The 72,089-nt window shown below is 36.9% G+C and overlaps 3 protein-coding genes and 1 non-coding gene across 8 annotated transcripts; 2 read left to right on the top strand and 2 right to left on the bottom strand.

Annotated features, from left to right (window-relative positions):
* Positions 1-26,431: 26,431 nt before the first annotated feature.
* Positions 26,432-39,124, top strand: LOC110792512 (uncharacterized). 4 transcript variants are annotated; one of them, XM_056835844.1, is made up of 10 exons: positions 26,432-26,690; positions 26,761-26,853; positions 26,934-27,035; positions 27,118-27,311; positions 30,513-30,638; positions 30,768-30,890; positions 33,648-33,776; positions 36,318-36,532; positions 38,416-38,569; positions 38,757-39,124. In XM_056835844.1, the coding sequence occupies exons 1-10, from the start codon at positions 26,486-26,488 to the stop codon at positions 38,970-38,972; spliced, it is 1,557 nt and encodes a 518-aa protein (XP_056691822.1). In that variant the 5' UTR covers positions 26,432-26,485; the 3' UTR covers positions 38,973-39,124. The 4 variants fall into 4 exon arrangements, with proteins under 4 accessions (XP_056691822.1, XP_056691828.1, XP_021853028.2 ...); XM_056835850.1 differs by having other exon boundaries at positions 26,433-26,690; positions 26,761-26,821; positions 26,935-27,035; positions 30,513-30,644; XM_056835841.1 differs by having other exon boundaries at positions 26,434-26,690; positions 30,513-30,644.
* A 331-nt stretch (positions 39,125-39,455) lies between these two features.
* On the bottom strand, positions 39,456-45,461 carry LOC110792511 (polyadenylate-binding protein-interacting protein 7). Of its 2 annotated transcripts, none has more exons than XM_021997332.2 (6): positions 45,155-45,461; positions 43,880-44,735; positions 41,894-42,341; positions 41,737-41,807; positions 40,603-40,727; positions 39,456-40,189 (listed from the first exon to the last, which is right to left on the bottom strand). In XM_021997332.2, the coding sequence occupies exons 2-6, from the start codon at positions 44,633-44,635 to the stop codon at positions 39,886-39,888; spliced, it is 1,704 nt and encodes a 567-aa protein (XP_021853024.1). In that variant the 5' UTR covers positions 44,636-44,735; positions 45,155-45,461; the 3' UTR covers positions 39,456-39,885. The 2 variants fall into 2 exon arrangements, with proteins under 2 accessions (XP_021853024.1, XP_021853025.1); XM_021997333.2 differs by having other exon boundaries at positions 45,161-45,461.
* Positions 45,462-49,744: 4,283 nt separating this feature from the next.
* LOC110792514 (G-protein coupled receptor 1) lies at positions 49,745-54,771 on the bottom strand. Its single transcript, XM_021997337.2, has 9 exons — positions 54,424-54,771; positions 53,866-53,897; positions 53,589-53,758; positions 53,316-53,410; positions 52,823-52,924; positions 52,630-52,686; positions 51,620-51,763; positions 51,017-51,087; positions 49,745-50,381 (listed from the first exon to the last, which is right to left on the bottom strand). Exons 1-9 carry the CDS (start codon positions 54,604-54,606, stop codon positions 50,267-50,269), a joined length of 969 nt encoding a protein of 322 aa, XP_021853029.1. The 5' UTR covers positions 54,607-54,771; the 3' UTR covers positions 49,745-50,266.
* On the top strand, positions 54,722-54,803 carry TRNAS-GCU (transfer RNA serine (anticodon GCU)). Its single transcript has one exon. It is a non-coding gene; the product is annotated as a tRNA-Ser (tRNA).
* Positions 54,804-72,089: the final 17,286 nt, after the last annotated feature.

Raw genomic sequence — 72,089 nt, 5'->3', positions numbered from 1 at the left:
GACGGTCATTTCTTGTCAAAGAGTTTCCTTGGGGATACGCATTTTGTAATGTCCTTGATCGTGTTTTGGGATCGTGCTCGTAAGTGCGAGCGATCTTTGTAGTGGTGTGCTATTCTTGACAAAGTCGTGAGGTGCGACTTTCAGTAAGGAAATCGGTAATTTTTGAGTCGAATGGATGCGGCAGGGCCCAACAGAAGTTAGGGCCTTTTTTTATCCTGGGTTCATTTTCGGCGCCCAGGCCTAGGCGTTGAAATAATTCACGCCCTAGGTTGGGCGTTGAAAATGTTGTTTGGGCTGGTATTTTGATGACACAGTTGGCCTCTTTTTTTACTTGGAAATTCTACGTATTCTCTTCTCTTTTGCTTTTTCCTTTTATTTTTTCGGAACGTGATGATTTTCTCGAGAAGCCGTAGCCGATTGGTGGACTACGGTGCTTGTCGCTTTGGGGCGATTATTTTAAGGAACTGTTGCTTTTAAGGCGTACAATTATTACAATAGTTGGGCGAGTCTATTTGGCCCGAGGAACATACCTTGAGGCGTAAGACTTTGATCGCTCTTGTATATATTTTTTCTTTTGAACGCGTTCGTGAATGTTCGATACTTAGAATGATGATATGTATGTGCGAACGAGCGTTCATAGAATGGCCGTTGTGTGCGGTCCATTAATCAGTTTGCTTGAATCATTTTTTGAGCAATGACTGATTTTGAATAGTTTGCTTAGAAGCTTGATAGGGTTCAGGCCCATTCATGAAGTGGGCTTAAACATCGTGCCCTTTAGATTGTTCAAACATTTGCTTCGAGATTTTTTATTTTTCTATGGTCGTTTCGTAGCTTTGAGCCCCCAAGTATGCATGTTGGGATGCTTCCTTTTGGCGTACGATTTTGTAGGTTTTTTTTGAGAGAGATGCCTTGGGGTTCCGCTCGTGTAGGTGCGAGCTATCCCTTCCATGGTAGGTGATGTTTTGCTACCTTTAATCCTTAATATAGAAGTCGTGTGGCTTGCATTTTGAATTTGGGCGATAAATAATCTTTGCCTCTTTTACACATGCTCTTTGGTCGTGCTTGCATTAGTGCAATATGCCTCACTCTTTTTTAGACTTGTACCGTGGGATGGTTGAGCTTATGGTGCGACGTAGGCTTGTGTGGCCTAACCGCATGTATTAGAGCATTTCTCCAGGTGTTGGGATATCATTATTATTTTTTGCATTGGAGTACTTCATCACGCCTCGTTCAGGTGCTCGAACAAGTGTAGCACCTTCTGCGTGGGTTTGAAGGAAATAGTGCCCTTGGTCCAAGTATGCATATAATATTAACTCTAATAAATGCGGTTCAGTATTAATTAACAAGTTAATACTTCAGTGAGATCAAGTAAGCTGAATGTCTGACTAGAGGCCGCTTCAGTTCGAGTGGAATTAATTATATTAATCCACAGCTTACTCTTGACTGAACCCGTAGGGTCACACAAATAGTACGTAAACGGATCAAGTATTTAATGGCATTAAATACTCCATCTATGGATATTCGAAATCGACGGATCTTGGTTTCAGTGGGAGCTGAGATCGTCACAGGCAAGAAATGAATACTCCGGAAACGATGATATTGCCGGAAACGGAAATATGGATCGTATCGGAAATATAAATATTATCCAAGTCGTAGATGTTGCCGGAAACGGAAACATGGTACGTATCGGAAAATATTATCGGAAATGGAAATATTGCCGGAATCGGAAATATTGCCGGAAACGGAAATATTGTCAGAATCGGAAATATTATCGGAATCGGAAAATAATTCCGGAAACGGAAATATTAAATATTTGTTCGAAACGGAAATTAATTCCGGAATCGGAAATATTAAATGTTGTTCGTATCGGAAATGAATTCCGGAATCGGGAATTTAATCGGAAGTGTGTCGTACGAATTAGCATCGGACGAGGCCCGCTAGACGAAGGCCCAGCACGAAGCCAGGCCATCGCCCAGCGAGCCGCACGCAGCAACGCACGCCTCGACCAGGCCCAGCCAAGGGCGCGCGCGCGCGCAGCACAGCACATGGGCTGTGCGCTTGTCGTGGGCCGCAAGGCCTGCGCGGGTGCACGGCTTGTACGATGCGTGTGCGGGAAATCCTAATACTATTAGGATTCGTGCGAAGATTAAAACCCTAATCCTATTAGATTTGCTTTGTTATTTAGAGTCCTAATAAAGTTCTAATTAACAAATCCACATCCTAGTAGGATTACAATTCCCTTTCCATACCTCTATAAACAAGGGCCTAGGGTCATTATTTGCATAGAGCATTCAAGTATTCAAAGTGATTTTGAGAGCAAAAATTCAGTCATATAATTGCCTACAATAGCCGAAAATTCTAAGTACCTTAAGGGCGATCCTAGTTGGTCAAGCTTAAGGCGGATCCGGACGTGCTGTGGACTATCTACGGAGGGACGACACTTGGAGTCCTAAAGACTTGTCTTGTTCGGTTCGGGCGCAGCTAGGGAGGGCACGCAACAAAGTGTATGCATCTAAACTATGCTAAATGATTATGTGTAAATAATATGCTTTCCTGGCTTTATGGTTTTTCCGCATGATTTATGTTTTGTCACATGAATCATAACCTAACAGTGGTATCAGAGCCTCTTATTATTTTCATAATCTAAATTGCATAAACATGGTTAAATATTACAAATTTGCAAGAATTAAAAAGGGGTGATTAATTTTCGTAATTGTTAATTAATTGCAAATTGCGTTTATTTAATTATACGTACGCAGTTTTTCGGCAGTTTCTTCGTTACTCATCCAAATCGAGTGATTTTTGTGTCAATTTCGCATGTAAAAGGCATTCTAAAATTTTGACAAATTCTCAAATTCGAACCCAGAATTCTTCGTTGCCCACATAGCTGGTTAGTGATTTTTGTGCCGAACCCAGAATTCTCAAATTCGAAGCCTAACTATGACTTTTGCGGAGGTTTTAGTTTTTCGAATGCAAAATTTCGTAAATTTAAGATGTTAAATTAAATATTTGCGATTCTTGTTGATAAATCTTGAATTTTTTATTGACCTACTTTATATGTTTAACAAGTTTGAATGCCTAGCCTTGTTAATTATGCAATCTAATTTGTAATTATGATTAATTTGTTGAAAATTGGAATAATTTAGAATTAATTTGATTTTCATAATTAGTTATAATTTAATTAGATACCTATGATTAAAAACCACCATAAAAATTATAAATTTATGTTAAATTTTAATTTTTTATGACCTAGACTTGAATCCATGTTAATCGGAAATCAATTAAATAATAAATTTTCGGTTTTTCGCCCTAAAATTATGAAATTAATATTATTTATTAATTTTTCATTAATTTTGAATATAAATTTTTAATTTTTATGCGACTCGCTCATATAACTTGCACGCACAAAGCAATGGACGCTACGTCTTACCCTTAAGGGGTGTTGTATAGTGCGGGCATGCGACGACGAGCAAGGGAGCTCGTCGCCCATGCGGTACGAATGCAGCGAGCAAGGGCATGGTGCACGAGCACAAGGCAGCAGCCCTGCCTTGTGTCGTGGGCTGTGAGCAATGGGCGTGTGGGCAGGGGCGAGAGCAAGGCACGAGCAGTCGCGTGTGGGAAGCAAGCGTGCTGCGCCACAGCGCGCACTGCCTCGCGCAAGCATGCGGAGCCTCACGTGCAGCGAGCGCAAGCTCGCGTGCAGCGGGCGCAAGCTCGCGTGCAGCGAGAGCAAGCTCGCGTGCCACGAGCGCTACGCACAGCGTTGATGGCTCGCGCGCAGCGAGCGCCAGCTCGCATACTGCTGCCTCGTGCGATGAGCGCAAGCTCGCGTGCGGGAAAGGCAGGCGCGCAGCGAGCGATGGCTCGCATGGATCGAGCGCTGGCAAGCGAGCGCAGCGAGAGATGGCTCGCGTGCATCGAGCGCTGGCGCGCGCAGCGAGCACCAGCTCGCGTGTTCGATTGATGCCTTGCGAAGGTGAGCAGCAGCGATGCGACGCAGCGCATGGGCTGCGCGCACATGGCCAGCGATGGCTGTGTGCGTGTGGCCCATGGGCGTGCGTTGCGTGGGATTGTTGCGTTGCGATTAGATTGTTTTGAAATTTTAATTTGAAATTTTCAGTTTACGTAATTTTAATTAATTTTAAAATTAATAATTTAAATTATTTTCTTGGATTTTAATTTTGAATATTGTAATTATAATAAATTTTATTTATTCTAATTATTTTACTAAAATTAAAATCATGAATTAATTTAAATACGACTGAAATTAAATTAAATTTATGGATTAAATTATAAATTTATATGAGCTTTAAATTTTAATTAAATTTGTATGTTTCCGGTTAGACTAGAAATACATTTTTATGTTTAAAATTAGTAAAGCATATGAATTTATTGGTTTAAGTGGGAGCCCTTTTTAGTCATAAACTCTTGAATAGGTCTACAAATCCTTAAGGTTAAAACAACTTGATTAGAATTAATAAGGACTGAATAATTTGTAGATTATTGGTGCCCTTGATTAATTGCTGCAAATGTTTATGTGATGCATAATGTGTTTTACTAACCAGCTATGTGGGCCATTCATGATAATGAATGGGTGAATGGTATATATTGTATATGTACTGTTTTGCAGGTTATGAAGTGACTAGTATGGCCCAAATAGGATAGAAAATATGGTCTGCGTACCATTAATTTGAATGTAATTGGTCTAAAGTACCAAAGTTGTTTTTCAATTCAAATATGGTCTGCGTACCATCAAATAGTTGTAATTAGTTTTAATTATAGCTTATCCTATTTGAAGAAAATGGTGCCTCCCACGGAGATTTTCAAGACGAACTTTGAAGTTGAAACTTCAAGATGAAGTCGGGCCATACTAGATCACATTTATCTTATGCATGTTTTAAGTTATTTATTGCTTTTAAATATGTCTTAAAATGCATGAGATCAAAGCTTGATTATGTTGCATGATTAAGGATTTTAGTTCACTTAAAATCTAACCAACATAGTAAGAGCCTTAAGTTCCAAACTTAAAAATTGAGTTAAAAGGTGCCATGCCAAAATATACACTTGCTTGGATATCCTTTACATCAATCTAGTAATAGTTTTCGCTCGGCGAGGTGTTACTTATTGGTCCTAAAGGGGCAAGGTACACAAATAATTGTGAGTACATGTTAGTTTTGGTGAAACTCAACGATATAAGTAAGGAGTCCTTTTATGTCGTGGCAAAATCGATAGGTTTACCTAATAAGTTCTTAGACGTGTCTATCAACCAAGAATAGTTTCTAGACTATTAGCAAAAGGTTTTTGCTTACCTAAGATGTTTTAGAATTAAGTCGACAAACTGTGCTTAATTCTTCAATGATTTTAGGATCTTGGAATCATTTTATTCACACCTGCCGGAACAATAAATTCGAATAAAATGCTAATAACTTGTTGAAATTGCATGATTGCTTTAAATTTCAAGTAATTACTCATGATAAATGTTTAGACTTTGCATGCTTCAATGTATGTTTTAATTATTGTTTATAATTAAATATCTTGCACTGCAGTAAATCCTTTTAGAAAGGTAAAAGTAAATTTCCTCGATTGGTAGTGAATCGAAGAACGATTCACGGAAATGAGAGAAAATGAGCAATTTAAAATGTACGTTTCTTTTAGCGACTTTTATGGTTGTTTTCGAGTATCAAAGTCGAATGGCAAACCGATTGATGCTTGTGAATTCAAAATACAATGTAGTTTTGAGATCATAAAGCATTGAGTTTAAACGCTCAGCCTTACCAATGGTTAACAACCTAATATCTTTGTCCATTTATTTCTCGAATGAGTCTAGTCCCTAGACATTCGAATAGATTGATGCTTAAGAACTTTAGAAGCTTCTGGTAAGATCATCTAGTTGAAACAGAATATTCAACATAAATAAAATGGTAAGAACTCTGTTGGAATGACATCGGACATGTCTAACAAAGTATAAAAGTCAACACTAGAGAATTCAATTCTTAAGACTATAAGAAAGGGTACAAGAAATAGGAAAACGAGGAACAAATGAAAGGAATTTACGATTCCGTTTCTACCTATAAGTTTATGTTTAAAGAGAAGTGACCTAGCAATCAAACTTCCTTGGTATCATATACCGCTTGAGGTTCTTACTTCGGTAATAACTCAAACAATGGAAGCTAGGATACACTAATGACCTACAAGTGGGAAATGAAGCATGGCAATGCTACATTAGTTGTAGGGTCATCTAGTTTGTTTTAAGTCCTTTCAAAGGCTGGAACTTAATGGCTATTTTGTTCCATAATCAACATACCTAAATTTCTGTTTTCAAACACAGAAAGACTCACATTCAAGAAAAACAAAAACAATGTTTGTTTGTTTATTTGAATGAAATGGTCAATTACAGGTTGAGTCAATATGCTTGATTAAAACAAACAACTCTTTAAAGAACTTTACTAGGTTCAAATCAACCCCTTGATTTGAGTTCCACTAATCTTTGGCATTGTTGCTTAGACCATATCAACAAGTTAACATTCAAAAGCTCTATTTTGATGGACTTTTGAAAGTTGATTGATTTCTAGATCATTTTAAGACAACTAGTCTTACTTGTTGAAAGTAGCAAAAGATATGAACTATTGTTAGAACGCCTAGACAATAGAGTTCAAAGCTAAAGAAAGATTTTATGACTTTATTATTTCACATGGATTTGAGTGAATATAGGTTTATTTACTCAAATGTGATATAAGTTGAATCTGTTTGGCTAGTTCAAAGATTCAGAAGTATAAAATCCACTTGGCAAGAAATCATAAAGATCTAGGTTAGATCATGTTGATGATTACTTGAAACCAAATATGATCATCAATGATTGTGTGTTGTAATTTCACAATCTAGGTCCATAAGATATGGCATATCTTAGTTGGAATAATCGAAGTCAATTGGTACTTGATTCGATTAATGATGAATCATAAAGACTTTTCCTATAATTTCTAAAACAAAATGCTCAACTACCACCAAACTAAACCAAATTCGTCAAAGCTATTGAAAAGTAATTTCAGAATAACTTTTCATAAAATATATCTAGAGAGTTGCAAAACTCAGTGGGAGCTTAGTGTTTGTCATTCGACAAACTAAGGCTCAAGTATAGATATATGTTTCATTATGATTTATTCAAATGAGACACAAGGGTATTGTTTTTACCACGAATTTTTGAGAACATAATGTTTGTTTGCTCGAAATAATGTCCTTTTGGAGATTCGTTTCCAAAATGACAAGTGGGAGAAAATAGACCTCGAAAGTCTTCGAGGCGAACAACAAACATAAACGGACATTCCGGAGGCTTTTCGAAGTTCTTTAGAAAATCCGAACACGTATTCTTTAAGGACTTTAGAAGTGGCTTTAAAGAATAGACTTCTCTTAGAAGACTTTACAAGTGCTTCAAGGAGAACAGAATATTCAAAGGACTTTCAAGTGGCTATTGATATTCTGTTGTTTGATGTTCTATACCCTTGTAGGCATAGAGTTCAAGTCACTGAAACTATGAGATTCTTCTATTAGATAGTGAAGAAACATGGAGTTCAGGTAACTGAAACTATGCAATTCTTCTATTAGATAGTGAAGAAACCTACAACTTGCAGTCAAACTATTATCATGTAGATTAATGAGTTTGTGACCTGTAAGAAAGCTATGACGAAACCCAGATTCCCTAAAATGGTTAGAGGCCATATATAGACTCAAATGTTTTAAATGGTTAGAGGCCATAAAACATACTCAGTGTTTTGATGACAAAATTGAAATTTTGTTGATTTGCAAGAATAGTTTCACACCTATTGGTTGCAAGTTTGTTTTAAGGATAAAAACCATAAAACATGAAATTGTGTTAACACACAAAGCTAGATTAGTTGCTAAAGGTTACAAGCAAATTCACCGTGTGGATTGTGTTGAAACCTCATGCATAATCGTAATGCTTAAGTCTATAATTCAAGTAATGATTGCATATTGGTACATATGGCAATTGGATGACAAAACATATTCCTCAATCAAATGTTGGAAGAAAACTATGTACATGGCATGTCATAGGATTTGTTGATCCAAATAATGCTTGAAATGAATGCTAGCTTAAGAAATCTCAGAATAGATTTAAGCAAGCAATTGGGAATTGGAATTATATTTTAATGAAGCTAATAAGTATTTTAGTTTCATAAAATATACATAATTCTTATAGATATATAAGAAGTTTAGTGGGAGTACATAAAAACTTAATTGGTCCTATGTGTATCATACACACATCTCTCTATTGTAAAATAACATTCAAATGCTAATGACTTAGATTTGAGATTATTCATCAATGATGGACCATGGCGAAACTTAGTACATACTAGGTATTAAGATCTATTTACAAAGATCTTATGATATTGTTTTGGATTAAGTAATGGCATTTACTAAATCAAACACGAAAGTCTCCATTGGAAATATTCGACCCATGTGAATAAATCTAAGTAAAGGATGTTTGAACTATGTATAAGCATTTACTAAGTTAAACATCAAAGAGTCTAAATGAGATTCTTAACCTATATTATATGTCAAAGAATTTAGCTGAATTTAGTATCTACTAAAACTAGATAAGCTAAAGTTACATGAATAGAATTCAATTTGGAATTATTCTGCAAAAGAATTTATCATGTATGATATAATATGAGGATCGCCAAAAACGTATCGTATGACTTTAGGCATGACGAACATATACCAATCTCTATTGATCTAAGTGAAGATCAACTAGATTGAGATCAAGAATACTTATGGTACTTGAAAAGGTACATAGGAATAGTTCTTGATTCAAGGAAATAAAGATATGCTAAATATTGATGCTACACGCATAAACACTGGCATAGGATCAAGCAAGACCCTTTGGAGTTAACCATTGATAAGGACAAGCTATAGAGCATCGTGTTTTGAAATGGCAACATGGATTGGAGACCATGAGTTGTTGCGTGGGATATTAAAATATTAATTTCTATGTTCTAAGATACAGCTGGAAAGTATTCCACATATCTGTGAACTGCTTGGATAAGTAATTCCAAACAAAGCATCACTAGCAACCTATAAAGTTGAAGTAAAAGTACTTATTGCCTAAGAAGCAATAAAACAGGGTTGTTTATGTTAAAGAGTTCTTCACTGAACTTGGGTAGATCACATGTCTGCTAGCTTGATGGTTCTTCATTGAAAAAATGCGTAGAACCACTCTTGAAGCAAGAAAAGACTAGATCACAAAATAAACATACTCAAAAGATCTTATCATCTATCTCGAAGAACATTCGATGAAAAGGATATTAAGATTGGCAAAGCATGATAACTAAACCTATGCAACAAGTGAGAAAAAACACTCACATTGTAGCACTAGAAATCAAGCATAGCTTTGAATTCCATGAACTGTTTTAGAAGATGGGTTTGAGGCCCATGGTGGTAAAACATTGGGGTTGAACATTTATCATATATGAAATGAATTTTCATATTCCATTTAATCTTGGTTTAGTATTAAATGATGAGTCCCTTCAATTTGACGATATATTCAAGATAGACTGTCAGGACCAGTCCTGTGACTAAGAAATGTCTATCAAGTGAACTTGAATGTCAAAGGTTGAAAATGGTCCCTAGTCGGAGTTTTCTATAAAATTGGACGCATAGAAAACGTTAGACGATTAGAATGCAAGATGACTAGTAGTTCTGTTTCTTGAACTATGTGGACATGGCAATGTCATAATCATTTGCATAGATACTTACTTTGGGAAGACTAGTATCGGACAAGACCTATGAAACTTTACTGTAAGAGATGAAAATCTGTCATAAGTAAATTTCATTAAAATTATTAGACACTAAATCCTCAATACCTGAGTGATTTGAGATTACTTGTTTGAGAACTGGTTGCTTTGACGTTGACCAACCGTCGCACCGTAAAAGGAGACTATAAAGGCAACGCTCAGGTAATCACCTATCAAACGAAGTCTAATCTCAAGATCGCAAGATTGGGATTGTCCTCCTATAAATCGGGATGAGATGCTTAAAAGTTGTACAAGGCCACTCGGAGAGCTAGAAACTGTGAAATGCGTGGCCGTGCTCGGATGAATCATAGGCTATGATTATCTGTTTATTTGATCAGTTGAACTCTGAAAGCGAGGAACACCTCTGGACATAATAAGGATGACAACTCTTACCTTATGTTCAAGAGCAAGCATCGAGCGACAAAGGAATTAGGAAATGCACACTTGTCCCTAAGGACAAGTGGGAGACTGAAGGAAATAGTGCCCTTGGTCCAAGTATGCATATAATATTAAGTCTAATAAATGCGGTTCAGTATTAATTAACAAGTTAATAATTCAGTGAGATCAAGTGAGCTGAATGCCTGACTAGAGGCCGCTTCAGTTCGAGTGGAATTAATTATATTAATCCACAGCTTACTCTTGACTGAACCCGTAGGGTCACACAAATAGTACGTAAACGGATCAAGTATTTAATGGCATTAAATACTCCATCTATGGATATTCGGAATCGACGGATCTTGGTTTCAGTGGGAGCTGAGATCGTCACAGGCAAGAAATGAATACTCCGGAAACGATGATATTGCCGGAAACGGAAATATGGATCGTATCGGAAATATAAATATTATCCAAGTCGTAGATGTAGCCGGAAACGGAAACATGGTACGTATCGGAAAATATTATCGGAAATGGAAATATTGCCGGAATCGGAAATATTGCCGGAAACGGAAATATTGTCAGAATCGAAAATATTATCGGAATCGGAAAATAATTCCGGAAACGGAAATATCAAATATTTGTTCGAAACGGAAATTAATTCCGGAATCGGAAATATTAAATGTTGTTCGTATCGGAAATGAATTCCGGAATCGGGAATTTAATCGGAAGCGTGTCGTACGAATTAGCATCGGACGAGGCCCGCTAGACGAAGGCCCAGCACGAAGCCAGACCATCGCCCAGCGAGCCGCACGCAGCAACGCACGCCTCGACCAGGCCCAGCGCAAGGCCAGGCCCAGCCAAGGGCGCGTGCGCGCGCAGCACCGCACATGGGTTGTGCGCTTGTCGTGGGCCGCAAGGCCTGCGCGGGTGCACGGCTTGTACGATGCGTGTGCGGGAAATCCTAATCCTATTAGGATTCGTGCGAAGATTAAAATCCTAATCCTATTAGATTTGCTTTGTTATTTAGAGTCCTAATAAAGTTCTAATTAACAAATCCACATCCTAGTAGGATTACAATTCCCTTTCCATACCTCTATAAATAAGGGCCTAGGGTCATTATTTGCATAGAGCATTCAAGTATTCAAAGTGATTTTGAGAGCAAAAATTCAGTCATATAATTGCCTACAATAGCCGAAAATTCTAAGTACCTTAAGGGGATCCTAGTTGGTCAAGCTTAAGGCGGATCCGGACGTGCTGTGGACTATCTACGAAGGGACGACACTTGGAGTCCTAAAGACTTGTTCTTGTTCGGTTCGGGCGCAGCTAGGGAGGGCACGCAACAAAGTGTATGCATCTAAACTATGCTAAATGATTATGTGTAAATAATATGCTTTCCTGGCTTTATGGTCTTTCCGCATGATTTATGTTTTGTCACATGAATCATAACCTAACAGGGTTTGCATGGCTTATTACTTCGTTCGATGCGAGGATTCATAGGTGTTTCTTTCTTATTTTTATATCTGGGCAAAACATGGCTAGCAGAAAGATTCAGCGCCCAGGCTGGGGCGTTAAAGATATCGGCGCCCAGCTCTGGGCGTTGAAAATGATTTCTGAGTATATTTTGACAGTTCTTATCCTTGATTTTTTTCTTTCGCTTTTGCTTTGGAACGAGGTAGACTGTGTAACGGGCGCTTGTAGGGCGAGCGTTATGTGCAGTAGTTTGATCGGAGTTTTGGTGACTCGCGATTTTCAGTTATCCTTGTTAGTGGGGTGACTTTATATATTCTAAGTAGTGCTTTAGAATTTGGGAGGGGTTGTAGCCATTTTAAGGTTCGTTTTACGCGATTAAAGCTTAGGATTGTGCCCCTATGACATATGTATAGCATTAGCGTCGAGAATTTGCGATAAAATCGTCATTTCGAGCATTTTTAGAGTGTTTTTCTCAAGCCCCCAATTGTAGCTACGGGATTGGCTTGGTGCTATAATGCTTTGCATACGTTTTTATGCATTCATGGTGACATGGATCATGAATAGTTTGAACCAGACTCGTTTAGTGCGAGGTACGTCCGAGTAGTGATTTGCTACTTCTCTTGTAAATGTCGTATTGTGCGACATTGCCATGGTCAAGGTAGTCACATGTTGAAGTGTGCCTTGTCCAAAAGCTAGGTGCCTTTCTTTACCCATAATCATATTTGGAAAGCCTTTGACTTACTTGCAACATTGAGATAAACGCATACTTAGCTTAAACCAACGACACTTTATTATGTTCGAAAAAAGTCTTTTAAAAATCATTTTAAAATCCGAGTCCTACTGTGTACAATCCGAGGTGTCCTAAGTAGGTTGACTTATAGAAGTGTTCGTACAAGATTACATGAGTGAATCAGAATACTGTTACGATTTTTGGAATGCTGTCTAAGGATTTGCTGGAAGCCAGGGTGCAGGTGTCAAGATATACTTGTGCCCGTTTGGCATATGTTTTAGGCTTTTAGGGCCATCTTTTCCAAAATTGCGGGAATATAAACCGTTTTCAAATTGACTTAGATTTACTTGGTGTATGTCTGTACAAAAGGTCAAGGTATACTTAGTTCTTTCCCTAGCTCTTCCATTTCAATTTTTTTAGCCCCCAGTTGCTATTATGTCTTCCCATTAATGATGCTTTTAGATTTCGATTTTAGATGCTCGTGCTACATGTCTGAGTGGGGTGAGCCTTGGTTAAGTGTCAAGTCCTATTGACAATGTCTGTTTTTTTTTTTTAAAGGGGATTCGCAAACATTTGAATTACCATGAACGGGTGCCCTGAGTTCGAATGAACGATGGGGCGATGCCGTAGAACAATCCTCTTTATTGCAAGCTTACTGCCTTTACTACTTGTTGGCGATTATGACTGTGTCTAGTGGTGAAAGAAGGTCTTTAAGAGAACGACTATGTCTAGGGGTGAAAGTAAGTCTTTAAGTGAGTTAGTTCGCTTTAGGGAGGGTCAAGTCGAGTACTTTAGAGGTCATGGACGCTTGCGCTAGCCCCCATTCAATTGAGGCAAAGCGATCTTTTTTTAGTCTTGGCTAAGTGCCTAGAAGTGTGAGTGCTCCTTCTGGCAAGGGTACGTGCCCTTATTATTTTTCGATGTGTGCTCATAAATTTTGGCATCTTGATGACTTGGATTCTTCCTTTGACTTAAATTTTTCTTTCAACTTGGATTGCAAGTAATTAAATTTCAATAAGGGACTCTATTTCTTATTCTTGTTTTTCTATAGGCTTTAATATTTTTGCAAATTGGTTGGACCGAATCATGGATTGCCTACGTATCCGCCTTAAATAGATTTAATTTGGAATCAGGTCTTGCGTAGTTCTTAGCCTAGAAAATGGTTTAGAATGCCGAATTCGATAAGTATGTTCTGAGATGGAAACATATTTATTTGAAACGGTAGAATAAGCGAAGTTTATTATTATTTTAATCTGTTGCCTTGCCGTAAGCCAAAAAAATTTGTTTTATATCATATTTTGAGTACATGTATTTTTTGGTGGTACGTATATCTGAATACGTGCTGTACCCCCCAAGTGTTCGTTATTGTTCCGTGTATGTGCGGATAAAATGACGAGCACTTCTGGACAAATTTTAGCAAGCAGAGAGATTCGGCGCCCAGGCAGGGGCGCTAAAGATTTCGGCGCCCAGCTCTGGGCGCTGAAAATGACTTCTGGGCGGATCTTTTTGGTACGCTAAATGTTTCTTTTTTCTTTTTAGACTATCTTTTAAAGGCGCTTTGCAAAGTTTGCTTTTTTACATTTTTTTCCTTTTTTTCATTTTTACGTTGAGCGTAAAATGTATTTTTCATTTGTCTTTTATTTATCTATTTGTGACTCAAGACGGCTTTGAAAGATGGGTTGAATGAGATAGGATAAGTTAGGTATTGGTCAAGCATAAGGATTACATCTGCTAGGATTCACATTTTACGGCCTCAGGCTAGTGTCACGAGTTTACATCAACCGAGGCCAATGAGTAGCATGGGGACAGTTCAAGGGTATATCAACAGGATGTATCCACACAAATTATATGGTCATTATGCTAATGGTGGTGTAAGAGCAGGTTTTGGGCTTTGGAAATAATGGGTACGACGCACGTGTCAATGGCCGTGCGTGGTTTGCGGTTGATAACAAGTTCAAAAAATAAGAGTTGAGGTAATGGTTTCTTGGGTTATGGCAATGAGAACATGGATGGGTTAAATGAGCTGAACAAGGACCCCAGAGCGAAGGCGTCTTAAGAGCATAAGGATTGGAAAGGGTAGATATCGTAGAATCTTATGATTTGGATTGGTTGACTTGGTTCTTTTCCTTCGTTTATTTGGGTAAATGTTGCACTTTGGGAGGTACGGGATAAGTATTCCATGGCTCGCTCTTTTCGCTCTCCCTTTTCTCTTTCTCTTTTTTCTTTTTCGCTCGGGATTTCCCCCCTTTTTATTTAGGCTAAAAGGTAGATGGTTGTGGTCTTTGAGTCACGAGGCGAGACTGAATGAGCCTCGTTTGGTAGGCCTATAGTGGACCTTTAATTTTAGTAGGCCTAGGGTGGACCTTTAATTTTTGTTGGCCTAGGGTGGACCTTTAAATTGTCTTACTTTGCAAGCGTATTTAGTCGTTTCTTAAAATGCGCAAATAGCGTAGATTCAAAATGTTATTTTTACCTTATTGAAATTTAACGAAAGAATTACATCGAAGATAATTTTTTGCTTCTTTTCAGATTTCGGTTTCCGGGATTTAACTGGAAGTTGTGATTTAGACTCGAACTTTCATTAATCTTTTTGATTATAACCCGTGTATGACTACAAGGAGGTGGCCTAGACTCAAAATAATGACGTGGCGTAAGCCTATAATACTTGACCAAGCAACTCTCAGACTTAGGCTAATTGGACCATAACTTTCGTTGGTTGACACTTTAGATTTTAACCCTTGGGTGTTCAATGCGCCATTTTGTTTAATGTTGGCAAGGTAGTTAATTGGGGGAGATCGAATTTTTATTTTTGCAAGACTAAAATCATTAGTGCGGCTTCTCTCTTAGTGTGTATTGCTTTACCCCAATGGTCGCCCTATTGGTATGCCGATTTGGGTATTTTCATGGTCGGTCATGTTGCATTCATGGAAAATCTTTTAGTCCGTACTTAATAGTATTTCAAGGAGTGAGTGACTCGAGAGGACTATGATAGTCGTGACCCAATGTGATTATAAGCCTTGAGGCCATTAATTTTTCTTGCCAATGGTATTGACACCTTAGGTTCACTTTGGGGTTGTGCGACTATGGGGGATGATTTCCAGAATGTGACTGTTTCCATTTTGCAAATACTATAGCATATTCTTTTTATTGGTGAGAGAGTATTGAGGCCGTGGATTCTTAGCAAGGGATGACAATTACATATGGGTGCTTATTGATTTAAATGTTAGGAAGGGAGACTCAATATGGTTTAACCTTTTGACTTGCAGAACGACACCAAGCATTCGGACCGATTCTATGGATAATGACAACTAAGACTTAGGATTTAGATTGTATTTTGGCATAGCCTAGTCTAGACTCGGATTTATTTTTTTATTCGAACATTATTTTTCTTGAAGACTCTATTTGAACATTATTTTTTGAATACTTTGCCCATGTGATATTCATAGTTATTAGCATGTTCGGTTTTGGTGCCGAGCATTGTCGTCGTAGGAGGCCTAACAACGACACAAAGAGTTTTTTATTTTTATTTTTTAGTCGCTTTTAGAATCGAGTGCTTTTCTTACGCCCTCGTAGCAATTTTTTTTCGAAAAGTCTTTTTTTGCTACGTACATATTTTTTATGCGCGGGCACCGAGGCTGCTGTGCCTGACCAAAAGGCCAGGCAGCAACTTCGGCGCCCAGAAGTGGGCGTGAGAAATTTTGGCGCCCAGCCAGGGGCGCTGAAAATGTGTCCCTGACTGGTACTCGTTTTCAGTTTTCGTCTACTTTTGTTTTTGCGACTTTAATTTTGCGTGCTTGCCTTATAACGTCCTTACGCGTTGTGCAGCGTTTGTGGGATTCGTTACAGGCCATCCCGAGCGTCGCTTATTTTTGTGGCGATCGTTCGGGCTTGTGGAACACGTATTTTGGTATAACTCTTTGGCCAATTGGTTTATGAATGTTTGGGTAATTTTTAAGGTCGTTGGTTTTTCTAGGATTATTTGTCTAGCACTATTCGTATGCACAATCATAACATAGTCACATAGTTCGCTACACATAACTACATTACAAACATGGATTTGAAAATTAAATATGTCACGTAGTTTATGATAGGCTTCTATGGGTAGTTTATTTGCGCCTGGCTTGGTACCGCTTCTATCGTAGATCCAACACATGCCCCAGTCGAGGTAGTATCTTCAACAGACGAATTTCGCTCAAGAGGCCAACCCGCAAGTGCAAGCCAAGGGGGCATGCAGGCGAGAGGGACCTAATGAGCGAGCGATTGGGTTCGGGATAGGTGTACTACCTGCACAAGTACCGAGTGGGAAACATGCGCGGCGTATGCACCCCCCTATTGGCGGAAAAAGGTATCCTTAGTCCCAACTCCCGAGGGAGCCGAGATTCGTTATGCGGTTCTGCCCGTTCACATTAATATGCTGATTTTCAGGTCGTCCCAACTTGATGGGGAAATAAACGCGGGGTAGGATCGTTTCACCCTTCGGCTATTTTGATTACCTACAAGCACGAGTATTTCCTTCACTATCCCCAGTGGAGTCGCCACTGTGAGGGGGTCGAAAAAGCACGAGGCTAATGCATGACCTTGTCCCTCGTGGGTGTGACGATTCTTTTTATTCAATCAAGTGTAATTGGATTTCCTGTGAGTTTACACCCAATTGACTAGTAATATAGGAGTCGCCATTCAGTTTTTAACGACAATGAGAAAAACTGACAAAACCCGGTTATCGTGACATAAAGGGAGTGCAATTATGTTTGACCACGACGGCCGTAGGTTCCCTTGTGATCCTTGGTGTGGGGATCTCTCAACATACACCCGCAAGGTAGAGATTGAGGGTTCGGGGGACTGTAACTACCGAGAGGAGTACTTCGCTCGTCGATACCTCCAGAGGCAGGATATCCTTACTAGATCAGCATAAATAATTGAAGGGACATGCGTTAACTATTAAACTAATCTGAGTTGATTTTAGCAATATGCAACATATAATACTAGATCGATCGCGATTATCTAATTTAGATTGCATTAAGGGACCTAGCATGATAATCCAATTTCCCAAAATATTATATTTGTTAGGCGTGATAGAACAATCAGATTAGGTTAGTTTAACAGTTCATAAAAAGGGCGAGGAAAGCAGTTAAATCATCGAAAAGGGACACATTACGACGCACCCTTGAGAGGTGCGTCACGGTTCTCAGAAAACTAACCACTTTGACTTTGCTATTTCTCCTTTTTATTTAACGAATCTCAATTATGGGACAGGATACGTTCTGTTCGATTTATGGATCGATTGCGACAGAACGCGTGAACAGTTTCGCAGCGAGGGGCTTAGGCTAAGGGTTGGAGTCAATACTCAGAATATAATTGTGTGTTGTTGTGTGTTGTTGTGTGTTGTTGTGTGTTCTTTCACGTCGAAATTAGGGGCCTATTTATAGGTAAGAGTTCGTGGAAAGATAGAATTGCAGAGTTCTAATCCACAAAGAATTAGGAAAAAACACGTACCCAGGTATTTTCAGCGCCCAGGCCTGGGCGCCGAAGATTTCGGCGCCCGGAGCCAGGCGTTGAAAATAGGGTCTGGGCAGTTTTTTTTAGTCAGATTCGGATTCCTAAAATCCGTAGAGTTTGAGATTAATTCGAGTCTTTTAGCGCGTATCAATTTTGTGACGGAATGCGTCTGGGCCCGTTACGAACTCTAGGCTCGTTAGGATTTTAATTAATACGTAACTCTTATTTCCGAATCCTATTAGGAATAGGATTCTCGCGGTTTTCTATCTCATTTAGGATTTATGTTGGAATGCAACACCTAATTCTGACAGGTTTCTATCTTTTATGATTTGCCACTTTTAGAAGCTACCTTTTACGGCAGTTGCTATTTTTAGCAGGTTTCCATAAATAGCAGGTTTCGGGTGAAATGAAATGGGGAATCGAGATTCGTTTATTTTATAGGAGATGCGTTGTCAAGTGGAGATTTACGCTTTCATCATCGAACCTTTCCCTTGCGGGAATGGGGACAAAAGTAGGTGTCTACATCCTCCAGATATGACGGCTACAAATCCTCCGTCGCTGTGTTGTCCCTTAGTCGGCGAGGCAGGTGACTTGTTCTTTTTGTATTGGTTTTTTCCAAAGCCATGAGCATTCTTCTGTAAGTAGTTCTTGAGGTGTCCTTTGGAGGCTAGGCCATCTAAAGCCCTCTTCAAGCTTCTACAATTCTTGGTTTCATGTCCTATATCTTCATGGAACTGGCAATATAATTTGGGATCTCGAGTCTCAGCAGGAGACTTCATGGGGAAAGGTCGATCAAGGTCGTACCTTGTCCCCACATCTTTTAGTATGGTGAAAAGATCTGTGTTGTACTCAAAATATTCCCTTTCTTGCGGTCGTTCTCTCTTGTGCCCAGGAAAGTTGGTATCATGCTCTTTTGAGAGAGCCCATGTGCCATTCACTCGTGGGGATTTTCGGTCCACTTTATCCTTCTTCCCGGAGGAGTCTGTTGTTTCTCCAATCCTTCCTTCCTTTGACGCGCTGCATATTTCTGTTGCATGGATAAATGCTTCAGCCTCGTCCAGGACCTCGGCCATAGTCCTTACACTCTTCTTAACCAGGTCAAACTCGAAGGATCCCTTCTTCAATCCCCTGATAAAATTATCAAAAGAGACGCCATCAGGCAAGTCTGGGATCTGTCCAGCCTCTAGATTGAAACGCTTCATGTAGCTTCTTAGGGACTCGTCTTTCCCTTGTTGGATCCGTCCCAAATGCATGATGGTTTTCCTTTCTTCCTTGTGTGCCATGAACCTCGTAGAGAACAAAGTCTGTAGTTCGTTAAAAGAGGCAATTGATCCTGGGGGCAGCCGTTCAAACCATTTAGACGCTACTCCTTTGAGCGTGGCTGGGAAGTATTTGCACCAAGTGGCTTCATTGGTTCCCTGAACGTACATGTGATGGCGGTATGCGACAAGGTTCATATCGGGATCGGTGGTCCCGTCATAAGCTTCAATTGTAGGAGTTTTTACCTTGGTTTCCTTCGGGGCGTTCATGATCTCGTCAGAGAAAGGGGTACTCATGTGCCTTAACGTCAGGTTGTTGAGCCCTTGCTGAACATGATAGGTTGGTTCACGGCGGTTGGATAGCAGGCGGGGGCGCATGCTTACCCTATGGGGCGTCATCTGGGTCGGTCCACGTGTAGTGGGATAAAATGGCAGATCTTCCATCACAGGAGTGGACCCGGTGTCTGATAGTTCAGATTCAGCCTCATAATGTTCTTGACGCCTTGAGGCTGGCCGTAAGACGGCTGGTGGGCTTCCCCTAGACGATGGTCGTATGACCGGGTCCCTTCGAGGTAAGAAGGTGGGGGGGTCACGGCCATTTCCCGAGTGCTCAGGCACAGGGCTGACTCCCCTGCTTGCTTGTGGACGAGAACCTTCTCCTGCCCTCCAAACGTTGGATCTGAGCGGCATTCTGCTTATCCGATTGACGCCTAGACTGAGGGGCCTCTGCGGAGCCGTCCTCTCAGCGCAGTAGATTAGCATATTTTTCCGAATTTCATCTTGTAGTCTAGTGCTCATCTGTTGTCGAAAGGTCTGATTCATTTGCTGTTGGAATCCTGTTAAGATCTCGCGTAGGGAGCCCACCAAGACTGGAAAATCTAGATTCTCGTCTAACACGGCGTCTCGGACGCTAGGGCTTAGATGGCCGCCTAGCGGAGACGCCTCGGTTATTGGTTCCTCTTCTACAACCACCTCAGCCTGCATCCGTCGCGGTGTGTTCCCTGCATTTGCGATTCGATTGGCTTCTTCAATGTGCCGTCTTTCTTCTTCTCCACCAGCGTACTCTCTGTCAGAGTGTAGTTCGGCCATGACATTGTACCTCCCCACAGACGGCGCCAAATGTTGTGGGATCTTTTACGGTGCTGACGTGGCACGCGTTCCTCGGAGGTATCAAGTATGACCTGGCACGAACTTCTGGCAACCTGCAAAACAAGAATATTCCCGTAGGAATATTCCCTCCGATGCTTAAGTAAGTATAAGCTAGAGAGATAAGTAATTTGTAGAGAGAAGGCAGAGCAAAGATAGTTCTTAGGTTTGGTGGTAATGAATTGAATTCCTTTTACCTAGGGATCTGCACTATTTATAGTGCTAGGGTTTCTCGGGAACTGGTCCTGCATGATTGGGTGTTATGCAAGATCGGGACACGTGCCCTGCTAAGTTTTTGGAGGCTTGGTTTGGACCAAGTGGGCCTCTTAATCGTTTGGGCCTTGGCCCTGTGAAGTTGAGAAAAGCCCGCAGGCAGGCTTTTGGGCCTTTTTTCTGGGCTTTGATAGTACAGTCAGGTGGCATTCTTTTAGGCCACATCACCATTTTGAAACATAAAAATTGATATGATCCCAACGATTTTGCATAGATTTGGTCGTTCTTCGACGGATATTAGAATTACCTTCTCTAGCTTGGTCATAGAGCTTAGCAATTTTTACCCATAACCCGCTTTTTTTGGTGTTTGTGTTCCGAAGAACATCGCCTCCGGCATTGATATAGGCTGATACCAGTGCTTTATCTTCATCTATATTATATTGTGATGCACAATTCTTTTGTGCAGCACTGGTGAAAACTTCTTGGGGAACAACTTCAACATCAACCTCTTCGATATCTTCAAGATGTTGCGCCCCCCGTAATTCTTCTGTTGGAGTCGAGTTGTTACTACCAACTCCTCCGGGAGATTTCTCAATGGGTTGAGTAAAATGTTGAGACATGGGAAACGATGGAGTATCTTGAGAAAAAGGTTGTTGAAATTGGGGTGTGTAATTTGGATTTAATGGTCTTGATTGATTAGCAAACCATTGGAAAGCAGCTTGAAATTGAGGGTTATTGATGATATTTGGATCAAATTGGACAGTGTTTGGATTATATTGGGAGTTTTGGTTAAAAGGAAAATTTGAGTTGTTTCCTTGATTTGAATTATTTCTATCCATAATGGGAGTAGAAAAATATATTTGAATGGAAGTGAGATTAATGTATGATAATTAGAAGAGAGTAGAGAATTATGAAAAAGATGAAATGTATGAAATATGGTTAAAATTGGGTTCATTTTATAGAGAAAAAAAAATATAGTCTTACAAATAAGTTACCGTTTTTTTTTTGTATTACCGTTATAAAATTATAGCTGTTTGTAAAATCATCACTCAAGGGGTGACATGTGGCTAATAAATGAGAAAGAGTCGTTGGTTTGTTTGAATACAAAACCCAACAGCTAAATCATTTTGATAAAATGATGCTGAACGTGTGGGGCCCATATGTGCAAGTGGATGAGTTGATTAATGATGAATCGTGGGACCCGCGTCTAGAAACCCAACAACTACAACATAAAAACGACAAAAAAAATGCTGCATTTTACCTAACTGATATGTCCTCCCCCAAACACAATATATCCTCTCCATATGGAGGATATATTGCATTCCTCTACCAAAGTAGGATCTCCTCCATTTCTACATCAAGGAGGATACTACTTTGGAGGAGAGAGAGTGTAAGAGAGGATGGTATATCCTCTCCATTGCCCATGCTCTAAGGGGGTACTTATAGCCCTCACATAAGCTAAGCGCAAGCCCATGGTCCAACACGTGTGTGAGATACGCTCTTGCATGGTCCTTTGTACTGATTGTGCGTACGTACTTTGTTGCTATTTGATTATGTATCAAACAACAAATTGAAGCATCTTCTAGCAATGTGGGTATTCACTTGTCTTGTGTACAAAGGCAGGTGAATAGCTTTCTTACGAACTCCAAAAAATACCAAGACACAAACACATTATCCCTAGCAAACCCAAGCTCCAAAAATCCAAACACATCCCAAACCTAAAAAACCACTCCTTTGCAACCTCCAAAAATATTCCCCAATGGATTAAAACAGAAAATCTCAAGGGTGTCCAATGCAAAAATATCCGAAATTTTAAACCCCATCCAAAAATTCAAATTTTCAAATAACACTCCCAAATGATTGAACACTGAAATATTTAAAATCCCTAACGGTCGAAACTCAGGATGTTCAAAATTCTAAGCCACGTTTGAAATTTTGGATGACAGGCTTCTTTCCAAAGTCGGGTTGGGAAAGATCAAAATGATTCAAGCAAGGCGAAGGGGCAACGCTGCACACGCCCAGCAGAGCTGACGTCGGGGCAGCGTGCGATGGCTTCCGAGTCGTGCGCGTCTACCAGCTCGCGTTGTGCCCAGCAGCGATGGCGACGAGGCATCGATGGATGCCCTCGTGCCATGCGCGCAAAGCAAGCATGCAACAGCAGCCAGCGATGGCGTCGAGCCAATGGGCGCTGGCGAGGGCCTGGCTGTGCGATGGCCTCGGCCATGCGTACAGTCAGCTCTTGCAATGCTGCAAGCCTTGGCGAGGCATGGGCCTTGCGCCCATGTGCCTTGCCTTGGCCGATTAACTTGTTTCGTTTTGTCTTTTAATTTTCTGTTGAAAACGATTTTAATTAAATTTAATTTCGTAATTTAATTTTTCTCGAAATTTAATTTTGATTAATTTTATTATTATAGTTTGTTTTATACTAATTATTTTAATGAAATTAAAACCTTGGTAAAATTATAATTAATTAATTATAATCAACTGAAAACAATATAAAGGGATTTAAAATTATTTTTATGTGAGCTATAAATTTTAATTAAATTTGTAAGTTTCTGGTTGGATTAGGAAATACAATTTTATGTTTAAAATTTGTAAAGCATGTAAATTCTTGGTTTTAGTGGGAGCTTTTAGTCATTAAGCTCATGATTAGGTCTTTATTCCTTTAAGGTTAAAACAACTCGATTAGAACTAGTAAGGTTGAATAATTTGTAGATTGTTGGAACCTTTGATTAGTGGATGCAAATGTTTATGTGATGCATGATTTTTCTACTAACTTGCTATGTGGGCCATTCATTGATAAATGAATGGATGAATGCTATATTGTAAATGTACTTTTTTGCATGTTGTGGAAAGTGACTAGTATGGCCCAAATAGGATAGTAAATATGGTTTGCGTACCATAAATTTGAATGTAAAATTGGACAAATGCACCAAAGTTTTTATTTAAATATGGTCTCCGTACCATCAAATAGTTGTAATTAGTTTAATTATAGCATATCCTATTTGAAGAAAATGACGCCTCCCATGGTGAAATTCAAGACGGGGTTTCCAATCCATTTTCAAGACGGAGTTTGAAGTTGAAGCTTCAAGATGAGTCGGGCCATACTAGATCATATTTAAATCTTATGCATGCTTTAAGATATTTATTGCTTTAAATATGTCTTGATGTTATGCATGAGATTGTGGCTTGATTATGTTGCATGATTAAGGATTTTAGTTCACTTAAAATCTAACCAACATAGTAAGAGCCCTAAGTTTCAAACTTTAAAAATTGAGTTAAAAGGTGTCATTCCAAAATAACGCTTACTTGGATAACCTTTACATCAATCTAGTAATAGTTTTCCGCCATATCGAGGTGTTACTTATTGATTCTAAAGGGGTAAGGTACACAAATAATTGTGAGTACATGTTAGTTTTGGTAAAACTCAACGATATAAGTAAGGAGTCATTTTATGTCGTGGCAAATGGGATACGTTAACCCAATAAGTTCTTAGACGTACCTATCAACCAAGAGTAGTTTCTAGACTATTAGCAAAGGATTTGCTTACCTAAAATATTTTAGAATTAAGTCGAATCGTGCTTAATTTTTCAATGATTTTGGGGTCTTGGATTCATTTTATTCACACCTGCCGGAACAATAAATTCGAATAAAATGCCAATGACTTGTTTAAATTGCATGATTGCTTTAATTTTCAAGTTATTACTCATGATAAATGTTTAGAATTTGCATGCTTTAATGTATGTTTTAATTATTGTTTATAATTAAATATCTTGCACTGCAGTAAATCCTTTTAGGAAGGTAACAATAAATTTCCTCTATTGGTAGTGAATCCAAGAACGATTCACGGAAATGAGAGAAAGTGAGCAATTTAAAAATGTACGTTTCTTCTAGTGACCTTTATGGTTGTTTTCGAGTATCAAAGTCGAATGGAAGACTGATTGGTGCTTGTGAATTCAAAATACAAAGTAGTTTTGAGATCATAAAGCATTGAGTTTAAACGCTCAGCTTTACCAATGGTTAACAACCTAATATCTTCGTCCATTTGATTGTCGAATGAGTCTCAGACATTCGAATAGATTGATGCTTAGAGAACTTTAGAAGCTTCTGGAAAGATCATCTAGTTGAAAGCAAAATATTCAACATAAATAAAATGGTAAGAACTTTGTTGGAGTGACATTGGACATGTCTAACAAAGTATAAAAGTCAACACTAAAGAATTCAATTCTTAAGACTATAAGAAAGAGTACAAGAAATAGGAAAACAAGGAACAAGTGAAAGGAATTTACAAATTTGTTTCTACCTATAAGTTTATGTTTAAAGAAAAGTAACCTAGCAATCAAACTTCCTTGGTATCATATACCGCTTGAGGTTCTTACTTCAGTAATAACTCAAACGATGGAAGCTAGGCTACACTAATGACCTACAAGTGGGAAATGAATCATGGTAATTCTACATTAGTTGTAGGGTCATCTAGTTTGTTTTAAGTCTTCTCAAGGCTGGAACTTAATGGCTATTTTGTTCCATAATCAACATACCTAAATTTCTGTTTTCAAACAACAGAAAGACTCACATTCAATAAAAACAAAAACAATGTTTGTTTGTTTATTTGAATGAAATGGTCATTTCCGGGTTGAGTCAATGTGCTTGATTAAAACAATCAACTCTTTAACAATAAAGAACTTTACTAGGTTCAAATCAATCTCTTGATTTGAGTTCCACAAATCTTTGGCATTATTACTTAGACCATATCAATAAGTTAACATTCTAAAGCTCTATTTTGATGGACTTTTGAAAGTTGATTGATTTCTAGATCATTCAAGACAAGCTGGTCTTACTTGTTGAAAGTAACAAAAGATATGAACTATTGTTAGAACACCTAGACAATAGAGTTCAAAGCTAAAGTAAAATTTTATGACTTTATTATATCACCGGATTTGAGTGAATATTGATTTATTTACTCAATGTGATATAAATTTGAATATGTTTGGCTAGTTCAAAGATTCATAGAAAAGTATAAAATCACCACTTGGCAAGAAATCATAAAGATCTAGGTTAGATCATGTTAATGATTACTTAGACCAAGCATGATCATCAATGATTGTGTGTTGTAATTTCACAATCTAGCTCCATAAGATATGGTTTATTTAAATTGGAATGATCGAAGTCAATTAGTACTTGATTCGATCAATGATGAATCATAAAGATTTTTCCTATAATTTCTAAACAAAATGCTCAACTACCACCAAACTAAACCAAATTCGTCAAAGCTATTTTAGCTACATTAGAAACTTATGTGTAATCGTTTGTTCTTTTTGCTTGTATTGAAACTTTTAGAAACTCATGTGTAATGTAATGTAATGTAACTATTGGAACTTTCATTTTAGAAATTTTTTGTTTGCGCTCTTCTTTTTTGTTGCCTAAGTGTTATGGTTTGGTTGGTTGGTATGATTTGTGGAGGTTGTTGGAGTTGATTTGTAGATGTTGTTGGAGGTCTTCGAGTTGTTTGCATGTTTACTATTTGGCAGGAAGATTTCAGCCCATTTTCTGACTGCAGATTGGAAACAACAGGTTGTGAGATATGATGCATACAAAATCGTCAACTCAAATGACGGTTTTGTTTTAAAGCAAACTGCCACTTGAGTTGACGGTTTATACCATTGAACCGCCAATTCAAATGGCGGTTTGTTTCAAAACAAAACCGTCATTTCAATTGGCGGTTCTTAGCTGAACCGGGAAAATAAAATACTTTGCTTTCTTCCATGCTGACGTTGACGGTATTGAGGGAAATAAGCTGGAAAGTGGCGTATTTTGTGAATTATTGAATTTTTAAGTAATATTGAAAGAAATTGCTCCATCGCCCGGGTCACTAATAGTTTAATCGTAAAACCTAGTCTGTATGTTATTTCGTGTGCACAATGGTCACTAGATCACGATGCACCGGAGGTTCTAATTTACGGGGCCTTAGCCCATAGGGGCACATAGACAAAATGAAAACTACGAGTAGCGTTCGAATTGGTATGGAAGGAGGTAAGGTGGTCTCCGCTTCAGCTTCCGTCTCCGATCAGTCATGTGGTGGTTGTGGTCCCTCTGCCGCCGCCGCCTCCTCCTCCTCCTCCTCCTCCTCCTACCAGTCTTGTGGTGGTTGTGGTCCCTTCTCCGGCCTTATCATTTGCGTCTCTGGACTTTCTAAAGGTAATTCATTTGCGTTTACTCCATTGATTGTGAGTTTGTGTTAGGCTGAATTGTGAATTTCGCTTGACAGAATCAAGGAAGCAAGTTATGGAAGCCACAGAGAGATTAGGTGGAAAATACACCCCTAATTTGCATCCTAATTGCACCCACTTGCTGGTCCAGATATCCTTTTCTATGAATGAATGAATTCTTATTTATCATTCTAAATCCATGTTACTCCTTGATTCTCTCTTTCTGTTCACAGTCTTGGTGGACACAAACTAAAACATGCATTGAATCATGGTTTCAGAAATAAGCCTTTTGTTGTTACTCTTGGTTGGTTTATTGATTGCGTCAACAACAATGGTAATCCAACCACAAACAATCAATTGGTCGTTTCCCAGTTTAACATGGATACTTATGACTCTATTGCTTTCACTTGTTTCAGTCAAGTTAGATGAATTACCCTATACATTTTCGAGTGTTGCACAACCCGGCTTCCCAATCGATGAAACTGTGGTTCTCAGTCCAACTGCATTTGATGATGCTTCTATTTCAGCAAGTGGAGGAAACAAAGGATCTCATTTATTTGGCCACTCTATTTACATTGACTTGGATGTTCCTGCTGAACTGCATAATAAGGTATCTTCTTCCTTTTTGTTGCTTATCTTATATCATTATACGTAGTACTTTAGTACTTTGTATATGTTAGAATTTAGGTACTATTGATTATTGAATTAGAAATTGATTTCTAAAAGGATAATTAACTAGAATGAACTTGGGTGATCTAGCTTAAGGTTTGGACAGACCACATTAAGTATCCTTCTACACAAGATGCAATTTTGTTTCTTCTATAATCTTTATTAATGTTTGTTTTCCTTATATCTTTTACTTACTCTGATTGTTGTTTAGATGTGGCCATGGTGGTTCTTGTAAGGTGGAAAGAGTGGAGTGGTAGTTTCTGGGGTAGTAATGGGTGGTCTTTTTAGGGATATAAGGTTCTCTTTAATGCTTATGATGCTTTGGTCTGGTGAATTTAAGTGTACTACAAGTTCTCTTTACAGACTTTGAATGGCAAAGGAAAAGAAGATGTTGTGGCCTTGTGGGGATGAACACTCAACGTCAATGTTCTCATTATATTGAAAGGCTATAGCTAGATGAATAAATCCTTTGTTTTTCCTTGTAGATTGTTTTGTAATAATTACAAGTGGGATAAGTTTAATCGAGTGAAGGTCACTTATGGGTGAAATTGGCTCATGGTTCAATCAATACTTCCGTCCACATGTCTATGTTGGTTCAAGATCATACATGGAATTACTTATCTTATGGATTTGTAATGGGAAACCTTAATGAGGATAATACCTTAGAGAAACTCCAATGGTTGTAGCTAAGGACTTGCTTGAATTTGCAAAAGTTTCAAGCTACTAGCTTAACTTGGAGTGATTTTAATAAATTAGTTTGGGCAAGCTAATTTGCTTGGAAAAAAGTTGTCCAATTGGGAATTTGGGATTTAAGTAATAACTAAAATAAAATTTGAATAAAATGGTTACTTGTAATTGTGGACCCGTTTAAATAAATTTAAATAAAATGGTTACTTGTAAAAGTTAGCTTTCCATTGGAATACAAACTAGCTAGAAAGTTAATTAGCTTAAAATCTTAGGTGGCATTGCAAACTTTGACAATTAGCTTGCCGTTGGAGTTGCTCGTATGCTTTATTCGTTTAATCGTCTCTTTTCGTTAAATCCATGCAAAAGATTACGAGTCTTCCTCTAAAGGTTCGTTGCCGGCTTCATACTTTTCCCATTTCTTTGATTCAATCGTAGTTATTAAACCACAATCCGTATATGCGCCAAACATGTCACATGTGTTACACTTTTACGGAACTCCATCTAGATTTATGATCCTGACTATTTATGTCATATATATTCTCAATGGGAGTTGAAAAGATAAATGTAAAATGCAAAGGATGAAGAATCGAACTTGCATCAAATGGTGACCCACATGTTGGTCTTCTTAGTGATCATGTGTTTTTTGATGATGCTCTCATGAAATGCAGTTAAGATACCTTTTATGTCTCTTAAGTATTGTGTGTGATAAACGTGAGTGCCATAGGTGGTGACAGCAATGACCAAGATCCACAAGCTTATCGCAATGTCAATGGTCGATATTGACTTGTCCGGTGGTTTGGCAAGTGGGCGGCATTATCTGTTGGGGTGGGGTGGGGGAGGATAGCTAGGTGCTGGGTTGGGGAGGGTTTGGGGGCGGAGATATGAATCCTATTTGTGATTGTGTGTAATCTGGGTTAGGGGGTTAGTAGCGTTTGATGATGGTGGCTGTAGGCTGGGGGTCAGTGGTGGTGGGCCTGGTGGCTGACCCCTGCTGTGGCTTGGTTTTGAGGGGGTGAAGGCAGGGGCCCATTTTCACTTACTTTGGTTGACTTTCAAATATATAGGAACTGAATTCCTTTGGTAGGGGTGGAGAATTATGATTTAGGGATTTGAAGTGGAGAAAAAGATTCATTAAAATGCATATGCAAACAGTAAGTAAGGGAATTACAGGTGTTGACTCGCTTTCCCTTTCTGATTCCTTGTAACCAAAGGACACTCTAGTATGTGAAGGGTGGGGGAAGAGTGGAAAGTCTTAAGTTTGCAAACTTTAGGAGGGAGTTTTAACTTTTGGAAATTAGGTGTTTAAGAAAGTCTCCTTAGTGCAATTCCCCCTTGATCTGAATTCTTTTGGGGCGAAGTAGTTATATATCATTATAGATTTCATACAGAGGGTGAATGCTCTTCCAGCGACTGAATTCTTTTAACTCTAAACCCTAGAATTATGTATCTCATGTATCTTCTGTTGGGGAGTAATGTGATCAGGTTGAAGTTTTGTGTCTGGAACACTCTGACTTTTACTCGTTATCTCCTTTCAATTCTACCCATTGTAGAGTAAGTTTGAGACGATGATGATTGTTCATGCATTTCTATTAAAAGAGAAATGCATAGGAGTGGAAGTTGGGTACTGGGTGGGCTAACTTATATGTTGGAGCTGTTAGAGTCTTGGACTTTCTTCTACTAATTAGGTTGGAGAGCGGTTTGGATCATCAGTTTGGAAGTAGAAGGTCCTAAGAGGGGGAGGGGGTTAAAAGATTTAGGCCTTAGCTTGGAGATTATCAACACATTGACCACGAAATAAGTGCATTTTCTTGGATATGTATATTTTGCTTGCTGAGTTATGAACTGGGATACGCTAAAGCCTAAAGGTGATTTGAATTGGCTACTTTTAATTATGGGTCTTAAGTCTGTTAACTCTGTAAATGGCCTTACTCATGTTTGTCCTATAGGCGGGGGAACCAAAGTAGCTTGCAACTATATCGAACATGTTAACATCCGCTCCTTGATGAACGAAGCACAAAATGAATTGCAGTACTCTTCAAATAAACCTGACGGGTACTGATTCTTGAAAAGAGATTTTTTTTGCTTGATTATGAGTGAACACAAAGGAAGCATGCTGTTGGAAAACCATTTGGGCGTGAAGCCCCAAATATATCAGTTGGTTTTGCTAGAGCTAATCTTGGCGTCAACTTCGTCCCTTGGAGTTGGCTGATGTTATTTTTAACCGCAATGCTCTTGTTACTGCCCTTTGATGTTGACTTTTGCTTACTTTAGTCTTTATTCTGCTTATATCTCTGACTTATTTTAAAGACTAAAGGTCTTTTACCTATCTGCTACCGTTGCAGGCACGAATCTGATTTGTATATCATTTGTTTGTTTGTTACTTTCCTGTCCTACTCATCCATAAGAGGGGGTTATGTCTTTTCTGACTGATGTTTGATGAATATTTGCTGTTTAGGTGGTTGATGTGGCTACTCGAGAAGGTGCTGTGCTTGTCGATCAATGGTTTGTTGGTTGTGGTGCAAGCTATGTTGTGTGCGAGGGGTCATCCATTCAAAGATATCTTGGGCACAGTGATAACATTGTTAGTGTATGTGTTTCGCAGTTAAAATTTGTGTTTGCCGTTTTTAGACTACACGCACATATTTCTTGAAACCTAGGTATAGATTCCTGTGTTAAATTGATTTATCTTAAAGTCTTAAACATGTTACAGCCTATATGGGTTCTCAAGACATCTACAGAGAGATCTATGCAACGATTCGTTGGTTTGTCTGCTGATCTAGCTAGACACATGGGAGTGATGCTTGAAAACCTGCAATGTTCAACTACAAGACAGGTATAATTATAATATGACCTTTTGATATGAACCATTCATTCATAATAGCCGTGGGTGTTGTCGTGTTGAGTTTTACATTCTCTGTTACAGCATTTATGAATGGATGCCATCAACGGACAATTTTATGCTTCATTTCATTGTCAGTTAGGTGAATGAGATTCAGGCTGTAAGTATAGTGGTAGGACTTTGGTGAAGTTTATTATTGTAATCTGTACTAGTTCCTAACACCTCGAGTACTTGTGTTGACATGGGCATGGATTATTTACACCTCATTCTGTACCCAAAAGTGCAAAATTTTCACAAATTACTGGCATTTGGATACATACCACGCATGATACTAGTAGTCATGTCTGTGACTTGTGTGGGGAAGAAACATTAGATTGAAAATATAAGTGCTTCCTTTACCCATTTGGGTATCTGTTTTAATAAGAAATGTGGTGCTCCTTTTTGGCAAGTTTTGTGGAGATTCAACCCTCTATAGAATTTGATAAAATCTTGAAACTTCTCTTTGACTTTTAATGTGATTAATTAATGGTTCGAATTTGGGAACCTAATGTACTTATTATGGACGGTTTCAGCGGAAAACCACTTTGACAAGAAATTGAATGGGTTTGATTCTGACACAGTTTGAAGATTGGGCCTTGGCGCGATGATCAAGTATCTAATTGCTATCCGCTTGGTCACGTGTTCGATCAGGCTGCGTACATTTGGACCTACCAAGACCCTGCTCTAAATAGTGGGAGCCTTCTGCACCGGGTACGGCCTTTATTAGAGACAAATTAACATAACCCACTGAATCGCCAATGAAGGAGAAATAAAACTCTTAACTCTAAATTCACACCCGAATTCGATTTTCAATTGGTTCAACACAAAGCAAACACATGCTTAATTGAATTCTTCTTTGGCGTACATACTCATTTTTTTTTTTAATTAGACCTTCCAATCGTACAAAGCTTAAGAACCCAATCAACTCCAAGAAGCCCACTTTATTTTTATATAAATTTTTTGTTTGAAGGAAAAAGCTCACTTTGCTTGATCATCAAATAACTTGCAATTGTCCTAACCAGTGTATAAGGGTAAGCACATTTAAGTGCATGCACCTGAGGTACATGAGAGGCGCATAAGAGGGCGTACTTCAGTATATTTTTTGAACTTGAACTTTAGATAGTGCGCCTCGCAACATGCCCCAATCGCCTTGGCATGCCTTTAGCTTTTTATACACTAGTCCTGACCAACTTCCAAGAAAAGGATAGTATATCGCAAATGCAATCCCTAGACTTTTGGTTCCCCTTCCTACAACAACAACAAAGCCTTAATGTCAAAATGATTTGGCGGCTAACATGAACCCGTTATAAAGAACAGTCCGCGAAATGTGAAGCAAGAAAAGTAAAAGGTTATGTTAAAGAGAGTAAACACACAAAATTGAGAAAGTGAAGGCGAGGTAATGAGACACGAAAAATGGGAACAAGAAAACAATGTCGGTTTAAAAAAGAGGCCAAAGATGTTAAAAATAAATAAATAAAAGTTAGCAAAGCAAAATAGAAAAAAGAAAAAAGAGAAAAAATGAAGTCATGTTGAGTCGTCGGCATATATTATCTCCTTCCAGTCCGCTCTATATAACGGCTCAATCCCAGTAAACTAATATCAGTCTCAATCACCCTGTTCCAAGTTTGTTTTGGTCTCCCGAGAACATCAACCATCAAAGTGAAGAGAAAAGGTGAATAAAGATCTCCTGTGACCCTGTTGACAAAGAAAACCATTCCTGTGGAACCCTATTAACCATTACTGAAAAGTAAGCAACTGGATTATGTAAAAGTAGAAATGAGTAAAAAGATGGATACATATAATAAATACCAAAAAAGATACGAAGAGATTCGGCCACCTCCTACATATTTGATACCTTCACCTAAAACAAACTTGTAACACCAAAACCATTAGGAATTCCATCAATTATTCGTCTATCAAAAAAAGAAACTAGTTCAGCCAAACTTCTTATACCCTTAATTAAGAATGTTGCATTAGACAAAATGATAAATATTCTTTTATCTGACACCTACATCATACATCGAACCCCCTTTTCTCCTATCAAAGGCCTAAAATTTAACTTAAAGACCACCCCTCTAAAAACTTGTTGCATACCTAGTCTGCATCTTCATCGGCTACTAGAACTGCATCAATAATCTGCCTCTCCTCCACAAAAGCTCCCTGGGATTCGAGACTGAGACAGTGCAGGAAAGAACCTCCCCTAAACGAGTCCCCAACACTTTTATGAGATTTTATAAATACTAGTCAGCAAACTAATTGGATGGAAATCCATTATCTTAACTGAATAAATCCCAAAACAATAAAATTTGAATCATGATCTTCCCAAAATCCCACCTTCATAAAATTCAGTCAAAATAGCTAGCAAATCATCTTTGATCACTCTCAAGATTCTTGGATAAAGGCGATAGAAATCATGAATTCTGTAGATGATTTTTTAAAAAATTTGTAGCATGGGAAGAAAAAATATGCTTAATCGGAAAAGAACACAAAAATTGTCCAGTAAGCCCAAAGTCCCAGTTTGGACCCTGTGATATTTTTTTTTTAAAGTCATTACAACTTTAAGAAAATTGCATCTTATATCTGTGACAGACCTTACTTTTGCAATTAGTAATTTTATATGTGTGCTTCGTCAGACTGCATCTTCTGTTTTTTTGTTACAGTTTTTCTTGCATGGCTCATTCGACACTTTATTGGTCTGAAATTAATTTGCAGGATTTGAATGAAAGGTGCCATGAGCATATTCTGACAAGTGATAGAAGAAAACTGAGCCAAAAAGAAAGGCTGCAGAATGCGAACCTTGCAAAATGCGGTGTTAGAAATCGACGTGCCCGGCGTCTGCAGGTGTGCAAGTTCTCAAACTTCTTGTAGCTTTTGGTGCTTTTCATGTGTGTTTTTTCCTATGTTGTACTTATGTTGTGTAGTCGTGGAGCTTTAACTTATAATTCTTGTTCAAAGGGGAGATTGAAATGCAACAAAGGATATCAAAATATTATATCTGCTTGGTTCTCATAGTTAAATTTGTCCAGTATAAAGTACGGGAGTAAATACATTTTTCTCACTTTTTTGCGTGTTAAAAGTCTAATGGTGTTTACGCTCTCTATGCCCTTTACCGTAGAAGAGTTTGGTTTAGTCTTACAAAAATAGTACAGGGCATTCAGATGTTAAAAAGCTTGTTGAAAACAGTACTTCAATCTCTTCCAAAGTCATCCATTCCTGTTCTACCTCTCATGTTGCATGTATTGACCTAGTTTTCGTATTACTTCAAGAATGCTAACTTAGTTCTTATAGTATTCCAAGGGTCCCGGCACAAATGGGATACTTATAGGATTTAATAATCAGTTTTGATTAGCTATTAGGTATGCAGCCACCTCTAACCAGTCCAAATATATAGCACTCCATCCTTGAATCAAAATTGGATCAATCAGGGTCCATTTCTCAAAAATTGTAATTCCTCTGCAACAACCAGAAACATTGATGGTCAGTATTTCAATTTTCTTTGAAGATACATGAAGAGGGGTGCAGGTCTTTTGCATCCGCTTCCGCTGCTTTTTTCCAAATTCCTACACTTCGTGATGCTTCTTTGTCTGCCTTTTATGTCGACAATTCTTGTGACCTTCATTTATGGAGGCCTCCCAAGGTAGGAAGACTAAGGAGCCTTCTGTGATGGTAAAACAGTTCTAATTCCCAGGACAATATTTCAGAGTGTGGATACGAGATACCTCAAGATAGTTGAGAATGTTTCAAGCAAGCCTTTTTGGCCTTGCTGACACACTATCGCTCATCCCTTAATTTTGTTCTGAAAGTTTTGTGGCTCACATTCCTTTCTTTAGCGTTTCATTGCTCAGTGTCTTTGAATAAAGTTGGTTGCTTCGCACCTAGAGTCATGGATTTACAATCCTTTACCACATTAGAGCTATGGTGAATGCATTTTTTGGGGCGACTAAGAAGTTGTGTCGATTATATGGTGTGTGGTGCATTTGTTAGGAAAGGCCGAAAGGTTTTGCGAATTGCCTCACTTCTCAGTTGCCATTTATTTTCTTCGCATAAACCGTTTTTTCTTCTCAGGAGCCATATTACCTTGCAACCTACATTCTCTTGCAGGCTTGTATGTCTGGGCTTTTAATAGTTTCTCAATCTTGAATTTTTGTAGGAATTGGGATTATGTTTTTAGCTTCCTCTTATTCATGATAACTTGTCCCCTCTGGAACACTAAAATACTTGGACACCATAAAAATAAAAATAAGAAAATAAAAAATCCAAGAAACACTTGCTAAGTACAGTTAAGTATAAAGTAACTAGGTAACAACAATAAAGTAACATTAAGTATTAAATATGTATTTATTTTGTTGGACAACCATAGCTTATTCTCTAATTTTATTGAATAATATGAAAAATTTTGAACACTAAAAAATAAAATGTAATGAAATTAATAGTAGAAGACAATAAAAGAAGTTTGAAAAATGAATGGAAGTCCCGAAAGGTTTCGTAAAATAAGGAATGATAGATAAACCAAATTTAAAAAAATGAAAAACATGGAATGCTAAATAGAAAAGGCAAGCATAGGGATTCGAACATGCAAGTCACACTTTGATAGCATGCAAGAAGTACCAGATGAGCTATGTGGAATATAGTACACAATTGCAACTTTTATTTACTATTTACAATGGTAGGAGGGGTCATGGCCTACCCAGACCCCCACTAGCCTCGCCACTGTTTCTTAGGCTTTGTTCTGTTCACCTCATTTCCACTTATTCACGAAAAATATGTTCAGAAAAGTTCAGATAAGATAAAATAAAGGGAAAACAAGGGCTACCCAAGTACAATTTATAACTAAAATAAGTTCGGGAAAAGTTAAAGTGAAAATCAAGTGAATAGAACGCACCCTTGGTGTCATTCATTCCTAGTGTAAATATATCCGAGATTGATTCTCCATCTTATATTACAGGAAGGTCTACTTTGTTTTTTCCTGCGGAATTTGTATTTTTGAATAGGATATAAGTGAAGGCGAAAAAAGAACCCTCAAAGTTTGACTCCACCTTAGGAGTTCCCTTGTAGTATAAAGATAATGAGGGGTAGCTTTTTGTAAACTACTCCGTATAATAGAAGGTGGTATCTCAGAAGAAAAAAACTCCAATAAAAATGTGGGTCTCAACATGAAATTCCTTTTCACATGTCTTTTTAATTTTCAAGGCCATGTTTGGAGATCTGTATGACACTCAAAAATTCATGTTGATTAAGAAATGGTGCAAGTTTCTTTTAGAAGTATTTTAATATTTTGTATAATAAAATCTTTTCGGTCATTTCCACAAAACTTGTATGTAGTAGTTATCTAATTATTACTCCTCTACGGAGGCCTGAAAAGGCTTTTGTTTTTTGTTGCAGCCATGTCACGTACCCTTGCGTCCAATCAATCCTAGCAGCCTTCTAGACTCACTCTGCTGGTCTATCTCTGAGCCATCTTCCAGAGCTTCTGTATATGCAGACTCTCTTAAATCCAATAATGACGTTGAGATCCACAAACATGGACTTTCTGCTGGAGGAGATTGTATTGAATCTGAAGCTTCATTCTCAAATTTATTACGACCACTTAAAGAAAGGTTCTTTCAACTTGCCCTTTTTATTATTTAAGTTTTGGATAATAAAAGCATTTCCCAAACCTCACACATGCATACATAAGTTTTAATTTTCCAGTAATAATATAGAAGTGTGCAATATTGTTTGGCAGTTATCTTTGTCTAAATCAAATGTCTGTGTCCCCTACTTATATATTGTGAAATAGGTTTACAATGTCAAATGTCCAATTGGAACAGCTGTCAGAAGTCCCAAATCATATTTGAAAAGTTAAAAAGGGTCTTTAATGGGGAACATTTACACTCTCTATATAAGGGACTATATAAACATATCACTAAATTGTCCTTTTTCTTATTTGCTGTAGAGTAGTAGTGCTCATTAGTCTATTTTGAATCTTTGGTCCAAAGGAGGTAGCCCCTTTGAATTTGTATAGTTAGTGCCAGCGGTTATTCGCGTAAGACTAAGTTTGTACATGTATACTTTTGGTGCCTCCCTACCATGTCTTACATAAGAGCCTTGTTCAGAGGTGTTAGGATGATGTTATTGATGAGTACGACGAGATCCTTGCTTAGAGACGTTTAAGTAATAAGAATATGGGCTTGCACACACTTTTGGGTGTGTATGCGTGTGTGCTGGGGGGGATTTAAAAGTATACTCACATTTTAAGCAAAAATCATGGTCTCAAGGGTTCACACTGGGAATCTTATTATTTGTTCCATATTAAACAAAAACCTAAAGATAAACTTTTAAACAATCAAACTATACCAAGTATAAAATTCCCACATATTTACAGTTCAACATGTGAACATTTAGAACTACCATAATTATGGAAATCTATATAACTCGTAAAATGATCACGTTGTAGAGTTGTGTAAACTATTGTAAAACCATGGCATAAATCTCCCCATGAAAACTTTGTTGATGATAAAATATCTTTCAACAAATCAAAAACTCGTGCATCCGCTCTATAGTTGTCTTGGAATCTTTTCACGCTTCATCTTGCACGTTATCTTAGTGTCTTCACAAAATAGTCATATTTTGTTTGATGGCATTACTAAGGTTTAAAATGACAAGAAAATTTTCTTTCAAAATATAGACCCCGTTTGGTATCGTTTTTTGTTTCCAATTATCTGTGTTTTTAGAGAACTAAAAACAAAAATATGGAAACCACATAAAGTAGTTTCTGGTCTTTTTTGTCAATTTTCAAAAGCAATAGTTCATAAAATCTAAATTGCATGACTTTCAAAATAATAAAACCAAAAACCGAAAACTGACAGTGATACCGAACAAAAAGATATTTTTCTCCAGAAATACAAGTACTTCCTCCGTTCCTTAAATATTGCACCATGTTGACTTTACGCTCCCCAACACATGACTTTGACTCTTAATCTCTCGAATTATGCATAAGTAAAAGTTATAAAAAATTGATAGTTAGAAAGTATTTATCGATACGAATCTAACAAGATGCTACATGATTATATATTTTATGACGCATATATTACAAAAGATGGTCAAAGTCACAACGTGAATAGTGTAAAAGTCAAAATGGTGTGATATTTGTGGAAAGGAAAAAGTATATAAATTTTCCTGTGCACGATTATTCGATTAATTGACCTGTACGAACACACACACACACATGCATAATTCATTAATGTATACACATCCACTGTCTCAAAGAGGTCAAGAAAATTTCTAAATTTGATTGTAGCAAAATGATCTTAAACTTGAATTGTGCTAATATAGTTATAGGCATACTGAAAATCTATTTACAAGCAAGCTGTAGTCGATATCAATAAAAATAATAATGTAACAAATTATTTTTTCATACATTCTTCAATTTGGAAATGTATAGATCTTTTTGAAACTGTTGTGATTTATCTTTTTGAACTGTTCTTTCTTACTTCTGCAGTGAGAAAAATGAGTTAGTGTTTAAAAACCACTTCCTTACGATATTGTATCCAGTTGATCGATTTGCGGAGTTGGGCCCTTCCTCAAGGACATATTTTAGTGATACGGGATTTACTTGTCTGCAGTTGCTGGATTTTATATATGCCTTCTACCAGGCAAGTATCGTTGTGTCTTTATGTGATGTAGATTCTAGTTTGCATCCTGCTTACTAAAATAATTAGCTCTCCTTTTATGCTTTAGGCCCTTAAGTTATATGATCATTTATGGCATAGTTTTTACTGTGTTCAGGCCTCCGGTTTTATATTACACCTTTTAACTGGGGATTTGTGACATTTTCTGTAGGAGAATATGTCAGATGATGAAATAGAGGTTGCAATTCACACTGACTCAAGGCATGCTGATCAGCTCCGGTCAGTTTATTGCAGCGAGAGGACAGAACTTGGTTGCGTGATGGACAAGCGCATAGAATTCTTAGGTAGCCGGAAAAGCTTTGAAATGTTGAAACGCGTAAGTGGGGATAACAATAGCAATGTCTATGAGCTTTTAATAAGAGAATAAGACAGTCATGTACCCTATAGTGTTGGCTAGCAAGTTTCTGTATGATTTTAATTTAAAACTTTTGATGTACAATACACGTAGGATTGTACAACAACTTGGACATTGTAAGTTATCTTAATCACAAAAGCTCATTCATTTTAATCAATTTTAAACACTGCAGTTCTTCTCACCTTTGATTTGTAATCAATCGTACTTTTAGAAAAGTTGTAATTGATTGTGATCATGTCTCTGAGCAGGAAGGGAATACTTGTATGATTTACTGTTGATAATTGATTTTAAACAGACCCTGTTCCATCTATCAACATTATAAAACCTGAACACTCCCTTATTTCAAACAACTTCACTTAAGAATGCAACTATTTGGGGGCTCGTTAAGTCTAGATGAAGCTACTTTGTAATGTGAGACATTGCATGGTATGATGACAGAATCGGGCACAAATATTGGGATACCACATCCAAATTAAAACTACATAACACAAGGAATGGGCATATACTATAACAATTGTAATATTGTAACTAATTTGAATTGAGTTCTATTGGATACATGTGAGAGACCTACTGGGGAGAGGAGTCTGCCAAAGGCAAGAAGTTTAAGATACAGAAATCAAACTAAGATTGGAGCACTTCTTTTTGCGGCCGGCAAGGAGGCAGTGTGGTGTTCCAAAATGTGTTGCTGCTACAAAACCAAAATAATACATGTCTGCCTCCATCTTTAACTATCAACATTTTTCATTCCTTCTTATGGTTTAGTCCTCTCCTCTTTTTTTTTCCCTTCGTTTTTCTCCTGAATATGCACTAAATCTTCTTCCCATGTACAGATGCACAAAAATGATGATTTAAAAGAGTGATGGATGACTTCTTGTGTGTCAACAACAAAAATCCTAATCATACACAAGTTTTTTACCCTAATTCATCAGTATAGCACAATACGAAGCAGCCCTTGCTGCGGCTCACTGTACTCTAGACCCTCCTCTTCAAGCAGGTAGCGCTGGACAGCAACGGGAAGCCTGGCAGGAGTGCGAGTACCTCGTGTATGGTGTCCTGTCCCAACACAAATATAAACATGTAACCTCTGTTCAGCCAACCTTGCTGCATTCCTCAACACACTCAACTCCTGCTTCAGCACATGGATAGCTTCACTCACATGGAGTCCATGCAGGTCTATCATCTTTTCCTGGTATCTTCCACCACCCTGCTGGTCTGGACTAATTGGGTTTCTGCATAATACCCACTAGGTCAGATAACATATGAAAGATCAAACAAAAACATTGAACCATAAATCGATACTGTCTAGTTAGAGTATGAAACTAGAATTATCAGTGTTGTCGCGCATCTCAAAACATAATTTGAAAGAAAGGAACTGGGAAGACATTTCCCCTGCCGGGAATTTGTTAACGATGAAGTTGAAGACCAACTTGCAAGCAACTGGAAACTTTTTTCCAGTAAGTGAAAACATATTTAGACAAGATATACCCTTCATACCAAGTTCCTTTTAAACAGCTATGTCATAGCCAAGTGATCGCTGCCATTTTAACTAATTTCTGCGTGATTACTTCCATCACCGAATACATTAACAAAAACAACTTCCGTGCTAGATTAGGTCAGAAATAGTTCCATTCAAACAACAAACCTCTGACGATATATGGATTCTTGAGCTTTGTTATGAGCTGCTTTCATCTGCATGTTGTGCACCTGTCCTTTCATACTCAATTCCTTGGCTAACGCTTTGTTGCCCACTATGTAAGCCTGGCGAGCCTGAATTGACAAATTAGATTATAACATAATCCTCGATCAATACAGATAATGCATAATGAAAATAATTAAGAAAGGGTTAAAAGCAGTAAGATTAGTGAAAATAACAAACACATTAACTAATTGCCAAGAATATGCATTACAAATGGAATGACTGAAAATACTCATGCACAGCAATGCATGGTGAATAGTGAAATTCAGGTGCTTAAGTTCAACTACCAACACAAGGGCCTCACCAGTCCCCCGGACCCCGCCCCAACTCCCACAAAAAAAATTGTAAAACTGAAGAGACGTGCACTTGTTTTTTTTTTCAACTGTAGATTAGTTCCACTAACAATGACAGATGAAAAGGCTTCTGAAGCACTTCACTTTAGCCTATACATCACTCTTAACTAATTCAGCCAAATGCATCCATTCAAAACATTTCCCATAGTGTCATTCGGACTTCCAAAAGTTAGCACAATTGTCCAGAATGGATCATACCAACAATCAAAAAGAACCATTCATCCATCTTTTCTCAAGCTCGCTGATCCTTGACAAATGCCAAACCACACTGGAAGAAGTGGCAGAAACGTGCACACCATAAGGACATTATCACTCCATATTCGACGGCATATACTGATAGAAATGGATAACACTCAATGGATATTCTCATGACACCCATTTACACGAAAACTTGATAATAATTAACTCTGTTTTTTTTATTCAACAGCACTGGCCAGTGGCCACATTAAGCACAGAGCACGTCCTCATACAGTACGGCCTTGTGCCGTCTTTATGCAAAATTGGGAATACTATAACCTCAATACCCCTAATGAGGCTCTTACCTAACGGAAGGTAGGAAAAACAAATGTACATAACCATACCCATATAAATACAACTATTTACTATCCAGCTGAACACAAAGAATTTGTCAAAGTATCTCAAGATGCCAATGTCCAGAGATAAGAGATACTAACTAAGGCCTCCAAAGAAAAAATGGCAAAGAAAAAATGCCCGCTCATCTGCTTACCTGTTCGAAATACACATTTCGTACACGTGCATGATCACGAGCTTCACCACGGACTTCAGAATATAAGTTGCCTACAATATTGGTCAGTGTTAATCTAGAAATGTAAAACAGACTTGAGACAGTTAGACCCAAAAGGTTAAAAAGAAGAAGGCATTACCAACTGCATCTCCAGTCTCAAGCCAAACAGGAGCAGCTCGAGCAGAGCTACGCCCCTGCATCCTATCACTATAGGCACTTCTTCCAGCACCAGCATGGTAAGAGCCCGAAAGGGCATGAGAATTTCTACTTGAACCAACGGCGACATCAGCTGAACCACTTCTATCATACTTCCACAAGCACGAATCCTGGGATGACAACTTACGAACAGCTGAAGCAAAATCAGTGGCACTTTTAGCACTTACGGAAGAACTGGATCTAAACAAAAGCATATTGTCTTTCTCGGAGGATCCATAAGAATTAACATTTTGCTGGAGTTCATCTCCAGTGTATTTCCGCAGGTTGGTCTTGTCTGGAACAGGAAGTGCAGGGAAATCCATTGATGTCAGATTCGGAGTTGATAAGGTCTTCGAATTCATATTTTGATTAAAAGCTCCATCAACTTGAAGCTACAATGATAGTTAAAAATTGCATCATGGATTAAGGGAAATATCACGAGATATATAGGCACAAAACATTGTGAAACAGAAGATATAGAGCAACTAGTAATCCTAGATGTCACAACTTAAATAAAAGAAGCCTAACAGATTCCTTGGTGGTGAGACCCACATATAGTAATGAGAAAATGATATGTTCCCAAGCGGGCCACAGGATTAATTGTTTTTGTATACGCTTCTTACTCTCACTGCTTCTATCTTACTTCAAATGGAATACTCTCGTCTCATTCTGGATGGTTAATTCCAAGGTAATTGCAAACAGCAACTTTGTTATCGACCCAACCCTACGATAAGCAAGAGTCTTCGGAATGTTGATGTCGGTCAAACAATATTCAGAAAGAAAACAGTGTAGCAAACCACATATTAGGACACCCTCAGTCCCACTGTGATTGCCCCCAAAGGAGTTGTTTCACTTTTATACGAGTTCAGTAAAAGCTGGGGGGTTGTGACTTTGTCTTTTTCCTAGCTTTTTATCTCTTCCTCTCTCCTCCAAAAAAGGTATGGGGCAAACTTAATGAGATAGGAGGTAGTATCACTACTCGCCCACTTGACCCTCATCTACAAATCTCATTTACCCTTTTCTTATCCTTTTCATGTACCCCCGAATATACAGTAATAAAAGTAAAACTCGGGTGAGCAACAATTAATTGTACCATTAGAATGTGATCCTTTGATTATATATGGGACGAGTCAAACTAGCCTAAGGACAATTATATCAGTTTATTTATTAAAAGAAAGTTCCCTTGAAATGCCATGTAACCTGGAAACAATTATATTTAAAGGCATGTCTGAGTTTGGCACGCCTCTCATTTGCCACTGTACCTGTTTTTCGAAAAGAGAAAGTTCATGCACTTCAGGCCACCCCTCGAAGCTAAGATTGTACAAGATGTAAATAAAAAGTATGTAGGGTTACATTGTGCATTTATGGTGGGGGTATAAATGGTAAATACCTTGTATTTAATACAAACAACGTCACGTAGTTCATTGATAGTAAGCTTGTCTAACCAGATATTCAGATGCATGACATTGCCCAAGGAGTTGAGAGTGATCTAGTCATACAATTACAATATTTATTATAGCCTAACAGGCCTGTGATCTTATGACAGTTACATGTTACATTTACATTTCTCTAATTAAATAAAGGGCCAACAAACGAAACGATTTTGACATATCAATACAGACAGATCTAGAAATCTTTCTAGATCTGATTAACAATTAGAAGACCATCAATGATTTAAAATTTGATAGATAAGACATGATTGTCCAAATTAGACTCAGCTCCACAAAAGATCCCCTTGAAGTAGGCATCATTGCCAATGCCTACTTCATTTGACCATGCACTAATTTGCAATAAAAGACACATCTTAGAAAGGAGTAAGCACATAAAAGCCAAAACGAATCCTGATTATTGAACTTGGTAATGCTTCGTGAAACGATTAATTAACAATAACTAAAGAAGTGTGTGCTTTGAAACGAAGAACCAAGCATACCTCAAGCTGATTTAGCATGTCAACTGTCAGATTCAGGTCACATCCATTGGCAAAATATACATCAGCCAAGCTTTCAGCAGCAAAACCTGGAAATTGTGAAGCCAGGAACTCAACAGGATTTATATCATTGTTTTCTATTAAGGCAGCTTCAGTTGCCATATCATTAGGAATTCGTCCTCTTGTAATTTCATCAAAAGAGTTCCCATCCCTGCCATTCCCAAAATGATGGTCAGCACTGAGAAGTTGCATTTCCCAAGGCTTGCTGGTTCTCTGAATATAACTTGTTGATGACGGATCTTCTCCGTAGACAGAAGTTGGGTACCCCATCTTATCACTAAGCGCAACCCCATTTGTATGATGAGCAGCTAACTCGAGAGCCTCATTCATTTTATAAGCACTAGCACCATGTAATGATAAGCCTGCAAGTGAAAGGCTACCAACTCCATGGTGTTCGTCCTCTCCAATGACGTTAAAGTCTGGAGTGATGTCATCAGGTAGTTGCTGCTGCCAATACTGACGGGCCTCTTCATCAGAATTAGTTGAAATTGAGGACTCTGATCGATCCAGTACCTGTTTTCCAGACGATCCAGAAGCAGGAAATTTCGTAGCTACATCGACATTGCTAGTAGTCCCGGAAGGCGTTCTAAGGGAGAAGGGAACAAATTCAGCAGCATTTGGATTGAGAGAGGTTCCCCTTGCTGCTATACTGAGCTTGGTTTGAGTGGTTGGAGAAGACACTTGATTGGAAAAGCTCATTCTTTATGAATATGGGGGATAACTAACATAAAAATACAGAAATCGAACTCCGAGAAGAAAAAGAAAAGAAAACAGCAGCCTGCTAAGGATTACCCAAAACCTGTGTGCATCAATAGAACATGCAAGTAAGCTTAATTACTGTAATTGTTGACATTGCAACAAATAAACACCAAATTAGTAAGAAAAATCTTAAATTTCTCCATTAAAAAATGTGAGGAAAGTCTGAATTCTCAAAACAAGAACAGAATTGTTAAAATTTAAAGTCAATATGATGAAGTGAATTCGATGATAAACCTATCAAAAAAATTAATAAAAACAAAAACAAAAAGTAGAAGATCTCTATAAATCTGACAACATAAATCGATAAAAATTGAGATTAAAACCCGTAAAGAAAGTGTAAGCACATGGTAATTAGCATTAATTAATACTAAACCTGTAATTAGTACTAGCAATACCGAGTATTTTTTATTTTTTTCCCAATAATAATAGAAAAGAGATCTCGGGCGATAAAATCTATACCTTTACCTTTACGAAGGTCGATGACGAAGTACACCAATTCATATGGATTCATTCTATAATTTCAGAAATTCCACCAAAATTCAGAGATTAAAACCTGTGTATTCTTTGATCTGATGAAAGAAAAACAAAATGAATTGAGTTTGAATCTTTGTAGTTAAAGAGCCTTGAAAACAGCTGCTGTTGTTGCTGCTGGTGAGGCTGCAACCCTTGTTCGCCACTCGATTTTGACAACTCTCTTATTTTTGGGTTTGGGTTTTTCTGGGTATTATCTCTTACTCTTACTCTTTCTCTCTCCTCACTCTTCTCAGTTCTCACCCCTTTTTATATTTTTATTTATTATTTATATTTTACATTATTAATTTTGCCTATTTCTTCAAGTTTTCATCGTCAGCATTTACATTATTTATCTTTTGTTATTAACGTCGCACAACAAGGACGAGGCGACATCAATTTCTCGTTTAACAGCTGGACCTTTCCGTATGTCATACTCGCATATCTAATGTGTACACTCTACTCGCCGCATATCTACCTCGTCTTATCTTCGCACCAGATTTGGGTTCGTGCTATGAATATTTGAATATACGTCAACTTTTACTAACAAAAAACATTCATTGAAGAATTCAATTGTATGATAACACAACTAAATATATTAAATTACATATTGGATTTTAAGAAGTACAAGTTAGGAATTTCAAACTATGTACGATAAAAAGTGGAAATATCTTGAGATTAAGTGTTCGATTATTGCTTGTACTAATGTAGCATCTAGTGGAGTGACTCCTTTTACTTCCATCTATGTCCACGGCAGGCGTAGATTGACGACATGTGAAGAATAGGAGGGGGAAATAAGAAGTCAAGATAAACCTCCCTTATTGACAAGCCAACTACTAGTTCAATTGTGTTGTATGCTACTACTAGCTAGCTAATTATGTATCTCTTCATTTACTTTCAATTATAACATTTTATGTTAAAACCTCACATTATAATCATATACATATATTAACCCTGATTTAGGTGGAGGGATAATAATATCTTTTTCACGCCCCCTATGATCTAGGAACCAAATCTTATGAGACTCGTTTGAGGGATTTCTCTTAACTACTCCTGGTGGATCCCTTATCTTACTAGTAAAAAAAATCATATAATGATTTGCTTTCCCCCTTTTTTCCAACACTACCCTAGAGCATACAAGTACTTCGTATATGATATCCTCAACACCACCATCAGACATAACTGAAACAAAAACTCCGTTTATGATATCCTCAGCACCACCATCGGACATAACTTAAACAAAATATCTTACACACACTAGGTGTACAGTAAATTTATTGTACATTGGGTTACTTTTACCTAGGGTTGTTTGGTTAGGTGAAATTTTAGAGGAAAAAAGCTTTTTGGAGTGAATTAGAGGTTTGACCTTTAGAAAAAGCTAATTATAACGGTTTGGTTAGGAGAGGTTTGGACAAAATTTGGGGTGAAAATGCTCAATATAGGAGCTTTTTGCAATTAGATGTTTGAGAAAGTGAATAAAAATGACTATTTTGTCCTACTATTGCCTATAATTACAACCACTACCAAGTACCAACCTTGGTACCCTACATTATTTTTCTCACACTTCCTTCTTCCTTTCACCCTATTTACTAGACTCGTTTTTGTTATAATAGATTTTATATTAGTACTTTAATTTGAAGCAATTGAAAGCTGTTCCAATCATGCTTGAAATATCATTAGTAATTTTTCTATTTGCAAATAATATATTTATTAAAAAATTTAAATTAAGAATAATTTATTTATTTTTAAATTGTTTTATTTATTCAAAAACAAAAAGAGAAATTAGTTAACACAATAAACTACTTGTCTAATATTAATAAGAAACAAAGTATGTCAATGTCCTTAATTGTCATTTTACATATTAAATAACTAACATATCTATCAACTAATTTACCAAACACTTTTACACAAGCAGTTAATTCAACTAGTTGGTCAACCCAGCTAATACAAATAGCTAACAGCTAGTCAATCTAGCTAACAACTCCTAACCAAACAGGGCCCTAATTTATTTATTTTTGTAAATTTTTATATGTTTTAATTAACTTTTATATATCTTCAAAAAAAAAAAACTTTTATACTTCCCCCGTTCCTTAAATATTGCAACATGGTTGACTTTACACTTTCCAACATATACTTTACATTTAATATCTCAAATTATGTATAACTAAAAATTATAAAAGTTGATATTTAGAAAATATGTATCAATACGAATCTAACAGGATCTCACATGACTACTCCCTCCTAGTGTTGAGCACAGATCGGATACCTGTATCCGTATAATGTGAAATTTGATATTTGTATCTGATTCGAAAACTTTCGGATATCCAATACCGAATATCCGAATATTTTCGGATCGGGTATCCCGGATATCCAATATCCAATTTTTTTTTTTTTTTTTTTCCATTTCCTTGTTCATCTTCGTTTCCGACCAATTGCATTTTCCAAATACAAAATAAAGAAATAAACTTTTTTAAATTATGAATTTGAGATACATAATTCAAGAATACAACAAATTCTCCTTGAACAAGTACAGTAGCTAACTATTATATACATATCAATTAATCTATTTCAAACTAGCAAACCAATAAATAGTATCCAATTTTCTAATCAGACAATCTAATCTCTATATGCAACTTTTGCCGTTTCGCTCCTTGTTAATAATACAGTTCCAAGGATTTGATGTTTCAGCCATAGAGATCAACTTTTGTTCTTGAATTTCCAGCAATGGAGATTGGAGAAGCAAATATTTAGAGTAATTCATATAAATTTATAGCTTTATTTTAGAGGAGACAATGAGATGTGGCCTCATTGGATTGATTCAAAGGGATGGCATTGTTGGATTTAGAGGGAGAGAGAGGGAGTTGGGGGGAAATGATAAATCCAAGGAAGAATTTCACTTCTTCCAAGGAAATCACCTTTAAAAAAATGTGGATTTCCTTGGAAGAAGTAAAATTTTCCTTGAATTTATCACTTCCCGGAGTTGGGGGGAGGTGGTAAATTTGTATGAGTTTGGTGGGAGAGATTAAGGGGGTTGTATGCGTTGGGAGGCGGAAAGTTCTAGGAGGTAGAAAGTTCTAGGTTTATTAAGATTATATATATATATATATAAAGTAAATAAAAACAAGGTTTTAAGTCTGTTGATTGCCAATTATTATTTTCCCATATAACAAATAAATTCAGTGAAACATTTTTGAGTTTCGAGTATTTTTCGGATAACGGATATCCGAAATAATGAAAATCAATATCCAAATAGGTATCCGATATCCGAACTTTTCGGATCGGATATCTAATCCAAAATCAATTTTCAGATCGGATATCCAAAAAATCGGATCAAATACGGATCGGATTTTGGATAATCGGATTTTCAGATAGTTTTGCTCAACCCTACTCCCCCCGTCTCTTTTTGTTCTTTACGTTTTTCTTTCTGAGTGTCCCAAAATGTTCTTTACATTTCATTTTATATTATCACATAAATGCTTTAATATTCTATCAAAATTTGTGTTCAATGATTATTTTAACCAAATAAATTGTTTGCTTCATTTAATCTCTCATACTTTTCCATTAGGACATTAAAATTTTCCCATTTTTCAAATATCAAAATTTTGATAAAAGTGAAAACATTATCAATAAAAAATAAACAAAAAATGCACATGAATCTTAATGCACATTAATTAGTCGTTAAAACGCGTGCAAAATACAAAAAGTAAAGAACAAAAAGAGACGGAGGAAGTGCAATTTTCTCATGTATGAATCACACAAGATGACTAAAGGTCTAGCTAGCGGGAATAGTGTAAAAAACAAGATGGTGCGATATTTATGGAACGAAGGAAGTATAAAAAACATTTTGAAGGTTACATTGTTACCTTTATATAGTGATTTTGAATGAATAATTTTTATTAAAGCGAAAATTTTTATCCCTAACAATAGATAACTTTTACATTATACCGGTTTACCTTTTAAACATTTTGACTTGACTTTACCTCCGATGTAAATCATCACCACCACCTTTAAATCAGAACTTGTTTTTACCCCCGTGCGATGCACGAGTTTCTTAATTTAAAATTTCGATTACATAATTTATGTAATATAAAAGTTGAATACGCAAATTTTGAAATAATAAATGTAAAGCATTTGGAGTATAATAAAATTAAATTTAGAATGTGAAATAAATAAAAGTATTTTTAAAATATAATGAATATCTAATTAATGAAGGAGGAGAATTGAAAAGGATGAATATAAATGATGATTTAGACCCTGTTCTTTTTGGCTTAATTTCAGTTTCAGAACTTATTTAACAGTTCAGTTCAGGAGCATTCAGTTCAGTTCAGTTTAATTCAATTAAATTTAACTTAATAATAATAATAATAATTTATTATTTATTATTTATTTCGGTAATATTCTGTTAAGTTAAGTTAAGTTCAGTTCAGGAGCATTCAGTTCAGTTCAGTTCAGGAGCATTCAGTTCAGTTCAGTTCAACTCCAAAGAACAAGGCCTTAACAAAAAATAAAATAATATAAAACAGATGACACGTGGCATCATTTCATGCAAACATTGTGTTTTAAAATATTAGAATAGATTTGTGTAACTGAAAACCTTCATACATCAAAAGATACATAATCAAATAAAACGAAAATACAACTCAGTTCACTAACTGATAGAGTTAGTAAAACCTATGATTCATGCAATAGCTCTCCTCTGATGTCAACAGTAAATAAATAAAAAAAATGCCACACCCTCACAGAGTTCCCAAGACCTGAAAATCTTTTACATCTTAACATAACCCAAAATGGGTTGATACTCTCCTTTCTAAAACCAATCACTACTGTCAGCAACTGTTGAAGGTATCTTTTGACAACGTTCAGTTTGCAGAGCTACTTTCTTTTACATTAACTCAACTGATTGTCTGTAACACCAGGTGAACATCTGCTCTCACGTGCTAGAGATCACACTGGGATACCTTTGTTCGTGCCTTTAAACATCCGTCACATTCTGTTCTAGAAATGTACATGTCAATACCGTTCTCTAAATGATCCACAACACCACAGCCCAGAGGAATCAAACTAATGTTGCTGTTCCTGAATTTTTAGAGGAACCATTTCACTTTCTTCCTGTTTCCCTCTGCCTTTTGTAATCCGGAGTGGCAGATCCAATCTTCTCAGTTGCTCCGGCCAAAATCTGATGAGAAATTGAGGCATAAGATATATCAGACCACAATATTAATATATCAAGACCTGTAACATTATGATACATAAATTGTATTCTGGAAACAAAGTTCCAGGGGGAGGGGGATAGGTTCAACCGCAGTCACAAGCTGCAGCTGTGCTACTTGAAAAATCTACATATGGTGAGGACATGATGTTACATTGTCACAGATAGTTTCTGGTATGAGCTCAAAGTAACCTCACCTAGCAATTAGACCAACGTGCCAGAGATTTTTATACGCTTTGTGTAAGTACAAGTCCCCAAGTGGATGGTTAGGCATACATTAATCAGACAGTTGTACATAACTCCATACTCGAAGTCTACTTTGGTGTACAACAAAGCACGCGACTAAAATAAATAAGGGGTTTTTGAGAAGGAAAATAGGATCATGGCACTACGTGCTTGGAATGATAAAGAAGACGATTGCAAACATACATCTTAACTTGTTACTTGAAACTGTACCGAGTTTATACTCCAATAACAAACAGAGGAATATTCACACGGTAATTAGATCAGGTATAAAATTCTTCTAGAGTAGTTAGCACTCTGCATTCGACATTTATAAATTTTCTATCAGCATAACATATTTGTAGTTTTCCTTGACTTACAGATCCAATCTCTCATAAATAGCCCGCCTCACAGAAGAGTTAAGACCATACGCTATTGAGTTGAAAAGGCCCTGGCAAACAACCAAACAATAGAAGGTGAATCTGTTTCCAATTATCAATGAAATGCAACAAATGGAGCATATACAACAAAGAGAATATATATTATCCCCGTCATAGTCAGTGGTTACATTGTCCCAATCCCTTAAGAATATGACATATTTTACAAAAAGATTCTTTATAATAGTGGCATAAGATGAAAAATTTCCAGACATCCCAGTATTCTTTACATGTGACTATTACTTCTGACCATGAATAGGTCCATGATACTCCTAAATACTGTCTTACAGCTACAATCTCAGAGTGTACTAGTGTAGCATCTTGTAAATTGAGGTGCAACCAAAGCATATTTGGCCGAACACAGAAAAAGCATGAACAAAAAGATAAAAGAAAGGGGGACAATGATCCAGACAATTGAAGTGTCAACTTTATTGCTTGGTACAACATAGGATCTATGTAAAATAGATTGTACAGAAATAGAAAATACAGAAGAATCGTCCCCCTCTTTCCATTCAGAAAAATAAGTCATTAAGAACTTGAAATTACCATTAGTGCCGCGGTCCCCACATCAAGAAAAGAAAGCCAAAAGATTTTATGGCCTGGTTCCATCAGATCATGAATCCGATTTATCGTGCCAAAAGCCCATGAGCCAATAAGAATAAGAGGATAATAACCCCAACGGTTTAAGACCTGAAAACAACAAAGGAAATAGAAAATTCCAGCTAGGGTTATTAATAGCTTAGACAGGCGATGTTCCAAAGAAAATAAGTAATCAGTCAATGGTCATTGGTAAGAACGTTCATGTGACCATCTACACTCTTCAGATAATATGGACCTAGAGCTTCCATGGCAGGACATATTGGCCCATAAGAAGATGTGTAAGACAGTAAAAAAAGCCTCACATTACTCACTGATGCTTAATTTCTCACCAAACCGCGTGAAGCTCAAAAGAAACATAGCACCAAAGGTATAAGACAGGTGTGGCTACTATATAAAAAGATAAAAATAAAACTCAATTTAAAGATGTGCAAAGAAAAGATTATTGAAAGCATAAATAGAAGCATGAAACAGATGTGGGAACTGGGAACATCAGAAGTACATGCAGATGACATAAATAATGCAGTGTTTCAGAGACTAAGGTAATTGGCACAGCAAACTAAGCCATTCAACAGATGGTTTGTCAATGGAAAAATAGTAAAAACATTCACCATTTTAACAAAACCCCATCTTCAGTCTCTAAAATAAAAATAAAACTCAATTTAAAGATGTGCAAAGAAAAGATTATTGAAAGCATAAATAGAAGCATGAAACAGATGTGGGAACTGGGAACATCAGAAGTACATGCAAACGACATAAATAATGCAGTGTTTCAGAGACTAAGGTAATTGGCACAGCAAACTAAGCCATTCAACAGATGGTTTGTCAATGGAAAAATAGTAAAAACATTCACCATTTTAACAAAACCCCATCTTCAGTCTCTCCCCCGTCCCCCGCCCCCCCCCCCAACAAAAAGGAGAATTTTTTTTTATAAAGACAAAAGTGAAGTCACTGCTTACCCTCATGTCTGGCCTAGCATCAGATTGGTGTGCCCGGTCCGACATGCCAGCTGCCATCTGCATTACGAGGGCATTTCATTATTTCAAGTTCAACATTCAACGTTACGAGATTCACATTGAATAATATGTCGAATGATCAGTATGAGTAATCCGTGCAATGATATAGCAATTTAAAGAATGAGCAAATACATACACGAGTTGCATTTTTCAGCATGCGGATCACTTGAAGATATGTAAAACCATTGTAGAGAATCGCACCCCAAAGAGGAGCATAAAAGGTTCCAAAGTGGACAACCTGAAATAAAAGGTACTCAAATTAATATTAAAACAGGCATGAAAGAGATTGGCTATCTAATTCAGTTTATAGTAGCCAATACTCTGCTTCCAAACCAACTTATATATCTCCACATCTTACAAGGACTTTAGCAGCTTCAGGGACTAATACCAACCAAATTACAAGTACGCTTATCTCCTTTCTCATTCCCCATCCATATGTCAGACAACAGAATAGTAGCCAAAGGGAGTTGAACAAAATTAAAATCAACACCTCAGCCATGAAAAGAAATGGGGAACATTCATAAATTTAATAAAACCAAACTGCAGTCGGGAAAGTAACATTATTGAGAAATGAGAATAATTTTTAATATATATCACGGGAAACAAGAGCTAGAGTAATCTCTACTTGCCTTTCCTGCACGGCCTGTTTGGGACCAACACCATGCACGTATATGACCATGATGATTACCGATGGAGCGCATGATGGTCATGACCAGAGAAGTTCCTGAAGGAACATATAAGCATTGAAATCAACTTTGTGAGGAGGGGAAAAAGGTAAGCAACATGACGCCATGCCTGTAAGAACAATGAAATATGCGGAATAGACCAAAATCATCACCAAATGAACTGTATAACGACAATGTAAAAGTGGACAGGAAATGACAGCAAAAAAACATGCTTACCCCAGACATAGAGATGGAAAACAGGCTCTAAATCTTCAACATCTGTCTTATGTTGCACAACGGTGCGATGAAGAGTAAAAGCTATAGTGGTTGTCCATAAAAAGGACGCAACGCAGAAGAAATGAGTGCTATAACCCTGAGCATAACAAAAGAATCCAGTAGACGGATCTCTACATAAAAAAGGGGAACACATAGTTAATACACAAATCACAGCTAATTATAGAATCAAGAAATAATTAAATTTCAGTAGAAAGCAGTCATAGTTCCATAGACATACCCAATAATATTGAAAAAACTGCAAAGCATGTCCTGCAATCAGAATCAGAAATCAGTATGTTAATATGTTATCCATCAGTGAGGACTGACTGTGTAATTAACGAAGATCACTCTAACCATTTAATTTAGCAATTGAATAACCTATAGAAGCTTGCAAGCGATCCCTAAGGATACTAATTATTGCGTTGTTGGAATATGTATTAACAAAGAAGCATACATGTACTTAGTTTGATACCAACTACAGAACTACTCACTAGTCACTACTCTAGTACAAAGAGGCATCCGAAATGGACGCAAGCCATTATTGACCTAGCAAAACTTTGATTCATGAAATTGTAGTCAGATTATAACTTCAGCCATTGATTTCAAACTAAAATGTGTCGTAATAACAGTATGATTTATAAAATTACTCATTGTCATGGGAAAATAAATGACCTAAAAGTCACAGAACAAATCAATTGCACAGACATGAACATGGCAATGGAAAGCAAATCAGAATGGAAGAACAACAATTGAATTAATTAATTAAAAAGGGAAGTGGAGAAGAGAGAAAAATTACAGAGAGCGCGAGATAAAAGACAAGCTTGAAGGAGAATTTGCGAAGCTCCTTGAAAAGAAGGTAACAAATTACAATGAAGCTTGATCCAATCAACGATAAGCTTGAAGCCACCATGTTCACCGTCGCAAGTAACTGCCGATCGCCGCCCGACAAACTCCCTACACCACCTCCCACCGCCGCCATTTCAGCCTCTTCTATTTCTCTTCTCTCCTCCGCTTGCACCAGCTATTTCCGATTTGTTTCGTAGCTTTGCTACCACTAATTGTTTATATATTAATTTCTGATAAAGCATCAACAAGTCGCTTTGGCCGAGTGGTTAAGGCGTGTGCCTGCTAAGTACATGGGGTTTCCCCGCGAGAGTTCGAATCTCTCAGGCGACGATACTTTTTTCCGGTTTTAAGTTATTATAATAATTCTTTATATTACCGAAATAGAAGTACATAACTTACTAAGAGTCTTTAATTAAACTATTAAAACATTAAGCATAAACTAAGTGAATATTATTTAAGTGAAATTCCTCGCCACTACTCGTCTCCACCGATCCCCGCAGTACCTAAAACAGAAAGCAAAAACGGTGAGCCGAAGACTCAGTAACGAACTATTCTAGCAACGTAAATTCATTTTAATTCATTTTATTTAATAACACAGGGAGAATAGAATAATTTAAAACATTTTATAAGGTCCTCTATTTAATTCATTCATAACTTTAGGGTGCACATGCTAGCCGTGGCAAGTATGACATGGTGGAACGTCTTCCACGATGGACCGCTGTCCATAAACATGGGGCCTTGGCCCGGAAACATGAGAGCCTTGACTCAATAGGCGGATGCCCCATGGGTACATGCATGACCGAGAATCGTAACCTGTGAACATATACCGCCAAACGGACTAGGTCTTTCACTTTCCTTTATCATGTTGCGTTTAATTTTACATTTTAGCCTTTTCACTTTATTGAAATAACATAATTCCTTTAGATCATGTGATCAACATAAATCATCATTTCTTTCATGGTTTCTTATAAACATTATTTTATAAGAACATTCAATCAATCATAATATAAGGAATAATTCCATCAAATCGTATTATGATAAATAATTCAATAAAATCATATTTCGTTTCCCGCAATTCATAAAACATGTCAAAACATTCATTTAATAAATCAATCATAACGTTGTAATTTCATAATCGCATTTATAAGGGAATTGCGGGTACTAGCAATAGCCGTTACCTTAATTCCGCGTTACGTTACGCTTTGTCCTTGGTTCGTTCTTTCTGAGCTTCGAGTCCGAATTCTTTCAAAAGATTAAATTATTGAATTAATATATAAAATGATAAATATTGTAAAATTAATATCTAAACGATTAATATTTTCCAAATAATATATTTAGTTGATAAATTCATAAATCAAGTAAATATGTAATAAATTAATAAACTTATAATTAAATTTAAGTTTTACGTGAGTGTGTATATTTATAATTTTAAATAAAAGAAACAAATTTTATTTGTATAAATAAAACATATTAATTTTACTTGAATAATACATATTAAGTAAAACATATTAACAAATTTTAGAGGAAATAAGTAAAACCTATTTAGAATAAGTAAAATAACCTAGTAAATAAAATTGGGCCAAAATAGGAGTTTGGGCTTACTTGAAATTGTAAAATAAAACAAAGTTCCAAAACAGGAACTTGGTTCCTGGAACTCACGCAAGGAACAGAGAGGAAAGCAGGGGAACGGCAGGGAGGACGAGGGAGGAAGCAGAGAGAGGAGGAAGGGGAGTGGCGGCTCGGTATGGCGGTGCGGTGTGTTGGTGCTTGTGGTTTTTGGGCGGCGCATCACACTGGGTGGCGGTGTGGTGGCGTGGCTGCGTGAAGGAGGGGGAGATGGGGCGCAGAGGAGGTGGAGGCAGGGGAGGCTGGGCGAAGGGTGTGCGGTGGTCGTGGTGGTGTTGGGAGGTCTGGGTGGTGGTGGGTTGTCGTCTTGGTGGTGGCAGCAAGTGGTGGTGGTGGTGGCGCCAGTAGGTGGTGGTGGTGAGTGCCAAATTTGAAATTAAAATTGAATTTGCAATTGAAATTGAAATTGATATCTGAGTTGTGTTTCATTTGAGATGATTGAGCAGCTATTTATAGTTGTCATGGGGCTTCATGGATGCAACAACTCAGCTTGATTGCATTGACAAGTGGAAGAGATTGAATCAAGGAAATTAATGAATAAGATGAGCTATTCTAGTTCTAGATCTCCACATATTCATGTAGGTTTGATGAGTAAGGCTTGAGTTGTATTGGGGTGATGACAAGTAGATTGAGTTGCTTTGAGGTGGTGACAAGTAGAAAGTGGAGTTTTGACTCCCATGGAAAATGGCGTGAGGAAGAAGGAGAGGGAAGAAAACTGACTTTTGTGTTGCAAGGGCATTTTAGTAATTTTGGGAAAAATTTCAGAATTTAATTAATTTCCGAAAATAATATTTATAACGTGCAAGTAATTGAATTTATTTTCCGAATAAGTCGTTAACGAAAACGTACAAAGTATTTAAAACGTAATTATTATCGAAAATACGAGATTAATATAATCTTGAAAAAAAATAAATCGTAAAACTTTTGTAAAATAAGTTTAGTTTTCGAATAAAGATAAGAACGTTTCGAAATTATTTAAAATTCGAAAATATTAAGATTAAGCTCGGAAATATGAAATTAAATTATAAAATCTAAAAATAGTAATTCGTGTAACAATATTAAAAATTCAAGTGAAATAAAACTTCGTTAATTAAAATAAAGTTCGAATTTAGGATTTAAAACGATTTTAAACTAAATAAAAATACTTAAGCATAATTAATCGAGTTTTAAAAATTCGGGGTATTACACTCTTACCCCCTTAGAAAAAGTTTCGTCCTCGAAACTGGAGCTCAGTTGAACTTACCATTCTTAGAAATCATACATGTCATACTTAATCGTTCTATTCGTTATACAAACATGGCGGAAATAACATTATAACATATTAAAATTCATACATCTTATCGTTTCTAAACGAATAACTAGGGATATTTCGATCTCATTTGCGCTTCGACTTCCCATGTAGCTTCAGATGTCAAGTGATTGGCCCACAAGACTTTAACCATTGGAATTACTTTGCTTCTAAGTCGCTTTTCTCTTCGTTCAAGAATTTCAGTTGGTTTTTCCTCATATGTAAGATCGGTACGCAATAACAAGGGTTCGTGCGTAATCACATGACTTGGGTCAGGAACATATTTTCTTAACATTGACACGTGGAACACATTATGCACCTTTTTCTAGTCGGTTGGTAAAGCTAGCCGATACGCTACTTCACCTATCCTTTCCAATATCTCGTACGGCCCGATGTATCTTGGGCTCAATTTCCCAGATTGACCAAATCTCATTATTCCTTTTGTTGGTGAAATTTTCAAGAACACGTGATCTCCAACTTCAAATTCTAATGGTCTTCTTCGTTGGTCTGCATAACTCTTTTGCCTACTTTGTGCTGCCTTCATTCTCGATTGGATTAAACGAATCTTATCAGTAGTTTCTTGAATCAATTCAGGTCCTATAACACGTGCTTCATCAATATCACTCCAACACAACGGTGTTCGACATTTCCTTCCATAAAGAGCTTCGTACGGTGCCATACCAATGGTGGCCTGATAACTATTGTTGTACGAAAATTCAACCATAGGTAGAAACTTTTCCCAAGTTCCTTGAAAATCTAAAACACATGCTCTCAACATATCCTCAACAATTTGGTTAGTGCGTTCTGTTTGTCCATCTGTCGTTGGGTGAAATGCAGTACTGAAGTTGAGCTTTGTTCCAAGAGCTTTCTGCAATTCCTTCCAATAGGTGGATTGATATCTCGTATCACGATCAGAAATAATCGAACTAGGCACTCCATGAAATCGCACAATAGTATTCACATATAGTTCAGCAAGTTGATCTAAACTCGAATTGTTCTTCATTGCTAAGAAATGTGCTGACTTTGTCAATCGATCAACAATAACCCAAATAGAATTCATTCCCTTGGTTGACCTCGGTAAGCCCAAGATAAAATCCATCGACACGGAATCCCATTTCCATTCTGGCACATCCAGAGGTTGTAACAAACCTGCTGGTCTTTGATTTTCGATCTTGATTCTCTGACATGTCAAACATTTAGCCACATAATCTTCTACTTCTTGCTTCATATTGCTCCACCAATACACTTGCTTCAAATCTTTATACATCTTATTTCCTCCAGGGTGAATCGAATATGGTGAACTATGAGCTTCTTCTAAAATTCTCTTTTTCAACTTCTCATCATTAGGCACACATAATCTTCCCTGAAACCTTAACGTACCATCTTCTTGAATGACAAAGCCGAGTGACTTTCCATTTTCCACTCCACTCCTTATTCTTTCTAATTGTGAGTCTTTACATTGCGCTTCCTTAATCTCATCAATCAAAGTTGGCTTCATTACCATCATATTCAAACAAGCACTTCCTTTCTTGATAAACTCAATTTCCATCTTTTGCAGATCATCTTGGTTGGCTCGAGAAAAAGTTAGGATTGAGCTTAGGTGAGATTTCCGACTTAATGCACCGGCAACAACGTTAGCCTTTCCGGGATGGTATTGAATATCAAGGTCATAATCTTTAAGAAGTTCTAACCACCTACGTTGTCTCATGTTGAGTTCTTTCTGGGTGAAAATATACTTAAGACTTTTATGGTCAGTGAAAATTTGACACGACGCTCCGTACAAATAATGTCTCCAAATTTTGAGAGCGAAAACAACAGCTGCAAGTTCGAGGTCATGGGTAGGGTAGTTTTGTTCATGAACTTTGAGTTGACGTGAAGCATAAGCTATAACTTTTCCATTTTGCATTAAGACACATCCTAACCCATTCTTAGAAGCATCACTATAAATCACAAATCCCTCAGTTCCAGATGGAAGGGTAAGAATAGGGGCAGTGGTGAGACGTTTCTTAAGTTCTTGAAATGCACATTCACAATCATCATTCCACACAAATTTGGTATTCTTTCTAACTAATCGGGTTATTGGTAAGGCAACCTTAGAAAAGTCTTGAACGAATCTTCGATAATATCCAGCTAAACCCATAAAACTCCGTACTTCCGGTACATTGGTTGGTCTAGGCCATTCCACAATTGCTTTTATTTTCTCAGGATCAACAGATACGCCTTTCTCGGAAATAATATGACCTAAAAATGATATTTCCTTAAGCCAGAATTCACATTTCGACAACTTAGCATATAACTGGTTTTCGATCAACATATCTAACACTTTTCTCAGATGCTCCTCGTGTTCTTCGTTACTCTCGAAGTACACCAAAATATCATCAATAAAAACAACCACAAACTTATCGAGGTATGGTTTGAAAATGAGGTTCATTAAATCCATAAATACTGCTGGCGCATTGGTTAACCCAAATGGCATCACGACAAACTCATAGTGACCATATCTAGTTCTAAAGGCTGTCTTTGGAATATCCTTGGGTTTAATTCGAAGTTGATGGTATCCAGACCTCAAGTCAATCTTTGAAAACACTTTTGCACCTCTAAGTTGGTCAAACAAATCATCAATACGAGGTAAAGGATACTTATTCTTAATAGTAATCTTGTTTAACTCTCTATAGTCTATGCATAACCTCAAAGTTCCGTCCTTTTTCTTCACAAACAATACAGGGGCTCCCCAAGGTGAAACACTAGGTCGGATATATCCTTTTTCAAGTAATTCATATAATTGTTTCTTTAATTCTTGTAACTCAGCTGGTGCCATTCTATATGGTGCCTTAGAAATAGGGGTGGATCCTGGGATTAATTCAATGCTAAAATCTAATTCTCTTGGTGGGGGCATACTAGGTATTTCTTCTGGAAAAACATGTGGGTATTCACAAACAACAGGTATGTCGGTAATGGAAGGTCCGGAGGTATTTAGGTCAATAACACTACACAAAAAACCAGATAAACCACTCTCAATCATTTTACGTGCTCTCAAAGCATGGACAATTTGAATCATTGGTTTTCTTACTAACTTATGGAATGAAACTCTATCTCCATTTGGTGTTCTAAGGGTCACACTTTGCCTCGAACAATTAAGGTTAGCTTCATACTTAGTCAACCAATTCATTCCCAAGATTACATCAAATTCAGATAGGTCAAAAGCTACTAAGTCTGCTAGAAACTCTACTTTTTCTATTACAATGGGACAATCTCTATACATGGTTCTACATTTCACTATTTCTCCACTAGGAAGGGAAACACTCATAGCATGAAAGTCACAACATGGTTTCAAACTTAAACATTTAGCAAACAATGGTGAAATAAAGGAATGTGAAGCTCCAGAATCAAAAAGAACATGGGCGGGTAAAGAATGGATAGAAAAGGTACCGGTGATAACATTATCATCCTCATCTGCTTCATCTTGTCTCATCACAAAAACTCTTCCAGTTGGCGGTGGGTTGCGGTTTGAACCTGAGGCGTTGTTGTTACGACTACGATCGTTGTTAGTTGGAACTGGTCCTCTCATGGTTGACGTCACTTGATTTGGGCAATCTCTGACGTAATGATCATGACTTCCACATCGGTAACAAGCATTTGTGCCCACACGACATTCACTCTCAACATGACTCCTTTTTCCACATTTGGCACATCCTTGCGACCGATTGTTCCTTCCTTGAAATCCTTGTCCCCTATTATTTCCTTGATTACCATCATTCCTCCTTTGATTTCCCTGATAACTTTGGTTAGGCTTCTTTGCTCCTCCTTGGCTTTGGTTATCATTTCTCCTTTTATACCCAACATTCTTCGCTTCTCGAAGTAATACCACTCGCTCTACATTAACTGCGATATCAACCATATCCTGATATGAAGTAAACCTTTGAGTGGACAACCTATCCTGGTACTTAAGGTGTAGACCTCGCTCGAAACGGTTCATCCTGGGCTGTTCTGTCGACACCAAGTCTGGTGCAAACCTTGACAACTCCATGAACTTATTTGCGTATTCCAGCACGCTCATTGTTCCTTGTTGCAGGTGGAGAAATTTATATTCCTTTTGTTTCCTTAAGGATGGTGGATAAAACTTGTCTCTCATTAACTTCTGGAGTTGGTCCCAACCAAATCCTGACACATTCTTTCGTTCCTTGTTAACTTTCCACCATAATCCTGCTTGGCCCGTTAAATAAAATACCGCAAAGTCAACCCTCCATTTCTCCGGGCATTGCAGGGTTTCAAACAATTGATCAATGCGACTTATCCAATCCTCGAACTCAACTGGATCAGGCTTGCCATCGTGAGATGGTGGGTTGAGTGATGAAAAGTTCTTGAACATCGTTGCTCTTTCGTTCCCACTTACATCTTTCTTTTTCCGAGAATTATGGACTAATTCGGCCAACATCGCACTCACATTTTCTAATCGTTATATCCTTTCCTCATGGCCATTAACATGGACATACTCCTCGTGGATAACATTGTTATCATCATGAACATGGTGCTCATTGTGAGCTCCGTTGGTGACATCATTGATAACATCGATAGTCGACATTCTGCATAACATGTCTTATAAGATTGAAGCGATAATAATATAAAATAACCCCTTTGATCCCGTTCCTACACTCACACTCATATCCATTTTATCTTAGCAAGATTTTAGAGCATTATTTTTATTTCATTCCTTAAAACTCTTTACTTAAAGCCTAATGAATTCCATTCGTGCGAAAACCCGTAAGGTTTAGCACTTATGGTCCAAAACCTTGGCTCTTGATACCAAACTGTAACGCCCTGACCTCTAATTCAATTATTAAAGCATAATTAGCAGCGGAATTATCCTAATTTGGTCGGGACATTACCTGCCGTAACTCCCTCTTGGGAATTACAAGGCAACCATCGATCATAAGTTATTAAATCCCAAAAGTTATTATAATAATTCTTTATATTACCGAAATAAAAGTACATAACTTACTAAGAGTCTTTAATTAAACTATTAAAACATTAAGCATAAACTAAGTGAATATTATTCAAGTGAAATTCCTCGCCACTACTCGTCTCCACCGATCCCCGCAGTATCTAAAACAGAAAGCAAAAACGGTGAGCCGAAGACTCAGTAACGAACTATTCTAGCAACGTAAATTCATTTCAATTCATTTTATTTAATAACACAGGGAGAATAGAATAATTTAAAACATTTTATAAAGTCCTCTATTTAATTCATTCATAACTTTAGGGTGCACATGCTAGCCGTGGCAAGTATGACATGGTGGAACGTCTTCCACGATGGACCGCTGTCCATAAACATGGGGCCTTGGCCCGGAAACATGAGAGCCTTGGCTCAATGGGCGGATGCCCCATGGGTACATGCATGACCGAGAATCGTAACCTGTGAACATATACTGCCAAACGGACTAGGTCTTTCACTTTCCTTTATCATGTTGCGTTTAATTTTACATTTTAGCCTTTTTACTTTATTGAAATAACATAATTCCTTTAGATCATGTGATCAACATAAATCATCATTTCTTTCTTGGTTTCTTATCAACATTATTTTATAAGAACATTCAATCAATCATAATATAAGGAATAATTCCATCAAATCGTATTATGATAAATAATTCAATAAAATCATATTTCGTTTCCCGCAATTCATAAAACATGTCAAAACATTCATTTAATAAATCAATCATAACATTGTAATTTCATAATCGCATTTATAAGGGAATTGCGGGTACTAGCAATAGCCGTTACCTTAATTCCGCGTTACGTTAAGCTTTCTCCTTGGTTCGTTCTTTCTGAGCTCCGATTCCGAATTCTTTCAAAAGATTAAATTATTGAATTAATATATAAAATGATAAATATTGTAAAATTAATATCGAAACGATTAATATTTTCCAAATAATATATTTAGTTGATAAATTCATAAATCAAGTAAATATGAAATAATTAAATAAACTTATAATTAAATTTAAGTTTTACGTGCGTGTGTATATTTATAATTTTAAATAAAAGAAACAAATTTTATTTGTATAAATAAAACATATTAATTTTACTTGAATAATACATATTAAGTAAAACATATTAACAAATTTTAGAGGAATTAAGTAAAACATATTTAGAATAAGTAAAATAACCTAGTAAATAAAATTGGGCCAAAATAGGAGTTTGGGCTTACTTGAAATTGTAAAATAAAACAAAGTTCCAAAACAGGAACTTGGTTCCTGGAACTCACGCAAGGAATAGAGAGGAAAGCAGGGGAACGGCAGGGAGGACGAGGGAGGAAGCAGAGAGAGGAGGAAGGGGAGTGGCGGCTCGGTATGGCGGTGCGGTGTGCTGGTGGTTTTTGGGCGGCGCAGCACACTGGGTGGCGGTGTGGTGGCGTGGCTGCGTGAAGGAGGGGGAGATGGGGCGCAGAGGAGGTGGAGGCAGGGGAGGCTGGGCGAAGGGTGTGCGGTGGTCGTGGTGGTGTTGGGAGGTCTGGGTGGTGGTGGGTTTTCGTCGTGGTGGTGGCAGCAAGTGGTGGTGGTGGTGGCGGCGGCAGTAGGTGGTGGTGGTGAGTGCCAAATTTGAAATTAAAATTGAATTTGCAATTGAAATTGAAATTGAAATTGATATCTGAGTTGTGTTTCATTTGAGATGATTGAGCAGCTATTTATAGTTGTCATGGGGCTTCATGGATGCAACAACTCAGCTTGATTGCATTGACAAGTGGAAGAGATTGAATCAAGGAAATTGATGAATAAGATGAGCTATTCTAGTTCTAGATTTCCACATATTCATGTAGGTTTGATGAGTAAGGCTTGAGTTGTATTGGGGTGATGACAAGTAGATTGAGTTGCTTTGAGGTGGTGACAAGTAGAAAGTGGAGTTTTGACTCCCATGGAAAATGGCGCGAGGAAGAAGGAGAGGGAAGAAAACTGACTTTTGTGTTGCAAGGGCATTTTAGTAATTTTGGGAAAAATTTCAGAATTTAATTAATTTCCGAAAATAATATTTATAACGTGCAAGTAATTGAATTTATTTTCCGAATAAGTCGTTAACGAAAACGTACGAAGTATTTAAAACGTAATTATTCTCGAAAATACGAGATTAATATAATCTTGAAAAAAAATAAATCGTAAAACTTTTGTAAAATAAGTTTAGTTTTCGAATAAAGATAAGAACGTTTCGAAATTATTTAAAATCCGAAAATATTAAGATTAAGCTCGGAAATATGAAATTAAATTATAAAATCTAAAAATAGTAATTCGTGACACAATATTAAAAATTCAAGTGAAATAAAACTTCGTTAATTAAAATAAAGTTCGAATTTAGGATTTAAAACGATTTAAAACTAAATAAAAATACTTAAGCATAATTAATCGAGTTTTAAAAATTCGGGGTATTACACTATCTTATTTTGAAGGAGAAAACGCCATTCTCTCTCTCCCTCCTCTCCCTCTCTCAAACCCTAGCCTCCTTTAGTGAATTTTGAAGGGGCTTCCATCGATTTTATCGGTGGAAAGCCCCGACCTTTTTATTTTGTTGTTCTTTTTTAATTTTGTTTGAGTTTTAGGGTTTTAATAATACTTCCTCCTTGTGCGAGGATTGTTCTCCCTCGAAAGATAGGGTTTTTCTTCTCCTTTTAGGGAGAATTTTCTTAGGTTAGAGGATCCTAAATTTCTGGTGTACGAGGGAGAATATTATTTAATTTTGCAGGAGAAATTGATTCAGCGATGAAGATTTGTGCGGTGTCGCAGCAGATGTCAGTTCTACATCTACAATCAATTGAATCTGATTTAATTCAATATCAAAATTACAACAGATCAAAAGACCCCCTCGTTGACGGTTGTATCAAACAACGATGTGTTAGAGGGTATACAAGATGTTCGATGCGCGATGATCGTAGTTTTGCAGAAAACGAGTTTTATTTGATTCAATTTGTTATGTATTTGACAGATTCAGATTTCTTTTGTAGATGTCGTATGACTTTTTATGAATGAATTAATTTTATTTCAAAAAAAATATATTTTGAATGACATCCCTCAACAATGAAGTGGTATAGGTCCAAAGTCCAGACTGGACCGATTGTGGACCTAATTCTATTTATTTTTTCTACAAAATACCGTAAACGAATTGTTTAAGGCTCATTCTGAACAGTAGCTTTTATGTGAGACGGCCTTACAGGCGCGTCGCTGTAAGACCAGTGGTCTAACCCACGCGCACGGGGATCACGCGCCCTATAAAGGCTTTTTTTTCATTCCATTTCATTTCTCTCTCCTCCGTTACCCATTCTGACTCTCTTCCCCATCTCTCTCAACTCAAGATTTATGCTTCTTAGAAACCCTAGCCACCTTCCTTCTTTTTTCTCCTTCCCCAATCTCCTCGATCTCTCCTCCTCGCCGCCGTTGCAAGATGCGCGACCATGGATTCCGACTGTTCCTTGCCTCGTCGTCTCTGCCACCAATGTCCTTGAGGCTTTTAGGTTTTTGATTTTTCGATTTTTTCCTTCGATTTTGTTGAATTTGCGTTTTAGGTTTTTGAAACTCGACAATCTCCCTCCTTAACCTCGGCGGTATGCAAAGCTATGATCGTTGATTTAGGTTTTTGAAACTCTGCTCTCTCTCGCCGCCGATGATGCCCGTAGATCGAAGAATGGGGCCGTCACCTCCTCGTCGCCACCCCTCCTGAACCCTAGCAACCTTTATTCTCGAAGAAGTGAAGGAGGCGATCTGGATCTCCACTGGTATCGACGTTTTTCAACACCGTCAAGAAAGGCGATTAAAGATGCAAGGCCATTGAAGTTCTAGTGTGTAATCAGGGGGGTTTCAACACCACATATCTCATGGTCTTATTTATATTGTGTTGATCCCGTAGTTTTTTTTTAATTAGTTAAAAATTGTATTGATTTAGTTATAGTTTTATTTAGTTAAAAATTATATTGATTTAGTTGTAATTTTGTTTTATTTAGTTAATTTTTTTTATTGATTTAGTTATAGTTTAGCTAAAAATTGTATTGATTTTGTTATAGTTTAACATGGAAGCTCTCCTATTAAAGGATGCAAGTCTATATAACCCGAATTCATTACTCATGTCAAATTTTCGAATTTGCAGTTATTTTTGGCAAATTTTCTGATCATTTTGTGTTGAAATAACCTGAATTCAATACTTATGTCTAATTTTAGAATCGTTTTTTTTGTTTTTTGGCGAAAATATCGGATCCATTTGTGTTGAAATAAACCCGAATTCAGTACTTATGTTTAATTTTTGAGTAGTTTGTGTTTTTGGGCAAATTTATTTGATGAATTTGGTTGCTTCAGTAGTTTTCTTACCTTTTGTTTATTTACTAAATTATTCAACACCACAAGTTACAATTATAAGGCAAATAGTTGACGTTTTATATGAATTAGTTGAGGGGTTTTTTTCTTTGGTACTAACTAAACTAGTGTAAAACATAACTAAAGTAATGAAGTCATAACTAATTGAATAACAAAATGGTTAAGGTATAAAGACAAATAGTTATGAATTTTTTAAAAAATTATTATTAACTAAAACTCATATAATCTTAACTAATTAGTCCCATTGTTTAACTATTTGGTTTCATTGTTTAACAAATTGGTTATATTTCTTAACTAATAGGTTCAATAGCTTAACTAATTGATTTCAGTGTTTAACTACTTGATTCAATTGGTTAACTAATTGAATTTCAGGCTTAACTAATTAAATTCCAATCTTAACTAATTGGTTTCATTGCGTAACTAATTGGTTCCATTGCGTAACTAATTGATTTTGTAGCATAACTAATTGATTTTATTGTTTAACTAATTGTCTGCATTGCTTAACTAATTGAATTTCAAGCTTAACTAGTTTATTCCATTGCGACTAATTGAATTTCAGGCTTAACTAATTGAATTTCAAGCTTAAGTAATTGATTTAATTGCTTAACTAATATTCCAGTGCTTAACTACTTGATTCAATTGGTTAACTAATTGAATTTCAGGCTTAACTAATTAAATTCCAATCTTAACTAATTGTTTTCATTGCGTAACTAATTGGTTCTATTGCGTAACCAAATGATTTTGTAGCTTAACTAATTGATTCCAATACTTAACTAATTGATTTTATTGTTTAACTAATTGTCTGCATTGCTTAACTAATTTAATTTCAAGCTTAACTAGTTTATTCCATTGCGACTAATTGAATTTCAGGCTTAACTAATTGAATTTCAAGCTTAAGTAATTGATTTAATTGCTTAACTAATATTCCAGTGCTTAACTACTTGATTCAATTGGTTAACTAATTGAATTTCAGGCTTATCTAATTAAATTCCAATCTTAACTAATTGTTTTCATTGCGTAACTAATTGGTTCCATTGCGTAACTAATTGATTTTGTAGCTTAACTAATTGATTTCAATACTTAACTAATTGATTTTATTGTTTAACTAATTGTCTGCATTGCTTAACTAATTGAATTTCAAGCTTAACTAGTTTATTCCATTGCGACTAATTGAATTTTAGGCTTAACTAATTGAATTTCAAGCTTAACTAATTGATTTAATTGCTTAACTAATATTCCAGTGCTTAACTAATTGATTTCATTGCTTAACTAATTTATTCATTGCTTAACTAATCAATTCCATTGCTTAACTAATTGAATTTCAGGCTTAACTAAAACACGACAATTCTTAACTAATCATAAGAAAATCTTAACTAAAACTTCCAAAATCTTGACCAAAGATTTAATCGTAATTAAACCAAAATTATTCTTAACTTAAACAACACTACTCTTAACTAAATATAACTAAAATAAAAAATGACTTAAATGCAAAAAACATAACCAAATCATTATATTTCATGACTAAACATAACAGAAGTATAACTTAAACTAAATATAACAGAAGTATAACTTAACAAAAGTATAACAAACTTATTATTAACTAAAACTCATAAAATCTAAACTAATTAGTTGCAATGCTTAACTAATTAATTTTATTGCTTAACTAATTGGTTTCAGTGCTTAACTAATTGGTTCATTGCTTAACTAATTGGTTTCGTTGCATAACTAATTAGTTTCGTTGCTTAACTAATTGAATCTCAAACTTAACTAATTACTTCCAGTGGTTAACTTAATTAAATCCAGTACATAACTAATTGCTTCCAGTGTTCACTAATTGGTTTCAATGCTTCACTAATTAGTTACATGGTTTAACTAATATGTTACATTACTTAACTAATTTATTACATTGCTTAACTAATTGGTTCTGAAGGTCAACTTATTAGTTTCATTTTTAACTAATTAATTCAATTGCTTAACTAATTATTTTCAATGCTTAAAATTTTGTATCTTAACTAAAACTCTGAAATTCGTTATCTGAAACTCAAAAATACATAACTAAAACTCAAAAAATCTTAACTAAAACCAAGAAAATCGTAACTTAAACTGGTAAAATCATAACTAAAACTCGGAAAAATCATAACTAAAGCCCTGAATGAAAACTAAAAAATACGTAACTAAAACTAAAAAACCCTTAACTAAAACCAAAAAAATCGTGACTAAAACTTAAAAATTCATAACTAAAACATAGAAAATCAGTCCAGCAATTCCAATAAGAAGGCCATTATTTCAGAATTATAACTAAAACTAAAACATAAATATTCTTAACTAAATACAAAAAAAGTGTAACTAAAACATTACAATTCTTAACTAAAACTAAAACGAAAACCACTAGCGAAGCCATCAACCACTTGTGCCGCATAACCAGCAGCTTTGTTCCTTCGCAACGCCGCAGGCGCATCGCCAAAATCACAGCCACCAAGATCGAGTCAAAAAAACACCAACTCCTCCACTACCATCTCCATCGACTACTCCGCCTTGACCTCCGCTCATTGCCGACGACGAAGCCTCGCCTATGCATACGAAACCACAAAATCAAATTAAATCAAACACAAAATCGAAACCAAGATCAAATTAAATAAAAAACAAACACAAAATCGAAACCAAAATCAAATCACAAAAATATTCACATTAGAAAGCAGAGTAAACTACTAAAATTGAAGTAGCAAAACCATATAAAAACCTAAACCTTAGATCTGAACAACCTCCTTCGCAGCCACTAGCAGGGATTAGCGTAGCCACCGCAAGACTGGGAGTGTTCCTTTGATCTCCATATTTTATGCGGCGGTGGTGATGGAGATGCGAACTTGAAAACGCGGAAACGAGGCTTATCCGCGCTCCGCGATCCCCCTATCGATGGTCGTTTGCTCACCAATATGCGGCTATGGCCGCGGTCTTCTGTCCGGAGGCCGACTTCTCCTCCATCACCACAACCACCACCTCTTCTTTTGTTACAAGACATCAACAATTAGGGTTTTGAAAATCAAAATTGTGAAAATTGAAGATTTTCAGAGGTTAGAGAAAAGAGAGAACCAAATGAAGGAGAGAGATGGCAGTATTACCTCAATAAGCCACCACCGCTGTCTTTTCCGTCGTCTTCTTCGTCATCTACTGCGGCGATTTTGACGGGAGAGATAGGCGACAATTTCGAGGAGAGAGAGAGGCAGCGATTTTGAGGAGAGAGATGTAGAGGAAATTGTTTAGGAGAGAGAAATGAATTAGGGATAGGAAATGAAAATAAAATTGTTAATATGTATATATATTTTCCAGAAATTCGCTGATGTCATGTACACGTAAGCAATCCGTGTGGCAGTTTAGGTGACAACAAGGCGGTCTTTCCTGTAAGACCGTCTTTTACAAAAGTTTGTATATTCTGAAAGATAAAATAAATTGTCATAATATAATAATATTTACAATATATTAAAGGAGAAAATTAAATTTTTAAATTTTTAAATAGTTAATATTATATATTTTTTTAAGGAAAAATCGGTCCGATCCAAAATCCAGTTTAGGGTTTTGGATCGGACAAGACCGAAGACCGCAAATCAATATTTCTCGACTCGGTGAACGGACCAATTGTCTCGGGTCAGCTCCATTTTTCCGACCGGGACCGGTTTTTGCGCACCCCTAATTGTAGAATATTACCTGTTACAGCAAGTCATTATAGAAGAGAGCCCTTTAAAAGAAGATAGTTCAGAAGGTTGTGTTATTCTTTGTTAACGAAAAATCAACCCTTTTTACGGATACCGCTTAAAGGCTGTATTTTTCGATTTATTTTTTACATAACCTTATAAAAACAAAAAAACTAAGGAGAGTTAGTAAAAGACAACTTAATTTGAAGCGTCAGTTGCTAAAATATGAGCATTGTGTACTCTTTCGATATTGTTGATGCAACACCAATTGAAAGTCGTGTCAATCTCTTAGATCTCGCTTATCGTCCATATAAGTTGCACATCTAACACGTCATTTGTAATCGATTAACAACGTACTCTACTAGTTGTCTTGAATTTGTAAGGGTTATGATCTTTTGAAGTAAAAATTGTGACGCCCAATGAAGACCCAGTAGACGTACAAGTCATTACCTCTATTTGCAAAGTTGATCTTGCAGTACTTGCATGCCATCGCTCCTAATATTAGTTCATTTACAACTTGTTGACCCTCCAAATACCAACCCATACCTGCATTTCTGGTTCCTTTCTGCCATGAGCAACTGAGATCGTGGTCGTATCCCCCGGAATATCATTTACATTAATGATGACCCTGGAGAAACATGGAGGATACATAAGATCATTCTCAGCCGGATGGAGAAAACATATAGATTGTTGACCATGACGATGTAGAATTCCATGCTACTTAAGACCCTTATCAACAAAGGCTTGAATAGTAGACATTATTGTAGAAACTTCTCCCTTAAATACACGACTATTACCTGATAAATAGAGAGCAAAAAGTGTACTAATAAAGTGAATTATCTTTGAACCATTCTTCCCATCCCGTCGATGAAGTTGTCGGATGTAGCACATAGTTTCATTGATATCTGAGTGGATATCAAGATATCCACCCCTCTAAACTTGTAGAGCAAGATTGCAGAATCTAAAAAGATATTAAACATCTTCTTCTCCAATACCACAAAGATCATAGACACATGACATTTGAAAACCTAGCTTACCTATATTACCTTTGGTAGCAATTCCATTATGAATAAATTTCCATACAAAAGTTACAATTTTAGTATAATATTCAACGACTAGCGCATTTTTTAGAAGTCTCAAGCTGGGTCATCCTGGATTCTCGTAATCTCTTTCGCTGTCAGTATTACGTATGCAGTTTAACTTCTAAGGCATGTTTGGCCAAAATTCTAGAAAACAATTTATGTTCCCTAGAAGTAGTTCTATAGAAACAGTTTCTAGGGAAACTCTTTTGATAAATAGAACTGGTGTGTGGCTCGGCGATGTTCCGGCCACAAATAATTAAAATTAGAGATTATTCTTCAGTTCAACAGTAGACCAAAATACATGTAGGTTATAAAAGTGAAAATATTCATTAAGTTCTACACAGGTACAGTACGTCACTACGTCATTAATCATGCCAAGTTTTTTTTAACTAGTGTGTGGCCCGGGCGTTGCCCCGGATTTTGACTTTTATTCGGCTTTATTTGTTGTAAATATGTGTCCGTGTAGATGGTGTCGTCATAGAATTATGGGGTTACACACAAGATAAGCGCCCGATTAACCACCTTCTCAAGCTGAAACTCCATGTTCTATTACCCCAAGTGCATGTAATATGTTCTATAATTATTCA

Source organism: Spinacia oleracea, chromosome 1 (assembly GCF_020520425.1).
Source record: "Spinacia oleracea cultivar Varoflay chromosome 1, BTI_SOV_V1, whole genome shotgun sequence".
In the NCBI taxonomy this organism is placed as follows: Eukaryota; Viridiplantae; Streptophyta; class Magnoliopsida; order Caryophyllales; family Amaranthaceae; genus Spinacia; species Spinacia oleracea.
Note: the sequence above shows the minus strand (reverse complement) of the source record. Positions and strands in the feature narration are given on the sequence as shown.

Excerpts from the sequence above, each read along its gene's own strand:
- LOC110792514 (XM_021997337.2), bottom strand. The coding sequence starts at position 54,606 with ATGGCGGCGGTGGGAGGTGGTGTAGGGAGTTTGTCGGGCGGCGATCGG. Across the intron at positions 53,759-53,865 it reads AGTTTTTTCAATATTATTGG|AGATCCGTCTACTGGATTCT; the intron begins GTATGTCTATGG and ends TTTTTTATGTAG. Across the intron at positions 51,764-52,629 it reads ATGCTAGGCCAGACATGAGG|GTCTTAAACCGTTGGGGTTA; the intron begins GTAAGCAGTGAC and ends TGTTGTTTTCAG.
- LOC110792511 (XM_021997332.2), bottom strand. The coding sequence starts at position 44,635 with ATGAGCTTTTCCAATCAAGTGTCTTCTCCAACCACTCAAACCAAGCTC. Across the intron at positions 42,342-43,879 it reads ACATGCTAAATCAGCTTGAG|CTTCAAGTTGATGGAGCTTT; the intron begins GTATGCTTGGTT and ends CTATCATTGTAG. Across the intron at positions 40,728-41,736 it reads GAAATGTGTATTTCGAACAG|GCTCGCCAGGCTTACATAGT; the intron begins GTAAGCAGATGA and ends TTGTCAATTCAG.
- LOC110792512 (XM_056835841.1), top strand. The coding sequence starts at position 26,486 with ATGAAAACTACGAGTAGCGTTCGAATTGGTATGGAAGGAGGTAAGGTG. Across the intron at positions 26,691-26,760 it reads CGTCTCTGGACTTTCTAAAG|AATCAAGGAAGCAAGTTATG; the intron begins GTAATTCATTTG and ends TTCGCTTGACAG. Across the intron at positions 36,533-38,415 it reads TTACGACCACTTAAAGAAAG|TGAGAAAAATGAGTTAGTGT; the intron begins GTTCTTTCAACT and ends TTACTTCTGCAG.